At 38.5% G+C, this 72,089-nt stretch overlaps 4 protein-coding genes and 1 non-coding gene across 9 annotated transcripts in view; 4 read left to right on the forward strand and 1 right to left on the reverse strand.

Annotated features, from left to right (window-relative positions):
• The window catches only part of LOC109184298 (G-type lectin S-receptor-like serine/threonine-protein kinase At4g27290), a 1,299-nt gene extending 376 nt beyond the window's left edge, over window positions 1-923 (forward strand). The window contains exon 1 of the mRNA XM_019334294.1: window positions 1-923. This exon is cut by the window's left edge and continues 376 nt beyond it. Coding sequence (XP_019189839.1) covers window positions 1-923 — 923 coding nt within the window.
• An 11,433-nt stretch (window positions 924-12,356) lies between these two features.
• Window positions 12,357-24,264, forward strand: LOC109184299 (G-type lectin S-receptor-like serine/threonine-protein kinase At4g27290). The gene is made up of 7 exons (XM_019334295.1): window positions 12,357-13,671; window positions 14,520-14,779; window positions 20,239-20,468; window positions 20,625-20,849; window positions 20,935-21,085; window positions 21,165-21,398; window positions 24,073-24,264. The coding sequence occupies exons 1-7, from the start codon at window positions 12,384-12,386 to the stop codon at window positions 24,262-24,264; spliced, it is 2,580 nt and encodes an 859-aa protein (XP_019189840.1). The 5' UTR covers window positions 12,357-12,383.
• A 101-nt stretch (window positions 24,265-24,365) lies between these two features.
• On the forward strand, window positions 24,366-26,791 carry LOC109184300. The gene is made up of 2 exons (XM_019334296.1): window positions 24,366-24,470; window positions 26,168-26,791. The coding sequence occupies exons 1-2, from the start codon at window positions 24,366-24,368 to the stop codon at window positions 26,789-26,791; spliced, it is 729 nt and encodes a 242-aa protein (XP_019189841.1).
• A 32,765-nt stretch (window positions 26,792-59,556) lies between these two features.
• Window positions 59,557-59,629, forward strand: TRNAH-AUG. Its single transcript has one exon. It is a non-coding gene; the product is annotated as a tRNA-His (tRNA).
• Window positions 59,630-60,466: 837 nt separating this feature from the next.
• The window catches only part of LOC109184370 (G-type lectin S-receptor-like serine/threonine-protein kinase At4g27290), a 20,624-nt gene continuing 9,001 nt past the window's right edge, over window positions 60,467-72,089 (reverse strand). Inside the window, exons 2-9 of one of the 5 annotated variants that reach the window (XM_019334366.1) lie at window positions 69,107-69,349; window positions 68,753-68,956; window positions 68,014-68,279; window positions 67,726-67,936; window positions 67,518-67,571; window positions 61,405-61,588; window positions 61,084-61,234; window positions 60,467-60,903 (exon numbers count right to left, since the gene is read on the reverse strand). In XM_019334366.1, coding sequence (XP_019189911.1) covers window positions 60,604-60,903; window positions 61,084-61,234; window positions 61,405-61,588; window positions 67,518-67,571; window positions 67,726-67,936; window positions 68,014-68,279; window positions 68,753-68,956; window positions 69,107-69,349 — 1,613 coding nt within the window. In that variant the 3' untranslated portion in view covers window positions 60,467-60,603. Of the gene's footprint in view, window positions 60,962-61,063; window positions 61,240-61,404; window positions 61,592-67,517; window positions 67,572-67,725; window positions 67,937-68,013; window positions 68,280-68,752; window positions 69,350-72,089 lie in introns of all 5 variants that reach the window. The other 4 variants (XM_019334365.1, XM_019334364.1, XR_002054757.1 and 1 more) reach the window with 4 other exon arrangements.

The following is a 72,089-nucleotide window of genomic DNA, read 5'->3' on the forward strand; positions in this document are numbered from 1 at the left end:
TGCAAAATCCAGTTGCCAGATTATTAGATTCTGGGAATCTAGTAATTACTGATGCAAATGATAGTAATCCAGAGAATTTTATGGGGCAAAGTTTTCATCATCCTACAGATACTCTTTTGCCAGGCATGATGTTTGGAAAGAATTTCCATACTGGTATTGAGATTATTCTATCATCATGGAAGGCAGAAAACAATCCAGGCTCGGGGGAATATAAACTTCTGGTTGAACCTACAGGATATCCACAAGTGCTCATAAAACGAGGCCGGGAGGAAGTGTTTCGGTCAGGACCATGGAATGGTCTGGAATGGAACGGCTCACCCGGCATGGAAAAGTTGGAAGACATGGCCGAACTGGGTGCAATTGTTAATGCAACTGCGTTTTATGCATACTATAAGGTTTTTGAAACCTCAAAGTTGATAAGGTTAATAATATCAACCTCTGGGACTATACAATTCCATTTATGGGCAGATGGTTCACAGGAATGGAAAATTGTGTTTACTGCACCAACAGACACTTGTGACAGATATGGATATTGTGGAGCATATAGTATCTGTTACTATGATTACTACTCTTCTTGTAGATGTCTGGACAAATTTTTGCCCGAAAATCCAGTAGAATCAGGATGCGTTCGGAGGACACGCTTGAATTGTCAAAATGCATCCTCAGATGGATTCATTAAATATAGTGGTGTCAAGTTGCCAGATACAATGTTTTCATGGTTCAACAGCAGTATGAGCCTTCAAGAGTGTGAGCAAGTTTGCTTGAAGAATTGCAACTGTACAGCTTATTCAAATATGGATATAAGCAATGGAGAAAATAATGGGTGTTTGCTTTGGTTCGGTGATTTGATTGACCTTAGACTGATACCTGAGAAAGAACAAGATCTTTTCATCAGGATGGCTTCTTCTGATTTAGGTATGTAACAATAATTTATTATGAAATTTTCTAAGAGTTTATCCATCATATCATAGCAGTGGCTAATTGTTGAGATTAACAAGAACAAGAAAAATAATAATGACAAAAAGGTAAAAAGACAAGATTTACGTGGTTCGGCAATGTGCCTACATCCACGGGAGTGAAAGTATTCTCTTATTATTTGTGATGGTGATAGCGGTGACACTACCCATAGGGATACAACCAATATATTTATAGGCATCTAATCCTTATACAATAGGTCTACTCGTTTCACTCCTACTCCTAGTATGAGACAAACACTTATTCCTAATCCATATATGAGACAAACTCAACAATCTCCACCTTGGCGAATATGTTCTCTAGGAAAAAAGATAACTCAACAAATCTCCACCTTGGCGAATAAGCCCTTCAGGAGAAAATACTTATCTAACCATCTCCACCTTCGCAAATAAGCCCTTTAGGAGAAAAAACTCATCTCATAGTCTCCCTGGATTAGGACCACCATGTTCATTTAACATCTGGAAACACCCAACAAGTCCAAACAATGTTTGAACTTGTCACTAGTAACTGCCTTTGTAAACATATCTGCTGCATTCTCACTTGTATGAATTTTCTGCAACAAAATCTCACCAGAAGCAACCAACTCTCTGACCTTATGAAACCTTACATCAATATGTTTGGTTCTGGCATGGTATACTTGATTTTTAGCTAAGAAAATGGCACTTTGATTGTCACAATGTAATTGAACTCCATCTTGCTCAATACCCAACTCCTTAATCAAACCTGAAAGCCACAAAGCCTCTTTAGCTGCCTCAGTCACAGCCATGTATTCTGCTTCAGTTGTAGACAAAGCTACAATAGACTGAACTGATGATCTCCAGCAAATAGGACCACCCCCAAGAGTAAAAACATACCCTGTTGTAGAACGTCTATTATCCATGTCACCAGCATAATCAGAATCCACATATCCCATGAGTACATGCTCATTCTGTTGACTCCCAAATACAATACCATACTCCATAGTGCCCCTTAAGTACCGGAGAATCCATTTAACTGCTTCCCAATGCTGCTTCCCAGGTTTAGACATGTACTTACTAACTTGACTAACAGCATGAGCCAAATCAGGTCGAGTACAAATCATTGCATACATTAAACAGCCAACTGCACTAGCATAAGGAACCTTTGCCATATTTTCAATCTCACTAACTGTTTGGGGACACTGACTGGATGAGAGTTTAAAATGATTAGCCAAAGGGGTACTAACCGGTTTAGACTTACTCATCCCAAACCTGTCAAGAATTTTCTCTATATAACTCTGTTGAGTTAGCCACAACTTTCTTGCACCTCTATCCCTGTGAATTTCCATGCCAAGAATTTTCTGTGCAACTCCTAAGTCTTTCATATCAAATTCCTGACCCAACAACACTTTCAATGCAATAATATCATTCATACTCTTAGCAGCAATCAACATATCATCCACATACAGTAACAGAAAAATAAAAGAACCATCACCAAGGCTTTTAACATAGACACAACAATCATACTCACAACGAGTATAGCCAATTTGAATCATGTAAGCATCGAACCGCTTGTACCACTGCCGTGGAGCCTGTTTCAGCCCATACAAAGACCTCTTGAGTCGACAAACCAGATGCTCACCTCCGATTTTAACAAACCCTTCAGGTTGCTTCATGTAAATTTGCTCATCTAGATCACCATGTAGAAAAGCAGTTTTCACATCCATTTGTTCCAAATGCAAATCCCAAATGGCTACCAAAGCAAGTACTAATCTGATAGAAGTATGTTTAACAACAGGAGAAAAAACCTCATCATAATCTATCCCCCTGGTGATAGTGGTGACACTACCCATAGGGATACCCTATATATGTTAAATGAGATCGGTGTTTTAAAATATCAGAAAAACCCTAATTGTTGCAGAACTTCGTCTGTCAAATAAAAACGAAGAATAAACACACATTCTGCAATTTGTTTATATAAATTACTGATTCAATACAAAAATTAAGAATAGAGAATAAACTTATCTTTTTGCAGATCTGCATTTCTTTGGAGATGCTTAATTCTGTACAGTCATACCTACTAAGCAAACACCGGAGAACCCAAAAGAATTGGAGATGAAGGGAGAATATCAGAACGAATCGAAACATAACGAAAGATGAAGTGAGATATCAGAAAGAATCGCACCAGAGAAGATGTGCGTCTCGGTCTGCTACCGGAAAATGCGGGTTAGGGAATACGACGATTTGGTACGTTTGGAGGCGGCGGAGCAGGGCAGCCGGCAGCAAGGGATTCAGGAGATGGAGGACTGGTCTCTGGTCCGGTGACGAGAAGGTTAGTGTTTTGGAGATGGAATTTTGGATCAATTGACCGGCGATTTGGAGATGGGATTTGGAAATACGATATAGATGAAAACCCTAACCTACAGCGAAGAAACTAACTTGAGTAGGAGAGCACGAGAGAATGTGAGCTTGGCCTGAGGACTGGCATCGGTGATGACGAAAGTGAAGATATGAGTAAGCCGAGTCTGTATCGACGGAGGAAGCGAGAGACGGGAGACGGAGAGGTGAGCTGAAGCCGTGGACTGCAAAATGAAGAAGCTGAAACGTTTTGTCCAAATTATACTTAGGATTAGTGTGGGCTAGGCTTTACTCTCTTTAAGTTGGGCTTACAGTATGTAAGGTTAATAAGAATTATATTGGATTGGATCATAATATAAAATATAAATGGGCTGAAAACTGTATATTCATTTGTCTAATTTGTATGATGATCTTAATAATTATTAATTTTTTTTTTTTTGTAGAGCTTAATAATGCATATTTTCTTCATCTCTTCATTTATTTTAGTTGTATGAATGGCTAAATCTTAATCAAAATTAAATTACTGTCTTTTATATACGATTCAAAGTAAACAATGGATTTACCTAGAAGAGCATTTGCTAAGACCATCAATTCATGTATTTATTCATTGGCTTTGAGAAAGTAATTTTGAAAATAATATATTATAAAATTGAAAATATAATATAGTGATAGAGATCACATTTGAAATATCACAAACTGATTTTGTAATGTATTAATGCTCTGAAGCATAAATTAAATTGAAAAACATATGAAATGGAGTTATACACTTATCATTTTGTATATTGGTGCTTTGTGAGTGGCTAAACTTTCAAAAATAAAACTTTGATCACAAATGAAAGAAAAAAGTATCAAAACTATCATATATACAAAATTATAATTATATATTTTGGTTATTGTTTCAAAATTTCTAGATTTTCATACTTTATATTTTTTGTCTTATTATATTATACTGTATATTCTATATATCTCTTCTCTATATATATTAAAGCAAAATAATAGGAGCAAAAAATTCCCGCCCAAACAATACTACGTCGTTTTGAGGAGTATCAAATATTTATATCATTTTGCTTAAAAGAACGTGTAAACTCATCGGTTACCAAATATTTAAACTAAATATTTTGTTTCTACTTATTTTACGCCCAAGATTTTTTTATAAGCCAATCAGATTCAATTTATAAGTTTAAGCCGTGTGTGGTTGAAGATCTCTGTGAAACGGTAGGATACAGAGGCATGCATTGTGGTTGAAGATCATAGAACTCCAAGCTTGGAATTAGGAAAGTACAATGAACAATCGCCATCCTTGAGTAAAATTTGAGGACAATACTTACGCAAGAGAGCAATAAATCTGTAGAAGGAAGAAATTGAGCAAGAGAAATGGAATCGTTGTCGAGAAATAAGAAAGTCAGGTTTCCCCCATCACTTCTCATCTCAAAGAGAAGGAAGAAACTTCTGGCATACTTCATGCTGGGTTTCTAAATGTACTACTCCGTATATATTAATATAATTATATAATTATATTATATATTATTATAAATTATAAAGGTGTAATAATATATGTAAGTTTCCTCTGTGAAGCAACAATTGTTCGAATTATATATATATATATATATATATATATATATATATATATATATATATATATATATATATATATATATATATATATATATATATACACACACACACACATTATAGTATATTATATATAATATAAGTGGATATTGACATTATATTATTTATTAGAATTTTACTTTTTTTATGTTGTTTTGCAAAAGAAATTTATTTATATTAGATGTGTAATAGGACTATGAAATTGTGTTAAATTTTTGAGATATTTATTTAAATAGATGACAAAGAAAATCTAATCCCAAGGTATTATTGGCAGATCAAATATTTTTCAAATAACAAATTATACGATTGGTAAGTTCTTATTGCTAATAACATATATAGAAAGTTATAATCTTAATTAATTTTATAGCAAATCGAGTTCTAATTTTTTGGCCACCAAATTTGCAATATATTTTGTTACGCAATATAGATTACTCATTGGGTTTATGTAATGGTACGAGATTAGTCATTACAAGATTGTCCGAGCATGTTATTGAGGCTAAAATAATGACTGGTGACAATGTCGAGAGTTCAGTGTTGATACCAAGAATGTCATGACTCCATCGGATACAAGATTGTCTTTCAAATTTTAAAGGAGACAATTCCCATTAATATTGTCATATGCAATGACAATAAATAAAAGTCAAGGTCAGACACTATCTCATGTTGGGTTGCTCTTGAAGAAAGAGTGTTTGTACATGACCAATTGTATATTGTTGCATCTAGAGTTAGCAATCTTAAAGGTCTAAAGATTCTAATTTGTAATGAGCTTAACAAGAGTTGTACTTCAACAACTAATGTTGTGTACCATGAAGTTTTCAATAATTTGTAAATAAAATACCAATTTACAATTTAATCATTTCTTTATGTGTAAATTGCAATATACTTGAATCAGTGTTTAACATGTAATATGTGCATTTTATTACATAACATATTGAACAATTATTTAATTTAGTACAATAACAACATATAAAATTAAAATATAATTTATTGACCGTGTATCACACGGGTACCTTTGCAGTTCAAAAACCCAGATCTGTACTCAGATCCGACATGCATGGGTTAATTCTTGCCTATAAGAAATACAGGACATAAATATAAAAATGAATTTCAACAAACTTTAGGATTTCGTAGAAATGGAGTTGAAAGATGAATCCCATAATCGAAATTATTTTGAAACACCTTGAATCGCCCAGAAATTTCTCCTTAAACCTATATGAACAACGATCGGTGTTCAAAATCGAAGAAATGGAATATCAATTTCTTGCGCGAGAGAGCTTCGGATAGCACTTCTCCGATCCGACCAATAAATGTGTCTGAGAAGTCAACTTGCTTGCAAGTAGAAATGCAGAAGAATGAGAGCAAAGGTGGCATAGTTTCTAGAGTCGCAGTCCAACTCTTTCTAACCACAATATATGTATGTATTATATGTAATATATAATATATAATATTATACTCCGTATACTTTATGTATATATATAGTTACCCAACTTCGAAATATGGTAAAAAAAAAATTATATATATATAGTTAAATTATATGTATACATAGTATTTATTTACATTAGGTTCAACGAATGTAGTTTCAAATAATAAATTAATAAATTATATAATAAACATTCAATTGTTTAATTATGTACTTAAAATCCTTATAACATTATATTTTATAAGTTATATTGTATACAAAATTAAGTTCGTTCTAATATTTATTGAAATCATGTAATTAGATACATTACTAATGTTGTATATCATGATGTTTTCAATAATTTGTAATTTTGATAAGTTTTCTTTTTTTAATACCATAACATTAATTACAACTATTTGTAATATACCATTTACATATTATTTTTGTTGAATTCCCATACATATTTCATTTATATGTTATAAATTATAACCGCATTATTTCACACAATTTGTAACATAACATACATACAATTAATACTTTTTAATTTACATACCGTGCAGCGCACGGGTCAAATACTAGTAAGGTATTATAAAGTTTTAAAAAGTTTTGAACGACTCTCTATAAAAGTCAATCAAAATTTATTAAAATCTATCATTTTAAAAGTCTTAAAGACTCTAAAGTCTACAAAATTCATGATTGAATACACCCCTCTAAATATATGCTTTCGTGCATCATAGATCAGAGGAAGTGTCAGGCGCTGACTATGAATTGGATGACGTCCAATTATCTTCAAGCGATTATGTTCAGATTACCATGCTTATCACAGTTAAGCACTCGTAAAGAGAGGAATTGCATTTTTTCCATGTGAAAGTGTTTTTCAACTCCAACGTCTGTCACGAGAGATTATATTACGGTGACCTTGCCTCAAGGGCGTCCGACTATTTCCAAGTCCAGCATACCATATAAAATGTTTTTCAACTCCAACGCGTGTCACGAGGGAGTATAACACGGTGACCTTGACTTGAACGGCGTCTGACTATTTCCAAGACCAGCAATTAGGGATGTCATTCCCTAGTCTCCGTTAGTTCATGTCCCTATCCTTATTCTTTCTGGGATAGGAAATCATTCCTCATCCTCGTCACCGCAAGAAATTTTCGGGGACAGGGAATCTTAGTCTCCAATCAAATTTTAATCAAATTAATATTTTTTTAAAATAATAGTCAAACTAATATAATTCACAATATTTAAATAAAAAATTAAAGGGAGAAGTGTCAAATAGACCCATATACTATTGTCAAGTGCTCAATTCTCACCCTGAACTAAATTAAAGGCTAATTAACCACACTTACCTACTAAATTTGTTCAATTAACTTTTTTTTGCAGGTTACCAATTCAATTATTAAAAAAATAATTTCAAAATAATTTAAAAATTATTAAAAAAAAAAAAAGAATACAGCCACCGGTTGTCATCGCCAGACAGCCGGTGGCTGTATTCTTTTTTATTTTATTTTATTTTATTTTATTTATTTATTTTAATAATTAAATAGGTAACATGTTATTAACCTGTAAAAAAAGTCAATTGAAAAAATTTAACTCGTAGATGGTCCTATTTGACACTTAATTTAGTTCGTGGTGGAAATTGAGCACTTCGCAGTAGTAAATGGACCCATTTGACACTTCGGCCAAAATTAAATAAAAACTTTTACTCCTAGAATTGTTAAATCTTCATCAATTCTCAAAAACTATCAAAATCCAAATGTTAAATATAATAATCAAATAATTTTCATACAAATAATAAAAACATAAATACACAATTATAGAGTACAACACATTCAATACAACATATCTACAATATTATATATTATTATTATTATTATTATTATTATTATTATTATTATTATTATTATTATTATTATTATTATTATTAAAGCAGGGATGACGTGTGTGGGATGGGGAAGGGTATCCCAATCTTCGACGGAGAATTGAAAACATTTCTTGTCCTATTCTTTGAAAGTTTTTCTCCTTTCTTAATCCCCGTTTAAGGTAGAGATGAGTATGGAAGAAATTGTCATCCCAAAACATACCATGTAAAATGTTTTTCAACTCCAACATGTGTCAGTGGCATTATACACAGCGACCTTGACTTGAAGGACGTCCGCTTATCTTCAATTCCAGTATAACATGCCGGGCATACTTAATGACTTGATAAATACAACTTTCTATTATTTTATGCGTCTTTAATGAGTTTTGACTAAATTATTTATAATATAATTTTTCATAGTATTAAGTTTAGTATTATAATATAAAATTTATATATTACAAAATTACTTTAAAAATACTATTAAACACAAATAAAAAAATTCAAATTTAATATAATAAAATATATTAAAGAAATTAAATAAACGAGAAAGAATTTATTTGACCAAAAAAATAATAAACCACACAATTAAAATGACATAAAAGGAAGAAATTACCAATAAAATTATGAATAACGTACATTAATTGAGATTTTTGTGTAGAAAAAAAAAAGCATTACTTAAAATGGAATTTTCCCTTTCATAAATGCATGTATCTATGACGGCAAATTATTGTGTAGACTATGCTCCAAAACGACATCATTTTAATGTTTAAAAAAATTTATTCATCCAAGCGCATGTTAGAATAATGAATATTTTAGAGTAAGATAATATATTTTATGAGTTAGAATAATGTACTTTATATGCATGTGTTAGAATAATAAAATTTCTGGGGTAAGATAATTTATTTTATGAGTTAGAATAATGTACTTTATGTGTTAGAATTATGTATTTTATGAGTTAGAATAATGCCTAATGTACTTTATGTGTTAGAATAATGAAATTTCTGGGGTAAGATAATGTATTTTATGAGTTAAATAATGTACTTTATGTATAAGAATAATGTATTTTATGAGTTAGAATAATGTAATTTGTGTTTTTGGACCGTGGTCCACGCAATAATGATTAGCTAATTAATAATTTCAATACAAACATTGAATATACTTAATGTAGTAAGTAATTTGTGACATTTAAATATAATGGTTTGATGGGTGATGTTCATATGAGAACTAACTTCCCCATGAGTCTGTATGAAACAATCTGGAACATCATGTGTTTAGATAATGTACATTATGCTTTAGAATAATGTATTTTACGATTTTCAATAATATACTTTTTGAGCAAATTATTGTGGACCAGCTGTGTAGACCATGATCCAAAACGACGTCGTTTTGATGTTTAAAAAATCTTGCTCCGTGCTCATGTTAGAATAATGAACATTCAAGGGTAAGATAGTGTATTTTATGAGATAGAATAATGTACTTTATGTGTTAGAATAATTGACTTTATGTGTTAGAATAATGAAATTTATGGGGTAAGAATGTAAGATAATGTATTTTATAAGTTAGAGTAATGTACTTTGTGTTTGAATGATGTATTTTATGAGTTAGAATAATGTATAATTTACTTTATGTGGTAGAATAATGAATTCTGGGGTAAAATAATGTATTTTATGATTTAGAATAATGTATTTTATGTGTTAGAATAATGTATTTTATGAGTTAGAATAATATACTTTGTGTTTTTTGACAGTGGTTCACACTGCTGTGTGGACCACGGTCCATGCAATAATGATAGTCTGACAAGATGCTGAAGTGGTAAATTAACGACTTCTTAGGTAAGAGGATCAGTGCATCTTGCCTCAATTCTTATATGGTGGATTATGGCCCACATAGCGTTGTATGGACCATGGCCTAACACGGTGTCATTTTTTTTTTCTTTTCTTGTTACAGTAAGCCAATAGCGTATCACGTTATAAATATGTATATTGTCAAATGTAATTGTAGTAGAATTAAAATGATACTTTAAAGTGTTACACTATAATGAAACTAGTGTGTATATAAAATAAAACTAAAAAACAGAGCTCATGTAATAACGTATATTGTCAAATGAAATTTAACTGTAATTAAAATGATATTTCAGTGTTACTATAATGAAACTAGCGCAGGTAGAAATAGAAACTAAGGAGCATAGCCAATACATTAATTAACATATATTGTCAAATGAACCTGACGTGTAATTAAAATGATACTTCAGCATTACTATAATGAAACTAGTGTGTGTGTGGAAAATGGAACTAATAAACAGAGCTCATGCAATAACGTATATTGTCCAATGAGCCTGAAGTATAATGAAAATAATACTTCAGCATTACTATAATGAAACTATGCGTGTGGAAAATGAAACTAAAAAACATAGCCCATACAATAACATATATTGTCAAATGAATATGAATTGTTAAAATGATACTTCTGCATTACCGTAGTGAAACGTGTGTGTGTGAAAAATGAAACTAAAAAATAGAGCTCATGCAATAACGTATATTGTCAAATTAAGATAAAATGCAATTAAAATGATACTTCGTTGTTACTATATGAAACTGGTGCGTGTGAAAAACGAAACTAAAAATACAGAGTTCATACAATAACGTATATTGTCAAATGAAACTGAAGCGTAATGAAAATGATACGACGTCATTTTAGTTCATGATTCACACTGCTACATGGATCATGGACGACAGTAAAATTTTCCCTATTGTCCACAATGAGTCAACCACATTGGATGTAACTCTCCACACTACGACTATAATGTCTTCATCCTTGGTTTTTTCATATACCTAAGTAGTGATAAGTGTATATTTGTGCTATTTTGTTATGCATAGGTGCCAACGCCACTCTCATGGACATCGGTCTATCACCTAGTCCCTAGTCCCATTCTCATAGCAACTAAGCTATGTGAGACATTTAAGCAAACACTTTGTGTTCTCATTTCATTCCAACTCCTCTTTTTCACAGGTGAGATAGAAATGTGAGATGTAAGGCAATGGTGATGCCCTATTCTCATAGGAGGAATACCTAATTCATCCACCTCTCGCAAAGTTGGGCCCTAACTAGACAAGAGTCTATACAATTCATCAATCTCACAGTCAAATTCATTATCAAGGCATTACAGAATGTAATTTTGCAATTCAATTCTCATAGGCATCTATATACAAGGGAATTTAATCCAAATCCCTAGAGATGTTTAGCTACTCATAATGGAAATTTAAATCAAAGATTCAGTTGAAGTAATGGACATTGAAATCAAGATCACAAAGAAAATAAAATGCAAATATTGAAAGAGAACAACTTAGCTTGTTGATTGAAATTGAAAGAACAAATATGAAATTTGATGTTGAATTGCAATTACAAAGTGAAATCTTTCTCTAGATCTTCCAAAATGTTGATGGATTACAATGTAGAAGTGTTTGGGAGAGTTTCTATGGAGAAAAACCTAGAGAGAGAAACTGAAAAATGAAATAACCGCCCCAAGCTATTTATACTAGCTAATTAAGAATACACATAATTGTATACATGAATGTACATAATGTTATACTAGAATACACATAATTGTATACATGAATGTACATAATTATATAACAAAATACACATACTCTTTTTTTAAAAGATAATACACATAATCTAACACAATACATAATAAACATAAACATTTAACATAATACACATCAACTCTTAACATAATACACAAAAATTTCCTGATTCGGATGTACATAATTGTATAAAAAAATGTACATAATTGTATAAAAAATGTACATAATAAAAAATATACATAATTGTATAAACAAATATAAATAGTCATGTAAACTTCCTACCGCGCCTCCCAAAACAACGTCTTTTTGGGAGGCGCGGGGCGCACAGTGCACTGTGCGCCGTGGTGCAAGGTATAACGATTGATTTCTGGATCCACCATTTTTCTGGATTCGCACCTGGGTGGGGCATATAATCTTTGATTTCATATGTAGTCCTTTAATTTCATTGTGTAATGTGTATGCAATTAATGACATAGCTTGAAGAAAAGTCAAGAACGTGAAAAACATATGGGTAGACGACATAACCTGAAGAAAAGTCAAGAAAACACACGGAGGTATAATACTATCTTAGAATAGAATTAAAAGATTCCATCAGAGCAAACCAAATTACGAAGAAACAAACAGAGCTAATATTCTCAATGGGAAGTAATCTTCTTTTGTTCATTGCTTTAATGCCTTTAGTTTCAATTCAGAAGATTTCTTCTGCACGGGATGCCATTAACTCCACTGATTTCCTTAGAGACGGTGACACCATTGTTTCTTCAGGTGGAGTCTTCGAGATGGGATTTTTTAGCCCAAACAATTCATTGAATCGATACGTTGGCATATGGTACAAGCAATTGCCTATTCGAACCGTAGTATGGGTTGCCAATAGAGATGCTCCCATCACCAATAAATATTCAGTGGTCTTGCAGATGTTCAATCCAGGCGGGCTAGCTCTTGTTGGTGGTAACAATTCCATATTTTGGCATACTAACACTTCCAATTTCGTCCAAAATCCAGTTGCCAGATTATTAGATTCTGGGAATCTAGTGATTACTGATGCAAATGATAGTAATCCAGAGAATTTTCTGTGGCAAAGTTTTCATCATCCTACAGATACTCTTTTGCCAGGCATGATGTTTGGAAAGAATTTCCTTACTGGTATTGAGATTATTCTATCATCATGGAAGACAGAAAACAATCCAGGCTCGGGGGAATATAAACTTCTGGTTGAACCTACAGGATATCCACAAGTGCTCATAAAACGAGGCCGGGAGGAAGTGTTTCGGTCAGGACCATGGAATGGTCTGGAATGGAACGGCTCACCAGGCATGGAGAAGTTGGAAGATATGGCCGAAATGGGTGCAATTGCTAATGCAACTGCCTTTTATGCATACTATAAGGTTTTTAAAACCTCAAAGTTGATAAGGTTAATAATATCAACCTCTGGGAATATACAATTCTATTTATGGGCAGATGGTTCACAGGAATGGAAAATTGTGTTTACTGCACCAACAGACACTTGTGACAGATATGGATATTGTGGAGCTTATAGTATCTGTTACTATGATTACTACCCTGCTTGTGGATGTTTGGACAAATTTTTGCCTAAAAATCCAGTAGAATCCAAGTCTGAATATTTAGGAGCAGGATGCGTTCGGAGGACACGCTTGAATTGTCAAAATGCATCCTCTGATGGATTCATTAAATATAGTGGTGTCAAGTTGCCAGATACAAAGTTTTCCTGGTTCAACAGCAGTATGAGCCTTCAAGAATGTGAGCAAGTTTGCTTGAAGAATTGCAACTGTACAGCTTATTCAAATATGAATATAAGCAATGGAGAAAATAATGGGTGTTTGCTTTGGTTCGGTGATTTGATTGACCTTAGACTGATACCTGAGAAAGAGCAAGATCTTTTCATCAGGATGGCTTCTTCTGATTTAGGTATGTAACAATTTATATTAGAGTTAATGTCATATGTGGTCTTTTGAGTATAGTAATTTTGTCACGTTTAGTTCTAAACTTTCAAAGTGACCACTCGTGGTCTATCGACTTTCAAATTGTTACTATCTGTGGTCCAAGTTAACCACCCATGGTCCTTCAACTTCCAAAATTTAACTAGCGGCGATCCTCCTGGAAGGACGCGTGTGGTTAACTTGTACCACGGATGGAAACAATTTGAAAGTCGAAGGATCAGGTGGTCAATTTGAAGGCAAATTATGCTGTGAGCACGTGCCCACCATGCACATGGTGCGTACGAATCTATATCCATAATTTTTGTACTGTAGATCCATAATTTCTATACTGTAGATCCATAATTTCTAGAATCTCGGTGAGCTAAAATTTATACTTTAGATTCCAATTGTTGAACCATGTTTTCACAAATCAGTGCAATATAGAAATTATGGATCTACTCTATAGAAGTTATGGATCTACTGTATTTAAATTATGGATCCTACGGTTTTAGAAATTATGAATCTAAAGTATAAATTTTAGCTCACCGAGAGTCTAGAAATTATGAATCTACAGTATAGAAATTATGGATATAGATTCGTGCGCATCATGCAAGGTAGGCACGTGCTCACAGCATAACGATTACAATTTAAAAACTTAGGATTAAACGTGACAAAATCACTATACTCATGACCCCAGATGGTATTAACTCATTTATATTATAATTAAAATTTTACAACAGATCGATTAATATGCAAATAAGTCTACAAAGTAGTAGCTAAAGTCCATTGTCTCCTCTTTTTTTCTTTTTCTTTTTTTTTTTGGTCTTTTTTTGGTAGATTATACTTCAAGCTCAAAGAGCAAGAAATTTAAGAAACTAAAAGTGACTTCATCATTGTTGATTGTACTGCTGGCTTTGAGCTTGACTATGATTATGATACTCTATAAACGGAAAGGGAAGGTGATGGAACCAATTCAACCAGAGTTGTTATTGGTAGAGGATCAGACACTATTTGAAGCATCTACAATTATAAGAGCTACGGATAATTTTTCACTAAGGAACAAGATTGGAGAGGGAGGATATGGACCTGTGTACAAGGTAATCGTGTCGTCTAAAAACATATCATATCATGCATGACAGAGTAAGTGTCTGAGATTTAAGGTTTTATAGATATGAGAAAGAAAGTTTTTTTAGGATTCTGTATTTTATCAGCTTTAGCATTCCTATTTCATCTCTTAATATTATTGTAACTCCACTCTTACGAGTCCTGCTCTAGTTAGGACTATATCTTAAATCTCTATAAATACATCCCTTCATATACTTTGCAAACACGATTGATCAATAATAAAAGTCTCTCTAGAAATTCTTGTTCTCATATGGTATCAGTAAACCAAAACGATCTATGGCTCTGACTCACCTCTAGCCCCAATAAATACTCTACAGGCAGCCCATCACTATATCTCCCTCAAACTTACCTCCTCCAATTATTTACAATGGAAAACTCAGCTTGTTCCCTTTCTCCACGGTCAAAATCTCAGTGGATATGTTGATAGAACGTTCCCGTGCCCGGATTCCTTTGCTCAGGATCTGGATGGGTGTTCCGTTGTAGCCAATCCTACGGCAAAAAATTGCGTCTATCGGCATTCCTCTATTTTATCCATGCTCATCTTATCTTTGTTCGATGAAGTTATGTACGTTACTGTGGGATATGCCACATCTCTGGCCCTATGGCAAGCTATTTAACCTATTGTTTGGGTCCTCCTCACGGGCACACACTCTGAGTCTCCTTAGTCAGCTGCAATCTCAGCGCCAAGGGGATTCCACTACAAGTGAATCTCTCTTAGCAAAGCCATGGTTTTAATTGGACTACTTGCAGAAGCCGATAGACCAATAGGTTTCGATGACTAGAATCTGTACATGTTTAAAGGCCTTTGCCCTGAGTACCGTGCAATGTTCTCTTTATTGACCTCAAAATAACCAGTGACGATTGATCAACTGAATGACTATCTCACCGCCCATCAATTCATCTACATTGAAACATTACTCTGTTAGCTTCCCCATAGACACCTGTAACTCTTATTGCTCAACATGGACCACATGTCACCTCACAACTGAAGTAACCTGCCTAGAGACCCCGTGGTCGTAGTCGTGGACATAGAAGAGGCCGAGGGTGCGGTCGTGGCCATATCTATCCCTCGAAGTGCCAAATTTACAACAATTTTAGCCATACTACATTACAGTGCTATAGGAGGTATTCGGGGGCAACCAGTTCTCAAGTACACATCACTTATTCCAACGATCTAGCTATCGCACCATTCTCTAAAAACTGGTTCCCAAACACTGGTGCCACCCATCATGCTACTTTGGATCCCTCATCGCTGCAATGATTAAAAGAATACGTAGAGAATGACACTCTTCTAGTTGGCAATGGAAAAGTTTTGAATATTTCTAGTATTGGGCATACTTATATATAATCTCCTTCGCGTGTCCTACAATTACAAAATGTGTTACATGTCCCTACCCTAATAAACTCTCTCCTATCTGTCAAACACTTCACCACTGATAATAATGTCTTCTTTGAGTTTCATCCCTCCATTTTTGTTGTAAAATATCACAACACCAACCAAATTCTCTTTAAGGGAGAAAGCTCAAGAGGGTTATTACAAAATTATAATACAAAATCCAAATGCATTCATTATATTCAAAGCACCTTTTAGAAGTTTGGCACAACTTCGTTGGTCACCCTCACTCAAAGAGTCTTATAAAATATACTATGCCACTATCCAGTATCAAAGTCCTTAAATAATATTCATTCTCTTTATACTTCCTATCAACTAGGAAAATCATCACGATTTCCACTAGAAAGGGTCAATAAGTCTAGTTCTGTTGTATTAGATTTGGTTTACACAAACATTTGGGGGCCATCTCTAGTTCTATCTAATAAGGATCATCGTTATTTTGCCATTTCCGTTGATGATTACTCTTGGTATACCTAGTTCTTTCCCATGAAACTAAAGACAAATATCTATACAATTTTCAATAGGTTTCAAGCACTGGCTGAGCGAACTTTCTTTTGTAAAATTAAAATAGTTCAATTTGATATAGGGGGATAATGCAAAAAATTAGACAAGTTCTTTGTCATCCTAGGGATAAATCATTGTCAATCATGTGCTTACACATGAACAAAATGGCTGTGTAGAAAGCCATCATAGACCCATTGTCGAAACTGGTCTCACTTTGCTTGCCCAAGCCTCTGTTCCTCCAAGGTATTAGACCTATGCCTATGAAATTGCAATTTTTCTTATTAATCGTATGCTCTCTGCCGCCCAAAACAATATGAACCCATATGCCCTCGTCATTAAAGAAAATCTCGACTATTCCTTTCTTCTTATCTTTAGTTGCCTGTGTTTTCCTTATCTTCGTCCCTACAACAAACACAAAATATAGTTTCAATATGCTCCACCTATCTTTCTTCGTTACCTAGAGTCGTTCCGAGGATATCGTTGTTGAATCTCAATACTGGAAAGATTTTTATCCTATATCATGTCCGATTTAATGAGAATGTTCTCCCTTTTAATTTATAGCAAATACTTCTCCACATGTTCATGTTCGTGCTCGAAATGCATTACCATGGGTTGTTGTTTGCGCCTCGAGCTGACTACATTGCCTGCAACAAAACATGACCATGTCGCACCCTGGACACGACCGTGTCGATGCCACCCAAACCCCTCGGTGGAATTCACACCTGAGTATCCTCTAGTTGTTCCTTCTAAACCCCCACGGTGCTAACCACCAGCTCTGACTCAGTGAACACATCCTATGGTAGTTCACCACATCACTCATGGCTTAATAGGTAACAAAGCTTTGATTGCATGTGTAGAAGATTTCGAGCCCAGAAGCTACTCTCAATCCATGAAGAGCTTTGAATGGTGAATAGCGGTGGACCAAGAGTCCAATGCCCATTAACTCCTTTTAAAAAAATTCCTTTTCTGTAATTTAGACAAACTACATTCACCTAGGTCACCCAAACGTAAATGCCACAACCTAGTAGTATCATCACTAGACTCAAGAGAATGTGTTACACCTACAACAGTATTGCCTAACAACCTACAAATTTTCCCCATGATTTACTTCGCTTTCAACTCATTTAAAGCACCTTTACTGATTTTAATAGTTTCCCTATCACTTTCAGACGTATGAATAAAACCATTAACATGCAAACCGCCAAGAGAAATCAAGTTCTTAGTTAACCCTGGTATATGTCTAACATCATGCAAAGTTCAAATAATACCATCATGCATCTGGATGTTAACATCACCAATACATACAATTAATGACATCTATCATCACCCAAAAAAATAGAATGGAAAGTACTTGACCTATAGGTTGTGAACCACTCCTTGTTAGACATAATATGATAGGAGCATCCCTACTCTAGGATCCAAGCATCTGATAACTGAATCGATGAAACTGCTAGGACATCACCTTCACTATTATCTGAATCTTCATCATGTACCACATTCACAGCCTCTTGTTACTTCTTTAACTTTGGAAAGTCTCTTTTCATGTGCCCAAACTCCTTACACTTGTAGCACTAGATTTTCTTGATATTTCTAGACTTAGACCTAGAGTCTCTCTTTCCAGAATTATCCTTCACTAGCTTACTTCCACGATCTTGACACCCTAAGTATACAAAATATCACCAACAAAGCCTTCCCATGCATTCTACCTGCGCTGATTATGAGCCAGTAGGGCTGCAAAGATCTCATTGAATTTAATCGCGACTTGCCCTTATGTAAGACTAGTCACTAGATGTTCAAAAGAAAGAGGCATTTAACATAACATGATCATCCCCTTGTCTTCATCTTCAATCTTGACATCAAGTTTGGCCAGATCTAAGATTACCTAACTGAAGAGATTAATATGATACACCAAGTCTAACCCTCCTGCATCTTAAGCGCATAAAGCCTTCACTTTATACACAAATTGTTTGTTAGTGATTTTTCCATGAACTAAATCTCCAATTTTTACCAAATTTCTTTTGGAGTTTCCAAAGCCATATAACGTGATACAGAACTTCATCCGCAAAGCATAATCGAATGGTTCCTATCGCACGTTCATTTAAATCAGCCTTTACTACATTAGCTGGCTTTTCCGCCTTCAAGGTTTTTAGAAGACCATAGTGTACCAACAAATCCTTAAACCTTGACTACCATAACCTCAAATTTCGCACTTAAACTGGTCATCTCAACAGTGGTTTAATACCAATTTTTTGAGGTTAACGAAAACAAACAATAATAGTGACAGAAAAGTACAAAAAGCAAGATTTATGTGGTTCGTCAATGTGCCTACATCCACATGAGTGAAGCTATTCTTTTGTTAATTGTGATAGTGATATGTATTTATAAGCATCTATCCTTGTACCATGGGCAAGCCCAATCTACTTCACTCCTATTTCTTATATGAGACAAACTTCTTTTTCTTATATGAGACAAACTCAACAATTGAAATACTCAATAGGTCAGGAATAGAACACTACAAACCAATCTCAACTCCAATTTCAATTAACAATAAGCTAAGTGCAACAACCACATGTCAACCATACGAAAATCCTACACAATACCATAGCCATGTTGGAGTACTTCAGTACCTAAGCATCACTCGCCTGAATCTTTCCTTTGTAGTCAACAAACTTTGTTAGTTCATGCACTCCCAAACACTAGGCACTAGGTGGCACTTAATAAAGTTCTAAGGTATGTCAAAGGGACTTTAGATTATATATGGACTGCATTTGACAAAATCTGACTCTGATGGTATCCATGATTTTCTCGAACTCTGAATGGGCGGGGTGCCCTGATTACAGAAAATCCACTAGTGGTTTTGTTATCTTCATTGGCAAAAATTTAATCTCGTGCTTGTCGTAAGCAAAAAACAGTGGCTAGATCTTCAACAAAAGTAGAATACAAAGTCATAGTAAATATCTCATTAGAAGTAACATGGTTAGTTGCTCTCATTCATGAACTTGGACACTCATTAGCAACACCACATCGACTCTGGTGTGAAAATCATATAGTGCTACATATCTATGTGCCAATTCTGTTCTTCATGCCCGAACTAAGCATGCAGAAATAAACTACCACTTTGTTCGTGACAAAGTAGCATCAAAAGAGCTAAAAGTGAACTACAACTCTACCAAAGACTAACATGTAGACATCTTCACCAAACCACTCAACACTGCTAAATTCAATTTTCTAAGTTCTAAAGGACAATCTCAATGTTTTCTCTAGAGAACCTTAAGCTTGAAGGGGCATATTAGGACTTTGTATTTTATCAGCTTTACGATTCCTACTCTATGATATTATTGTAACTCTACTTTTACTAGTTCTGCTCTAGCTATCACTGTATCTTATATCCCTATAAATACACAGCTTCATATACTATGTAAAGATGATTGATCAATAATAAAACTCTTTTTAGAAATTGTTATTCTCATAAGTTTTACATGTGTTGTGAACTAATATTTCAACTTTCTGACACTCCAAAGAATTCATTTGTAGGGAGTTCTAGATGATGGTAGAGAAATAGCTGTAAAACGGCTTTCAAAGAATTCTATGCAAGGGATTGAAGAGTTCAAAAATGAAGTCAATTTTATTGCCAAACTTCAACATCGGAATCTCGTGAGTCTTATTGGATGGTGTATTAAAGGGGAAGAAAAGATGTTGATATATGAATATATGCCAAACAAAAGTCTCGACTCATTTATATTTGGTATACTTAAATCATCTATGTAATTGCATTTTATCACTTCAATGTCATTGTGCATTTCAAATATATGGTCCCCTGGACAATATATGCTTAACCAATCTAATGTGTTTTGGAAAAGAAAGATCCAATCTTAAATGAATCTTGTAGTCTTATAAAATCCTTGTGCAGATCAGAGAAGAACATTGCTTAATTGGACAAAACGGTTCAACATTATCAATGGAATTGCTAGAGGGCTTTTGTATTTACACCAAGATTCGCGATTAAGAGTTATTCATAGAGATCTCAAAGCTAGTAACATTTTGTTGGATATTGACATGAATCCAAAGATATCAGACTTTGGCCTAGCTAGAAGCATTGGAGGAAATGAATTTGGAGCAAATACAAGCCGAGTAGCTGGAACACAGTAAGAATCTCAAGATTATTTTATATCATTGCATCTTTTTGGTAGTTGAACATAACAATTAATAAACTAAAATTGTAAAGCACAGTGGTTACATGTCACCGGAGTATGCAGGAAATGGGATGTTTTCTACTAAATCAGATGTCTTCAGCTTTGGTGTCTCAGTACTAGAAATTGTGAGTGGAAAACGAAATAGAGGATTTTCTCACCAAGAATACTATGAGAACCTTCCTAGCTATGTAAGTCTCTTATTTTGAACATATTTTTTTTCATCAATAATTTGTGATGCCCTAATCTACTAATTTCTACATATCGAAGGCTTGGAAGCTTTATAAAGATGGTAGATCAATTGAACTACTAGATGAGAATTTGGTTGTATCATGCAATTTGACTCAAGTTCTAAGATCGATTCAAGTTGGGTTATTATGTGTTCAACAACACCCAGAAGATAGACCAAACATGTATTCCGTTGTTCAAATGTTATCCAGTGATGCTGAATTGCCCATTGCTAAAGAGCCTGGGTTTTTTACCGGAAGGGCAATTGAGACCCAAGTATCTACAATAGAAATGACGGATTCTATAAATGAAGTCTCAATTTCATTGTTGAATCCTCGTTAAAAAAAAGTACATGATAGGGCGGGGTTAGTACCTATTTTCCCCAAGTTTTTATTTGTTTTTGTCTAGCATTCATAGTTACATGTTTAGTCATGATGGTATGGAATATTGTATAAATATTACAATGTAGTATCTGTTCATAACTATTATCTCAACCTACTGAAACACAAAGAAGCAATAACGCCTCTACTGAGACTCGAACTCACAACTTCCCATATGGGAGTCTAACTCGGGTGCCATTAGATCACAAGGTCTTAGCTACTCTTTGTATATATGATGTGGAGTTAAGGACCTTTATTGTAGTAAACTGATGATTTCTTAGAGTTAGTTGTTAGTTGATTTAAGTTCTGTTGTTGTATTTTTTTTGTTAAAAGTTACCAAGTCAATGTTATGCACTATTAAAAAAAAAACAATAATTAATTAAACTTCAACAACATAACTGATCAAACTTAATATTCTAATCATTCAAACAGTGGTGTAGTTCCTATACGAAGACTGTAATTTCTGTATTTGTGTTAAATATTGTGTCTAGATAATATTTCAGTGTGATTCTGTTTGAGTGATTGAGTTAGCACTGTCGTAGATCAGTCAGTAGATCAGTGAATAGTCTTGGTGCGGAAATTAAATCAAACAGAAGTAAAAGACACAAAAAATTATTTACCTAGTTCGATAAAGTGTGTATCTACGTCTGGGGGACGATCATCGATGCGTCCAATCCACTAACTCATAATCCAATGTACAAAGGTAGAGAAAAACGATCTCACCCAAGTGCCCCACACAAGGTCAGTACCCAGTCTACAGAGGTTTAGTGGATTGTTGAAGTCGGAGAGCCGCGCATCCAGAAGTCCAATGAAATCCCTTCAATGGAGAGCTAACTCTGATGCAGTCCGCTTCACTGACGCAGTCCCACGTTGTTCCCACAACTAAGTGATCTTCGCGTCCACTGGTTTAAACATGATTGATTATTCTCAAGTTCATCTTCTTAAGCACCCTGAACTGTATTTCTTGAGAAGGAATGGAATAGCCAAAGATGTGTATTCTTTTAGTATTGAGAGTGTTGGCTTCAAGGCATTCAACCCTAACTTGTGAAGGCTTGTATGCATAAATACTTCTTCTCTTTGATTCTCTCCAAAAATAGCTCTGGTTGTAAAAGGTAAGACTTGTATAGCTAATCAATCTTGATTCTTTAAGGAGATTTCGCCCATACCTAAGGAGAGATGATTTACTGATATTCTTTCTTGAAATATCACCTCAAAACCGCGTTTGCCAGCTCATACGCGTCTTCAATAGATGATCTCCAATGGTTTTAATTCTGAGACGCTCTGTCGGAATATCTGATCAATCAGAACTTCAGTCTTCAAACTCTGGCAGACTCTAAAACAGAAAAGCTATCTAATTTGCCATAATAATTTTGCCAATTACATGTTGGGATTTTAGACTCAAAACACTAACAAAGACTTTTTAAACCAACTTTGCTTACATTCACTAATAAAGATTCTTTATTACAATTTGGTTAGTCCAACATTGAGTTTTTTTTTTTTTTTTTAACTAGTTTTACACGCACGTTGCACGACTAATTTAATGCCCAATGATAGAATTAAAATTAATGTTTAATTGGTACTTTTTAAAAACAATTATGTAAATACTTATTGTAGTTGGTATGATATTAGGTAGTTGATACCACTTTTGGTTGAAGCTACTCTTAGTTTTGTTAATTCGCATTTAGATACTTTGTCTTTATTGCTTGTCCGCTTCTTTTTTGTTGGTAGTGTCTTATGTGGATTTGAGTTACTGGTGCTAGTTTGAAAAAGAACATATTTGGTTTAATTAGTTTTGTTACATTAAAAAAAAAAATATTTGAAATATTGATTATATTATTTATCGGTGGAAAATAAATTATTGAAAATAATTAGTATAAAGACTATATTGCTCTTACATAATAAAATATGTGAGTGTAATATAGAAATTCATATTACATATTTTCTCGAAGTGTGAAAAATAAAATATAAAGACACTAAGGAATTCGTTTTCTTAAATTTTTTTTTTTTTTTAAAAAAAAAGGAAAATGTCAGTTTTAATCTATTAATTATGCCTAAATTGTAGACGAAGGTTTTCTCGTGTAATCAATATTACAGTAAACCCAACATTCACTTGAAATCATCAACGTAAAACGCTTATTGTTTTATACTTGGAAAACATTTACAAAATGACCAATTTGTCATCTAATAATTTGGCAAATCAAAATAAATTTTTAATGTTAACAAAATTTATAAGTAATAATTTGAAACAACTACTTTTAACATAATTAAAGGAGAAAAGTTGTATGCCAAGCACCTTGTGCTCAGGTGACACCTTTGTGGCTCTCATTGAGGGAAGGTCACATGATTGAACCTCGATGGTGGGGTATTGAATCTTTGGGCTGCAATATATATATATATATATATATATATATATATATATATATATATATATATATATATATATATGTATGTGTGTGTGTGTGTGTGTGTGTGTGTGTGCGCGCGCGCGCTAACCGTATTATCGAAGATGGGAGATGGGCCCTGGGCGTACAAACAGAGTCTGTTGATCCTCTGGAGAATTTCACAACCAGAGGATGGCGGTTCTTGATGCCATCGACATGGTCTTGGGTGGCATGGTGACGATGGATGATAGGAACTTTGATGAACCATTGTGTGTGTTTTACCGTATTTGTGTAACTGTGGACATAACGAAGTCGCTAAAAAAGGGCATGAAGCTTAAGATGGATAACGGGGATTGGGCCACGATTGATTTTTCTCTATGAACGTCTACTAACCTTCTGTACACTTTGGGCTTGGCTCCGGGCAGAAACTCATAGGCAACTTTCGATGGCTGGTTAAAGTTGGTTAGCCCCGGAGACTAGTGATGCAGTCTCTTGGTGGTGCCTCCGGTAACAGCGAAGATATAAGCCCTCAGGGTAAGGGAATTCCTTCTGGTCAGCATGTTGGGCATGGGCATAATAGTAGAGATGTAATTACCATGGTTGAGTAGAAAAGGCATCGTACCTCAGACCTGGAAGAGATATATGGACAAGCATTGGCACTGATGGAATTAGAATTGGCTCTCTGAAAAAACTTGCTTCCGGCAGGTTCTAGCGTAGCCTAGACCCACCTCCCACAATGAGTACGCTATGTTTGAACTATCGTGGCTTGGGTGACCCACGCGCAATTCGTGAGATTATGGCTATGGCAGCCAAGAAGCAACCCAAACTCTTTTTCCTAATGGAAACTAAGGCCAGGCATGTGCATGTAGATAGATTGAAGGTTAAACTGGCTTTTGAGGGTGCATTTGTTTGTTGATGGCGGAGGCTGGGGGTGATTTGTCCTTGCTTTGGAAGGAGAAAAATATAGTAAGTCTGCTTAGTTTTTCTACTAATCACATTGGTGTGGAAGTCAAGTGCTTTGGGTGTCTGAGTTGGAGGCTTACTTGTTTTTATGGCCATCCTGAACGAAGTCGTAGGCATCTCGCATGGGATATACTTCGGAACCTCTAGTCTAAATCTGACTTACCCTAGATGGTGGTTGGCGACTTCAATGATATATTTTTCTCGAATGAGAAAAAAAAAAAGGCCAATAGCTGCATCTTGCAAATCTAATGGAAGTGTTTGAAAAAGCTCTTGATGATTGCTTGTTGTTTGATTTGGTCATGGAGGGGCGGAAATTCACCTAGCAAAGAGGACGGCGTACCCAAGCTTGGGTGGAGAAATGTTTAGACAAGGCTGTTGCTGATGCCAAATGGTGTGTTATTCACCCCCAATGCAGTGGTCCACAATGTAGACACTATCACTAGGGATCACTTGGCTATCTTCATTGATACAAAAGACCCCCGTGTGCATCCGCAAAGACGCAGGTTTATGTTCGAGAATGTTTGGTTGGCTGATACGAGTTGTGTTCCCATCAATTTTTGCTAACTCATGGGCTTCAATAGTGGGTCAGTCAGTGTTGAAAAGGCTTGACATATGTAGTAAAGATCTCAAGAGCTAGGTGGTGATTATGGTAAACGCATGAACAAGGCCATTGACGATCTCCAAAGACGTATCAAATTTTTAAGTAATAGGGCGTGACTCTACGTCAATTGCACATATCTGTGAACTTGACAGGGAACTCCGACTTACTTTTTATAAACTGAATGTTTTTTTGCGTCAGCGGGCGAAGCAACATTGGCTTAGTCAGGGCGATTGAAAAACAAAATTATTTCATTTATATACCTCTGCCCGGAATCCGCGAAACACCATCACTTGGCTGAGGGAATCAAATGGACAGTGGGTCGAGCGTGGGGTCGTGGGCACTTTAGTTGCTGACTATTTCGGGGATATTTTCTCTAGTAGAGGGGTCTCAGATATGTTAAGGATTAATGATTTAATGTATTATTATATTTGTTGCTTAGTTTCATCCTATAGAATAGTTCCTTATTGTTGTTTTGTTACCTGCTTTATCTCTCTGTACTTGTATAAATAGCTTACTGCTCTAGCTTAATAATACAAGCCTTTTCACAATCTCTACATGGTATCTGAGCCATATTTCTCTAACGGAGAATTTCCTGAAGATCCATATTTTTTTCCCCTTCCCTCAATGGCTTCCGTTTCTACAACCATATCGTTAGTTCATTTAACTGCCCGAACCCACTTCCCTATCCGGTTAACTGACACTAATTTCCCGGTTTGGCAGCGCCAAGTGAAGTCCACGTTAATCGGCCTTGATCTCTTAGGCTATGTTGATGGCACAAAAGGAGCACCTACTCAATTCACTGATGAAGCCCGCACTATCGTAAATCCGGCTTACACTGCTTGGTATCGACAGGATCACATCTTGATCAGTGCTCTCCTAGGGAGCTGCTCCGAATCAATCCAACCTCTCATCTCATCTGCAGTCACTGCACATCAAGCTTGGTCGAGACTTGCGACAAGCAATGATAATGACTCTAAGGGTAGAGTCATCTATCTTAAAACCAAGTTGACTAAAAATCCAAAAGGTTCTAGTTCGATTGTTGAATACCTTCAAGATATGCGCTCAATCGCCGACTCACTTGCTGCTGCGCAAAGCCCGGTCGATGATGATGATTTAATTGCCTATGTGTTAAATCAACAAGGTGATGAGTATGCTTCCATAATCCCTGCTGTTCGTGTCCAGAGAGTAGGAATCACCTATGGTGATCTCTACAATATTTTGACTGAACATGAGCGCATGTTGAAAGATGCTGAAGAAGCCAGACAATCACACCTTGTTACTGCTAATGTTACTCAACGCCAAACTCCATTAGCTAGCCAGTCTAATGGTGGACCAACTAGATAACCCTTCAATCGTGACCAAGGAGGGAATTACAACCAAAGACGGTTTCGTGGCAGCCGTCAAAATCAAGGAGGCAATTACAACCAAGGTGGCTTTTACCGTAACAATCTCGTATGTCGATTTTGTAATCTGCAAGAACATGAAGTAAAAGTCTGTCGCAAACTAGCCCGGTTCCTCCATGAAAATGGTATTACAATTGGGAATTAGCATATGTCTAATTCTTCAAATCCATCGGTGAATGCTTCAATGGTCAACAATGTGCCGCAACAGTCTTGGCTGTTTGAAACAGGTGCTTCACATCATGCAACCTCGAGTGCAACATCTTTGCCATCATTTTCTGAATATGGAGGCCCCGATGAAGTCCACCTGGGAGATGGTAATCGTTTGCAAATTACTCACACAGGCACTACTGTTTTTCCTACTCCTACTCGTAATTTAACCTTAGACAATATTCTTTGTGTCCCTAAGTTACATCGTAACTTGGTTTCTGTTTTAAGCTTTGTCAAACTAATGCGGTTTCTGTTGAATTTTTCCCATATTTTTTTCGTGTCAAGGATCTTCGCACGGGGGCGTGTCTGATGCAGGGAAACAACGTACATGATATTTATTCTGCCACTATTCCATGCCACCCACAAATTAATACGCTCACTCTTGCCAATGTCTCCGAGTGGCATCATCGTCTGGGTAACCCGTCCAATAAAGTACTTAGTGTTATTGCTCGCAATTCCAATTTCCCATTTCATTTATCTGATGTCAATTTGTTTCATTGTGAGTCCTGTAGCGTAAGTAAGAGTCCTAAGCTACCATTTGCTCAGAATTCCTTAAAAAACTCAAAACCTCTTGAACTTTTGTACACAGATGTTTGGGGTACCAAGGATGTTTCCGTTGATGGTTGCTATTATTATGTCATCTTTGTTGATTTTTTTACAAAATATGTATGGCTATATCCTCTTAAACATAAGTCTGATGTTGCTTTCATTTTTCCCCAATTTAAGGCTCTAGTTGAAAAGTTCTTTGGTCATCAAATCATATCTGTCTTCTCAGATAATGGGGGTGAGTTCGTCAAACTAGCTCCTATGTTTCATTTAGCTGGCATATCTCATTTCACAACACCTCCGCATACTCCTGAGCGTAATGGATGACGAAACGGTGACATAGGCACATTGTCGAAACCGACATGTCGCTGCTTCATCGTGCATCTTTACCAATTAAGTTCTGGACGTATGCTTTTCAAAATGCTATATTTCTTATAAATAGAATGCCAACACCTATTCTTAATAATATTTCTCCATACCAAATGTTATTCCACAAAGTCCCCAGTTATGATAAAATAAAATGTTTTGGGTGCCTCTGTTATCCATGGCTTCGACCTTATGCTTCTTCGAAATTAAAACCACAGTCGGCACCATGTGTGTTTATTGGTTATTCTGTTTCTCAATCTGCATATAAGTGTCTTGAGCCAATTACAAATCGTATTTATATTTCATGCCGTGTCACATTTGTTGAGTCTGAATTCCCTTACAAGAAAATACTTATGTCTCATGCAAATAACCAGTTTCTTGCAGCTTCCTCCAGTAGCACACAAATTTTTATTCCACATAATCTCCCTGCGATACAGACCTCAACTTCTGTTCCATCTACTCCTGCTAATTGTGATATAGAATCCCACAATAACTCAGTTGCGCCTGTGAGTCCAGTAATTTTGCAGGATAATATTCCATCATCTGGGGATCATGCACACTCCGAATCTGCCTCTTCCCGAGATCATGTCCAATCGGGTTCCTCATCGACTGAGTCTGCGGATTATGTTCCTGGCATGCCTCATTTGCACACATTTAATTCGTGTTCGCACACATTTAATCTAATCTAGACCATTAAAAAAATATTAGACGGATGCACACGATTTGTTCTCACGTTCTCACCTACACAAGTGTTCTCATATGATCCTACATCTATATATATATATATATATATATATATATATATATATATATATGGACGGGATCAGGTGCGGGTGGTCTTCCCGTGCGGTTGTGGACTCACATTAAGCATTAAACTGGCGCACTTTAAGTACACAACAGACGCACATTAAACACACAAACAAAATACATTCAGAACACAAAGTCACACACGTTAAGCACAAAACTCACGCACCTTAAGCACAAGACTCACGCACATTAGGCACAAAACTCACGCACATTAAGCACACAAAACTCATGCACTTTAAAGTTTCAACAACAACTCACATTAAGTACACACTCACACACATTAAGCACACAACTCACGCACCTTAGGCATAAGACTCACGCAACTTAAGTACAAAACTCACGCACATTAAGCACTACACACTCACGCACATTAAGCACAAACCTCAAGCACCTTAAACACAAGACTCACGCACATTAAGTACAAAACTCACGCACATTAATCACCCGCACAACCGCACGGGAAGCGTTCACCCGCATTGAAACTCAAACACACACACACACACACACACACACACACACACACACACACACACACACACACATATATATATATATATATATATATATATATATATATATATATATATATATATATATATATATATATATGATAGTACTAATTCCCGTGGTCGGTTGTATGTACTGTAGAAAGTATGTATGTATATATGTGTATCAACAAGAAAGAAGACAAGAAATAGATGAAAGTGATCTTTTTATTCATGTTCTATTCTTGTATGTAGAGAGAAGGAAGATATAAAGAGATTAGAGAGAGAGAGAGATGTAGTTTTGAGAGACCAAAAAAGGATCATTCACTTGAAGGGCTAAATGCCCTTTTATAGGGCTACCGAGGTGGCGGGTTTGACCTGTCACCTTTGACCCCGACCCGTAGGCCAAAATCCGAACCGCAAGACCCGACCCGATTGTAAGAGAAGGCACGGACCCGGGGTATATAACCTATCATAAAGCCCCCTTAGCCCGTGCTCTAACGACGAGTTAACGAGGAAGGGTTCGGGCTGGAAAAACTGGTTACACGGTCCGTGACATGTGCCGGTTGCCTCGTTAAAAACTTAGGCTAACAAAAACCCAATGGGAAAAAACTTTAGCCAAGGGAAAAGAGTACAACGCTAAACACAGTCTAGTGGACCAAAAAGGGAGCGCCCGACCCAGTGGTCGGACTTGCAACGCAACTTGCGAAAGGTTAAACTCAACCGGTCCAATGAGTGGACTGCTGAGTGTAACCGGGCGGTCGATTCGACTGCGATCCGGAGATCTATTTAACCAACTACGGGGTTGGACCTGCTCACGACCGAGAGATTGGATCTATTCGGGCGAAACGCTACTCGGACGAAACGAACGCGATTACCCAACCGGGTTTCGTGCGAAAGCATCGACCTACACCCACAACTTCGACAATCGGGAAACGATATCACGATCGGGAAAGCCAGTGGTGGCAAAGCCTACCTAACTGGTCTAAGAAACGCCTACCTCGTAGGGCTTAAAGCCGAGATATGACCTCTGGCCAACTAGATCGGTGGTGGTAATGCCAACCTAACCGAACTTAGAACGCCAGAGGTGGCAATGCCCTGAAAAATGGCATCGGTAAGGAGTGATACATACACATCGCCGAAAACGCAGTAAAACATTGCTAAAACGCGTTACCGCCCAGAGGCAGTAAACACATTGCTAAAGAGCAGCAAAAACATCGCTAACACGCGGCATCGCTAAGAAAAGGTAAATACAACGCTAGAAAGCGGCATCGCTAAGAAGCGGTAAACACGTCGCCTAAAAGCAGAAAAAACATCACTAAAACGCAGCATCGCTAAGAAGCGGTAAAATACATTGCTAAGAAGCGGCATCGCTAAGAAGCGGTAAACACATCACCTAAAAGCGGAAAAACATCGCTAAAACGCAGCATCGCTAAGAAGCGGTAAACACATCGCTAAAAGCGGCATCACTAAGAGGCGGTATATACATCGCCTAAAAGCGGAAAAAACATCGCTAAAATGCGGCATCGCTAAGAAGCAGTAAACACATCGCTAAAGCGGCATTGCTAAGAGGCGGTAAATACATCGCCTAAAAAACGGCATCACTAAGAAGCGGAATATACATCGCTAAGAAGCGGCATCACTAAGAAGTGGAATATACATCGCTAAGAAGCGGCATCGCTAAGAGGCGGTAAACACATCGCTGAAAAGCGACATCACTAAGAAGCGGAATATACATCGCTAAGAAGCGGCATCGCCAAGAGGCGGTAAACACAGCGGCATCGCTAAGAAGCGGTATCAACCGGTATAACCGGACTCATAACTCCGGTGGTGGCAATGTTGACCTAGCTGGTCGTAGAGTGCTAGTGGTGGCGAGGCCAACCTAACTGGTCTTAGAAACGCCGGAGGTGACAGTGCCGACCTGCCCGGTCTAAAAAAGCGCGTAGCTTACTTTCACATCCCGCCGGAGGTGGCAGTGCCGACCCATTTGGACTAAAAAAAGGTGCGTTGGCCGACCGGGCGCATGGCCTCAGGCGATCCACATAAAACTTTCACTTCTCGCCGGAGGTGGTAGTGCCGACCTACTCGGACTAAAAAAGTGCGTTGGCCGACAGGGCGCATGGCCTCGGGCGACCCACATACTAGTATGTTACCCGGGAAGACGACTTGAGCCGGTCGCTCCTCAATCGACCGCCCTACCCTGTCCAGCCCCCCACTGTCGGACGCACTTAAGGATAAGGGTGTGTGGTAGTGGAATTGCTGGTCGGGCGTGGTTTAGTTGTCGGGCTATTGCCCTCATCGGTCGGTGCCGGAAAAAAGTTTAACGACATTGCGGTCGTCAGGCTATTGCCCTCATCGATCAGTGCCGGAAAAAGTTTAACGACATTGCGGTCGTCGGGCTATTGCCCTCATCGGCCGGTGACCGGAAAAAGTTTAACGACATTACGGTCGTAAGTCGGAGGTGGCATGACCGACCTATCCGAGCTTAAGGTTCCAGTGGTGGAAATACCAACCTAACCGAGCTTATTACAATTAAATTCTAATTATTATAATTTTCCTAGGTATAGGCCCATAACTTATACAATTTGTAATTGGGCTTATATGAATTACTAGCCAAATATGCTACGGCCCATTTTAATTTGTGGGTCTGACTATACAATTTACACTTAATTAAATTACAAATCTTGCAAGCTTGATGTCTACTAGATGCTTTCTTTAAGTGGCGGTTGAGCTTTGGTCAAGAACTGCCTGGTTAACGTCTCAATTTCGACTCGAAGCTGACGATCGGTTTTCTTCTGCAAGGTGGCCACCACTATTATCTTTTTTTTTTTCTCTTTGTCTTCCACTAACTCGGTTCTCACAACCCACCGCCACTAAACACCAATGAGAACGCATGCAACAACCAACTTTTCTTCTTTTTGCCTTTACCCTTTAACACCCCTCTACCCTTTTTTTTTTTCTTGTGTTTCTGCATCGTCATATGAAGAACACAGAAGAAACGCGGAGGTGGAGGCCATGGCGTGGGCACATGCAAATTTCTGGGCGCACTGGCCTGCATGGTGACGGCTGCGAGTGTCATTGATGCATAGCAAAGATGGTGACGCCGGAGTTGTGGCGGTGGTCGACGGAGCAGCATAGGAATATGCTGACGATAATGCAGCTGGTAATCGAGGGAGACGGGATGGAAGCGCTTCCACCGGCGGTCTCCGGTCTCTCCCTGCGAACGAACCATCAGCGGCAGAGTGCTTCTGCTATTTTATCTGGAGGGGTTTTTGCCTCTCATCCTCCTCAGATCCGTGGAGTTGCCAAAAACACCAAGAATGAATCAACACCAAGAACCAGTGATGAGGAGATGACCAGGAGTCCGAAAAATAAAAAAAAAATAAAAAAATAAAAAAATAAAAACTTGCAATAGTGTAAATTGATGATGAGAAGGATTCCTTAACTTACCCCATGGGTTTGGAGTTTAGCTTGTTTCCAGAATTTTTGCGTAGAGGATGAGAAACTGACGTTGTAAAGTATACAAGCTATGCTTTGGGATTACCGAATGAGCAGTATGACACAATGGTTACGGCACTGAACCCTCTAATCCCAGAATTTCTTCATAATTTTTTGCTTGACAGCAAGAACATAGCTTGTTTTCACGGTCCCCACAGACGGCGCCAAAATGATAGTACTAATTCCCGTGGTCGGTTGTATGTACTGTAGAAATAATTTTTTGCTTGACGGCAAGAACGTAGCTTGTTATCACGGTCCCTATAGACGGCGCCAAAATGATAGTACTAATTCCCGTGGTCGGTCGTATGTACTGTAGAAAGTATGTATGAGAGATTAGAGAGAGAGATGTGTTGGAAAAAATAGCTTAAAATGGCATGTTAAGTGGCTATTTTGTGGTACAATTATCAGTGGGCTTGATTCAAGCCCGAGCTCGTGTGCGCCGGCACCTGCGGGCACGAATGTCGTCCGAGAATTGGCTGGCCTTGCGGGCTAAGTTATGCCAAGATTCGGTATCATTTTCCAACACGCCACCGTGGTCTCGACCTGGGGCCTTGGGCCGAAACTAGTGTAGTCTCGGCCAGTGACCGAACAGGCAGTTTCGGCCTCCTAGGCCGAGACTTGGGACCCATAGCCGAAGCTTAGTTTCGGCCTGGGGTCGAAACTGGAAAGTTTCGGCCTACACGAACCTGTGTAGTTTTGTGACCGTTGGCTGTTCAATTCTACTGTTACGGAATTAATTTTTGAGTTAATTCCAATTTTTAATTTTGAATTGAAGGCCATGTTAATGGTGCTGTTACAGGAAGGTGGATGGTGCCCTTAAGTGCCTAATTAAAAGCTATTAAATCCTTCACCCCTATAAAAAGAGGAGTTGGGCAGTAGAGTTTTACACACAGAAAATATAGAACACGAAAGTTCATCTTTTAGCCTCAAAACCTCTCTGCTTCTACTCCTTCTTTAGCCTACTGTGTTCATAACCGTGTCTTGCTCGCCGGATTCCTTGTTTGAGTGCTCAAACATTGAATCACTAGCAAGTTTTATCCTGGAAAGCCTAGGCCACAACGCTCCTAGCATCGTTGGGAGGTGGCAAATAAGGTTTTAAGGAAAGAGTGCTCACTTGACTCTTGCAAAAAAACCCAACACCAAATAATAGCCAAATTTCTTCATATTTCCTTCCCTTGTTTTTCCAGAAAATAATAATCTTATTTTTGATTATTATTTGTTGTCTACCAACGGTTCCTACAGTCTTAAAACCTTATTCCTTGTTTTCCCGTTGGTTTTTTTTTGTCTAATTTCCTTGAAGAAATGGAGAACCCCGAGTTGCCTATCATTAACAATGGGGAAGAAAATGTTGTTGTGAACAACAATGGATGAAACAGCAACAATGTTGCTAATTCCCAAGCTACACTAGTGAACGTTGGTTCACAAGATGGTGGGAGTACTGAGGGATATATTCCCATGTCTCAGGTACCTTCGGTACCGAGTGGTTCGGCTGAAAAGCCGGAGAAGTTCACCGGTGTTGGTTCGAACTTCAAGAGGTGGCAACAAAAGAGGTTGTTCTACCTAGCAACTCTTGGCTTGGCAAGGTTCTTGTCCGAGAAGGTTCCCGAGTTGAAGGAACAAGATGCACAATCCGTGATGGCAGTTGGCTATTGGAAGGATTCGGACTTCCTTTGCCGAAACTACATCCTGAATGGATTGTGTGACACGCTGTATGATGTATATCGAAAGATAAGCACATCAAAAGAGTTGTGGGAAGCTTTGGATCATAAATACCGAAGTGAGGATGCTGGCTCAAAGAAATTTGTGGTTGGCCGATTCCTCGACTTCAAAATGGTTGATTCAAAAACCGTGTTAAGTCAGGTAGAAGATTTGCAATTAATCTTCGATGAGATCCGTGACGAGGGCATGGTGCTAAGTGAAGCCTTCCAAGTGGGATCTGTGATCCATTTATTGCCTCCAGGTTGGAAGGACTTCAAGAACTACCTTAAGCATAAGCGAAAGGAGATGAATCTGGAGGACCTGATCCAGCGACTCAGGATTGAGGAAGGGAACAGGACGAATGATAGGAAAGTTCCTATCGTTGTTGGCGCTAAGGCCAACGTTGTGGAGCACGGTAAGAGCTCCAAGAGGAACAAGAAGGACAAGCGAAAGCTAGGTCCGAAAGGTGGCGTTACCAAGAACAAGTTTCCTGGTGAATGCTATAATTGTGGCAAGCATGGCCACAGAGCATCTGAATGCAAGGCTCCAAGGAAGAAGAACAAGAGTTCTAAAGCCAATGTTGTTGGAGATAGCAGTCAGAAGGAGGTCGAGATTAGTCTTTCGGTTATGGTGACCGAGGTTGAACCTCGTGGGCTCAAACCCTCGTGAGTGGTTCATCGATACTGGTGCAACCAGGCATTTGTGTTCCAACCGAGAGATGTTCAACACCTTTGAGACCGTTGAGGGTGAAAAGGTGTGGATGGGAAACTCTGCTCAGTCTGCTGTGGAAGGCATGGGCAAAGTGGTTCTGAAGATGACTTCCGGGAAGGAACTGACGTTGAACAACGTGTTGTATGTTCCTGAGCTGAGGAAGAATCTTGTGTCTGGCTCTCTGTTGAACAAGCATGGCTTTCGCATGGTGTTCGAGTCAGACAAAGTAGTTTTGTCCAAGTTAGGGATGTTTGTTGGTAAAGGATATGTAACTGATGGGCTATTTAAGCTCAGTGTAATTCCTGTTATTAATAAAAGCAAAGTTAATTCTGTTTACTTGCTTGAGTCTTCCAATTTGTGGCATGGTAGACTAGGTCATGTTAACTTTAATTCTATGCGTAGATTAATTAGCATGGACCATATTCCTAACTTTCAAATTGACACAAATAACAAGTGTGAAATTTGTGTCGAGGCAAAACTAACGAAAGTACCTTTCAAATCGGTTGAAAGGGAAACTGAACCACTAGAATTAATCCATAGTGATTTGTGCAATTTTAGATCAATACAAACGAGATGTGGTAATAAGTATTTTATCACGTTTATCGACAATAGCACACGATACTGCTATGTGTATTTGCTTAAGAGCAAAGATGAAGCTATTGATAAATTCGTTCTTTATAAGAATGAAGTGGAAAACCAACTTAATCGGAGGATTAAGAAGGTTAGAAGCGATAGAGGTGGTGAGTACGAAGCACCAATTGGTGACTTCTGTGCGAGTGTAGGTATGATACACGAGCGTACTGCACCTTACTCACCTCAATCGAACGGTGTTGCCGAACGAAAGAATCGTACATTGAAAGATATGATGAATGCGATTCTTATAAGTTCCGGCCTACCTCAAGATGCTTGGGGTGAGGCGATTTTGACAAGTAATTACCTTTTGAATAAGGTACCCCGCAAGAAGCTCGATAAGACTCCTTATGAGCTGTGGAACGGTAGGAAACCTTCCTACCAGTACCTGAAAGTGTGGGGGTGTCTTGCCAAAGTATTGGTGCCAACACCTAAGAAAGTAAAGATAGGTCCTAAGACGGTGGACTGTATCTTTATTGGCTATGCACATAATAGTAGTGCTTATCGGTTCTTAGTACACGAGTCCCATAATCCGGACGTACACGAGAACACGATAATAGAATCAAGGAATGCATATTTCTTCGAAAATATATTTCATTGTAGGTCCAACGAGGGACCAAGTACGTCAAAACGAACATTTGACGAAACTATGGATAATGATAGTGGGGAATCTGGAAAAGAACCCGAGCTCGAGCCGAGATGCAGCAAGCGGGCGAGAGTTGGAAAATCATTCGGTCCTGATTTTCTAACTTACTTGTTAGAGTACGATTCAGGTACTCTAACTTGTTTATTAGAAAACGAACCTGATTTTCTATCTTGTTTGATAGAAAACGAGCCTCGAACGTATGTAGAAGCCGTGACTTCTACGGATGGACCAATGTGGAAAAAGGCTATTAAAAGTGAAGTGGATTCTATTTTACAGAATCACACTTGGGAACTTGTTGATCTTCCTCTGGGTAGTAAACCCTTTAGGATCCAAGTGGGTCTTTAAAAGGAAGATGAAACCTGATGGTTCCATCGAGAAGTATAAGGCTAGGCTTGAAATCAAGGGTTACAGGCAACGCAAGGGCCTCGATTACTTCGCCACGTATTCTCCCGTGACGAGAATAAACTCCATTAGGATGATTCTTGCCATAGCCGCGCTGCGGAACTTGGAAGTTCATCAAATGGATGTGAAAACCGCTTTCCTAAATGGATAGGGATCGACCGTTTGAACACAGTTGTTTTCGATTTCAAAATACCGCGAAAATCAATTTTTCATTCATGTGGGGGATAATTGTTGGAAAAAATAGCATAAAATGGCATAAAATGGCATGTTAAGTGACTATTTTGTGGTACAATTATCAGTGGGGTCCACTTCCGATATACTTCGTAGTGAGACGAAGAGATTGATATATTGTACGCTCAAAACAGATAATGGGTGAATGAGATATTGATTCTCAAAGTAGACCCATTTGAGTTGGAAAATGAAGGGAAAAAGTGAGCTTTGTCCCACATTGGTTTGGAATGAGGATTTTCCCCCCTTATATACAAGAGCTCTTTTGAAGCTTGTAGAATTGTATAGCATAGAGGCTCTCGCGCGCGGGGGGGGGGGGGGGGGGGGGGGGCAAATCAAATTCCAACTAGACGAGATTGAAAAAGGTTCGTTGGCTGTTTAATTTTACTGTTACGGAATTAATTTTTTGAGTTAATTCCAATTTTTAATTTTGAATCGAAGGCCATGTTAATGGTGCTGTTACAGGAAGGTGGAGGGGTGACCTTAAGTGCCTAATTAAAAGCTATTAAATCCTTCACCCCTATATAAAGAGGAGTTGGGCAGTAGAGTTTTACACACAGAAAATATAGAACACGAAAGTTCATCTTTTAGCCTGTAGAAAGAGTGCTCACTTGACTCTTGCAAAAAACCCAACACCAAATAATAGCCAAATTTCTTCATCTTTCCTTCCCTTGTTTTTCCAGAAAATAATAAACTTCTTTTTGATTATTATTTGTTTTCTACCAACGGTTCCTACAAGTTGTAGTTTTGAGAGTCCAAAAAAGGATCATTCACTTGAAGGGCTAAATGCCCTTTTATAGGCTACTGAGGTGGCGGGTTTGACCCGTCACCTTTGACCCCGACCCGTAGGTCAAGACCCGAACCGCCAGACCCCGACCCGATTGTAAGCAAAGGCACGGACCCGGGGTATATAACACACACACACACACACACACACACACACACACACATATATATATATATATATAGAGAGAGAGAGAAAGAGAGTGAATTCCATTTTTGGTCCTACTGTTATAGAGGTCATTCCAATTTTAGTCCACCATAATTACTTTTGCCACATTGCGTCCACTATTATTAAAAGTGTTCCAATTTTTGTCCACAAAAAATCTTAAAGTTGACAAAAATTGAAACACTTTAAATAATAGTGGACGCAATGTGGCAAAAATAATTATGATGGACTAAAATTGAAAAAGCCCCTATAACAATAGGACCAAAAAAAAAATATATATATATATATACTAGTTTTTTTACGCGCATTTCGCGATTGAGATAATGCCCAATGTTTTTTTTTTTTAAGTAAATTAAAGTATATCAAGGCAAGATTATATTAGAATTGTTCATGCATAGATAATTGAATGTTAAATTTGCGTAATTAAATATGCAATTCTAAGTTTACAAATGGAAGATAATATAGTCAAGATTGATTATAATTGTCAATAAAATAATTGTATAGGTACGGTTGAAACCAAATACGGGACATAAGGGAGAGCAAATAAAAATTAAGGCATGTTGAAGAGCTAACTGCTGATTGCCAAACAAGGACATTGCGAGATAGTTTTCCACTTTAATTTGTTGTGTGATTTGAATACTCTTTTTGTCAATAAATCCCGAAGTAGTTAATATGATTGGCTTAATTATATTTTTTATTATTTTATTTTTTAAAAACAATTATTATTATTATTATTATTATTATTATTATTAAATTATAAATATATGTATCCTTTAGGTCATTTTACATGTTTATATAAACGGCTAATTTTTTCAAATATATTTTTGCTTATCGTTGATATAATTCGCTGGTCAAATTCGATAATATAATCCTCTAACGCTAACCCCTAACTGCTGATTGTCAAATAAGGTCATTGCGAGGTAGTTCTCACTTCAATTTGTTGTGTGATTTGAATACTCTCTTTGTCAACATATCCCTCAAGTAGTTAATATGATTGGCTTTATTAATTATAATTTTTTAATTTTTTCATGGTATTAATAAAATACTTGGTAAATAAATATATAGCATTATTTTGTATTATAACTTTGATATTTAATTAAAAAAATAGTGCACACGTTTCAAAAAAAATAGTGCACAAAAAAATAATAGATAATGTAGTGAATATAATCAATTGATGAATTTGAATGTAAAGAATTTTTACATTTAAGAAATATAAAGACAATATAACAAATAAAATTATTTCTCTTAATTAATTTATTGATAATGAATAAATTTTTTTAAATAAATACATTGTAGGAACAATGTAGCGAATATAATCAATTGATGAATTTGAACGTAAAGAATTTTTATATTGAAGAAAAATAAATACAATATAACTAATGAATTACTTCTCTTATTGAATTTTATTATAATGAATAAACTTTTTTTTGAATAAACACATTATAAACATATAATTCTAAATTAAAGAAATGCATATGTATTATTTTTTGTTGTAGCTACTAAATTATTATATAATTTTAATAAGAGTAAAATAGAGTACTAATTATGCCAACTTTAATTGGGATGGGGTTTGAATCTAAGACGTTTTTTTTTTTTTTTTTTTTTTTTTTTGAAAAACCAATCTGCTGATTGTATTAATTAATGAAAGCTATAATAGCGTCAGGAGGGATAGACTCCCAATACATAGAATGTTCCTGAGTAAAAGCTAACGAAGCTAAAGTATGAGCATGTAAATTAATCTGTCTAGGCACATAGCTTAACGAAATTAAATTAAATAAAGACATCATTGTCTTGCAGTGGTCAATTACCAACCCAGCATACAAGTGAATGGGTGTAGTCTGGTGGTGTATGGTAGTTCGCAACACCATACAATCAGTGAGCAGATTGGCCGAATTGATATTTCTTTCAACTAACCAGGACAGCGCCTCTTTAAAAGCCATAGCCTCCGCCATGAGTGGTCAGAAACAAACGGGTGATCTTACATTCTTCGCTGCCACAAACGAGCCTCCGGGCTCTAATAACACAATTCCATACGTAGCCTCCCCTGTTTCCTGCCGATACCCTGCATCTATATAGCATCGCATATGATTGTCGGGCAATACCGGTTCGGATTGTGGCTGTACATCTTCTCGCATGGGCCGGCCGTGCACCGCACCATAAGCTTTCAGTAGTGTTGTCGCCCCCTTCACAACAGCCTGCGGTCGTGACATGGCCCCTTTCCACACGGCCGTATTGCGGCTTCTCCAAATATTGTATAGAACTCCCACCAAGAGCTGTGTCTGTTCCTCCGTTAGAATCGCCATAGCCCCAGTTAGCCATGCTGCAAACGAATCTGTAATAATATTCGTGACGGGTAATTGTGTTATATTCCAAACTAATACAGAATATTTATAATAAACTAATGCATGCAACACATCTTCATTATTAAATCTGCACATAGGACATGTCGGGTCAATCTCCACCCTCTTATTAATTAAATTCGTGGTAGTGGGTAAAATATCACATACTGCTCTCCATAAGAATGTCTTCCACTTTGGTGGTACTTTCAATTTCCACATCTTAACCCATTCATCAAAATCACCTGGGTTATTCTCATAATCACCAACAATACGCCTGTAAGCATTTTTTACTGAATAAATTCCTTTTGGGTCACCCATCCAGTACCATGAGTCATCATAATCAGGGCTAACAAGGATCATAACTATTCTGCTCACATCCTCAGGGATAAATAAATCAGATAAAATATGTGGATCCCAAGTTCGTGTTTGTGGGTCAATCAAACCTGCTACCCGTGCCTCTCTTAACTCTTCAGGCATAATTGTTTGTACCAAGGGACTTGGATTATCCTGGAGCCATGGGTGTCCCCAAATCAGAGTTGTCTCACCATTTCCAATCCTGCGTCTTATCCCAGCCACCACTATTGGAAGTGCTGCCATTATACTTCTCCAACAAAAACTTGGGCAATTACCAATAGAAGCATCCACAAAACTAGAAGTGGGGTAATACCTGGCTTTATATACTCTTGCCACCAGAGACTCTGGGTTTGTCAAAAAATGCCATGCCTGCTTACCCAGCATAGCTAAATTAAAAGCCTTCAATTCCTTGAAACCCAAACCACCAAACTTCTTGGGGATACATAATTTATCCCATGCCTTCCAGTGAATCCCCCTATCTCTACCAGTTCCCCACCAGTATCTATTCATGGCTCTCTCAATAGATTGGCAAACTGTTTCAGGCAACAAAAAAACACTCATTGAAAAAGTTGGCATAAATTGAGCCACACTTTTCAATAAAACCTCCTTACCAGCCTGTGATATTAACTTTGTGCTCCACGATCCAATCCTCTGCCTGATTTTTCCTTCCACATAGGAAAAAACCGCTCTTTTATTTCTGCCCACAAACGATGGGAGGCCCAGATATTTCCCAAAATTATCAGCCTGCACTACCGCAAGACAATTTGCCACCTGCGTTCTGACCATGTGGTGGGTATTTCGACTAAAACATATATTTGACTTGTTATAATTCACCACCTGTCCAGATAAATTCTCATACCTCATCAAGCATTCTTTAATCACAGCAGCCTCCTGAATATTTGCTTTAAAGAAAAGCAGGCTGTCATCCGCAAAAAATAAATGAGACACCGGGGGAGCACCCCTGGCCACTCTACATCCATGTATAGATCCTGCCATCTGTTCCTTCTATAACAACATCGAAAGTGCCTCAGCACAGATAATGAATAAATAAGGGGAAAGAGGATCTCCTTGTCTGAGTTCACGAGTGGGTTTGATCCGTCCCCCCACCTCCCCATTCACCAGTACAGTATAGCTCACTGTTGTCACACACAACATTATTAGATTAACCCATTTATCACTAAAACCCATCACCTTCAACATTTTTTCCAGAAAACTCCATTCCATTCTATCGTATGCTTTTGACATGTCCAACTTCATTGCACTCCAGCCCACTACACCGCACTGCTTCCTATTCAAGTAGTGACCCACCTCAGCTGCCACCAAGATATTATCTGTAATTAACCTGCCAGGAATAAACACACTTTGGGATTCCGAGATGATATCTCCCATTAAAGCTTTCATTCTGTTTGCCAACATTTTTGCCATTATCCTATATATAACATTGCTTAATGCAATCGGTCTCAAATCTGCAACAGACTCCGGAACCTCTTTTTTAGGGATCAACACTATGTTAGTATCGTTCAGTCCTTCTAGAAATACCCCAGAGTTCAAAGCATGCAATATAAACCCAGACACATCATCCCCCACAACAGACCAAAAGTGCTGATAGAAACCCGGATTGATTCCATCCGGGCCTGGTGCTTTATCCGGGAACATAGAAAAAGTGCTGTTTTTACTTCTTTCGAAAAAGGCTGATTCAGCATCTCATTATTCTCATTCGACACACTGGGGGCAAAATCATTAAAGAGGGGATCATCACAGCTCAAATTATTCGTAGCAAATATGCTCTTAGAATAATCCAGAATCACCGAATGCATATCTGTATCCTCCACCCAATCCCCACCCTCATTCTTAATACTAGCAATAAAATTCTTCTTTCTACAGGCATAAGCATACCTGTGGTAGAAGTTGGTGTTTGCATCTGCACCCCGGAGCCAGTGTTGTTTCGCACGCTGCCTCCAAAATACATCCTCCTGGGCCTCCAATTGCTTTAACTGATTCTCATTCTGTTGGAATTCGGCCAATGCGACCGGATTCGTTACATCACAGAACTTCTCTTGCTGCTTCCGCAACTGTCCTATTCGGTGACCAAACTTATGAAATTGGTCACCCCCCCCCCCCCCCCCCCCCATCGCATCAATTTCATACCACAAAGCTGCTGACAGTGCAACAAGCCCTCCGGCCTCCCCTCTTGCCATGCTGTCTCCACCACCTCCTTGCACCCCTCATCTAATAACCATGCATTTTCAAATCTAAACCTCCTCGGCCCTCTTACCCTACGCATACTGAGAGCATTTATATTGAGGAAAAGAGCCGAGTGATCTGATTCTCTAGTCTGCAAATTCTCCACCCATGCATTCTCATTCATACCACCCCACTCCTCCGTAACAAGAACCTTATCAAGCCTCTCTTGTATCCAATTCACCGTGCCTTTACTTTTATCCCATGTGAACTGGCGGCCTCGCATCGGCATCTGCACCAAACCACACACATCAATGGCTTCCCCAAACCCTCGCAATAGGCGATTCGGGTATGGATTCCCCCCCCCCCCCCCCCCCCCTCTTTTCATGTTGATAGAGAAGATTATTAAAATCCCCTATCACCACCCAGGGTAACTCAGATCTACCCCTCAACATACTCAGCAGCTCCTAGGTTTCCTCTCTGTCATTTTGATCCGGACATCCATATAAACATGTCATACGCCATAACTTGCCACTCATAGTAACCTCAATATCAATATGGTTGAGCGAGAAACTCAACAATCTTGTTGTATTGTTCTTCTTCCAAAGGACTGTCATACCCCCACTCAGCCCTTCATTATTCACATAAAACAAACCCTCATAACCAAGCCTGACACGGACTCTCTCCGCATGACACCGTGCCACCTTGGTTTCCATAAAAAACACAAACTCTGGCTTCTTACGGGACACCAGGTCCACTACTTCTCGAACTGTGTGTGGATTGCCCAAGCCACGACAGTTCCAGCTTATCGTACTCATGATGATGGGCGGGGCTGGACACTAGCTCCCGACACGGACAAGTTTTTTGAAACATCAGTGATTGTTACCTCACCATTCCCCCCATCCTCTCCAGTCTCCGTCCCATGCCTACGACGCTTTGCCGTAGCCACCACCACCTCATCCTCAGACATACTCGTAGGTGTGACTTCCTCACCTCCCCGACCCTTGTCAATTGTCTCAATCATTCGTGGCTTTACCAATGGACGAGGTTTCCCGCCTACTGGCACGAGCAAGCTATCCCCAACCGCTCTAGGAGCGATCCGGGACCCACCAGCTCGCATATCCGGACCGTACAGGTACCTTTCCGCTGGAATTCCCGCCTCCCTAGCTTGTAAGCAGAAAGTATGCAAGTGTCCCATATACCCACAAAAGTAGCAAAACTTATGCAGCCGTTCATACCTGAAATTAACCCATGTGGTAGTCCCGTCTCTTTTCATCATCCTCATCCTTCTCCTAAGCGGCCTATCCACTGAAATTGACACCCGAATACGATGGAAAGTTATCCAAGGCGCCCCTTCAAACCTCTCATCATGCTTAACAAAAGAGCCCAAAAAATTCCCTGCCTGTTCCAGAATTGCATGAGACGTGTACCCTTTCGGCATATCATGCAGCTGTACCCACATATCAATCATATCCAGCTCCACATCCACAGGATTCACCCCGTCTAACACCTCCCGACACACAAGTGCATTATTCTCAAAAGCCTAGGGTCCCCCATTTAGAACATAGTCCATATCTGTTTTATGGAAAAAAACAAACAAAAACAAACCCCTTTGAATCTCCGTTACCTGTACCCCACGCACCGGCTGCCAAACTGACGCTAACACCTGCCTCATAAAATCCAATTTTATCAATTTTTGCGTAAAAAACCGCCCAACAACCCTCCATGTTTCCTCCTCACCTTCCCCGCCATCCTCTACACCGATACCCTCCCATTCCGGCATAAACACCGCACCCTCCTCCTCCATCAGTGCCCAATCCGCCCACCTATCCGTCAATCCCGCAACATCCACCACCCCCACCCCCGGCTGCCGTACTGCCGCCCCCTCCCCCCTCCCTCGCTGCCTACTGCCCGTCCCCCTTCCACCTAAACTGCCTACCTCACTGCCCTCCCCTCTACCAACCTCACCAACCAAAGCATTCTGCCTAAACCGCCCACCGCCCTCCCCTCTACCAACTTCACCAACCAATGCATTCTGCCTAAACCGCCCACCGCCCTTACCCCCTCCTTCTTCCACACGCTGCACATTCTCCATAATATTCCCTTCGCTACAACCAATGCTCCTCCCAGCCGAACATCCTACGCCGGCTCGCCCCATCCCTTCCCCCATTCGTCGCAAACCGGTTCCATCCGACTGCCCTCCACCACTCCGCACATCCGCAGCGCACGTCTCCTCCCCACGCTCAATCAACTCGTCATCCATAGCTACGTCCCCGACCATCGTCCGGATAGAAGAAAAACGATCACCGTTGAAAACCTAGGAAAACCCTAGTAAAAAACGCAAAAACCCTAGAGAGAATCTAGAAAGGAATAGACTTCCACAGACGTTTCTTATTGAAATCAATGAGTAAGTTAACGGTGAACTAACAGAAATTAACGAAAAAGATAATATTCAACGGAAAATTTAACGTATAATCATATTCATTAAGGATAAATTAGGAAATCTTAAGGAAAAATTAAAATCTAATCAATCTGAACCATTTATTTGATTAAAAAAATTTGACCGTCATTTTTTCTACCCATTATAGGCCTAACTTTCTTGGGCTCTTATTAGTATAGTAAATATATATAGTAGAAAAATAAAGAAAATAGAATTAATGAAATTATTTCTCTTATTTAATTTATTGATAATGAATATTTTTTTTTGAATAAAGACATTGTAGACACATAATTCAAAATTAAAGAAATGCATATGTTTTATTTTTTGTTGTAACTACTAAATTATTATTTTTAATTTAGTAAGAGTAAAATAGAGTACTAATTATGACAATTTTGATTGGGATGGGGTTCGAACTTAAGACCTTTCTTATTGAAATCAATGAGTAAGTTAACGGTGAACTAACAGAAATTAACAGAGAAGATAATATTTAACGGAAAAGTTAACGGATAATCATATAATTAAGGATAAATTAGTAAATCTTAAGAAAAAATTAAAATCTGATCAAATCTGAGCCATTCATTTGATTAAAAAAAATTGACCGCCATTTTTTCTACCCATTATAGGCCTAACTCTTTTGGGCTCTTATTAGTATAGTAGATTCTCTTATTTAATTTATTGATAATGAATATTTTTTTTTGAATAAAGACATTGTAGACACATAATTCAAAATTAAAGAAATGCATATGTATGATTTTTTGTTGTAACTACTAAATTATTATTTTTAATTTAGTAAGAGTAAAATAGAGTACTAATTATGACAATTTTGATTGGGATGGGGTTCGAACCTAAGACCTTTTTTATTGAAATCAATGAATAAGTTAACGGTGAACTAACAGAAATTAACGGAGAAGATAATATTTAACGGAAAAGTTAACGGATAATCATATAATTAAGGATAAATTAGTAAATCTTAAGAAAAAATTAAAATCTGATCAAATCTGAGCCATTCATTTGATTAAAAAAAATTGACCGCCATTTTTTCTACCTATTATAGGCCTAACTCTCTTGGGCTCTTATTAGTATAGTAGATATATATATATATATATATATATATATATATATATATATATATATATATATATATATATACTAGTTTTTTACGCGCATTGCGCGATTGGGATGATGCCCAATGTTTTTTCTTTAATTTTTAAATAAGTACTTTAAAGTATATCAATGCAAGATTATATTGAAATTGTTCATGCATAGATAATTGAATGTTGAATTTGCGTATTTAAATAGGTAATTCTAAGTTTACAAATGCAAGATAATATAGTCAAGGTTGATTATAATTGTCAATAAAATAATTGTATAGGTATATGGTTAAAACCAAATACGGGACATAAGATATTGAAGAGCTAACCGCTGATTATCAAACAAGGACATTGTGAGGTAGTTTCTCACTTCAATTTGTTGTGTGATTTGAATACTCTTTTTGTAAATAAATCCCCCAAGTAGTTAATATGATTGGCTTAATTATATTTTTTATTTTTATAATAATAATAATAATAATAATAATAATAATAATAATAATAATAATTATTATTATTATTATTATTATTATTATTATTATTATTATTATTATTATTATTATTATTAAAATACCCTTAGGCATTTTAAATGTTAATTTAAACAACTAATTCTTTCAAATATCTTTTTACCAACCGTTGATATAATTCGCTGGTCAAATCCGCTAACTGCTGATTGTCAAGGATATTGCGATATAGTTCTCACTTCAATTTGTTGTGTGATTTGAATACTCTCTTTGTCAACAAATTTCTCAAGTAGTTGATATGACTGACTTTATTAATTATATATTTTTTTTAAGTTTTCCATGATATTAATAAAATACTTGGTAAATAAATATATAGAATTACTTTGTATTATAACTTTGATGTTTAATTAAAAAAATAGTGAACAAAAAAAGATAATAGACAATGTAGTAAATATAATCAATTGATGAATTTGAATGTAAAGAATTTTTACATTGGTGAAATAAAGACAATATAACTAATAAAATTATTTCTCTTAATTAATTTATTGATAATGAATAATTTTTTTAATAAAAACATTGTAGCGAATATAATCAATTGATGAATTTGAATGTAAAGAATTTTTATATTGGAGAAAAATAAAGACAATATAACTAATGAAATTATTTCTCTTATTTAATTTATTGATAATGTATAATTTTTTTGAATAAAGACATTATAGACACATAATTCTAAATTAAAGAAATGCATATGTATTATTTTTTGTTGTAGCTACTAAATTATTATTTTAATTTAATAAGAGTAAAATAGAGTACTAATTATGTCAACTTTGATTGGGATGAGGTTCGAACCTAAGACCTTTCTTATTGAAATCAATGAGTAAGTTAACGGTGAACTAATAGAAATTAACGGAAAAGATAATATTTAACCGAAAAGTTAACGGATAATCATATTCATTAAGGATAAATTAGTAAATCTTAAGGAAAAATTAAAATCTGATCAATCTGAGCCATTGATTTGATTAAAAAATTTGACCGCCATTTTTTCTACCCATTATAGGCTTAACTCTCTTGGGCTCTTATTAGTATAGTAATCTGAGCCATTCATCTCGCTTTAATTTGAAAACAATGGGATTTATTTTTTTACAAATATAATCTCTATTAGTATTATTATTATTATTATTATTATTATTATTATTATTATTATTATTATTATTATTATTATTATTATTATTATTATTATTATTATTATTATTGTTGTTGTTGTTGTTGTTGTTGTTGTTGTTGTTGTTGTTGTTGTTGTTGTTATTACATTTAGTAAATGATTGTAATTGTATGGTGTTTGTTTTAGCTGACCAAGTGTAGCCTAGTTATCAGGAGTAGTTAGAGATTAGTTACAGATATACTTTTGTAATCTGAATTCTATCGTAACTAAATCATTCAATTCTCTAATCTGGTATCAGTCAGGTATCGGTTCTCTTTCCTCCTCACCGCAAACTTCCCCCTCCTACCCGTAAACACCACCGCACAACCGACATCCGACCATGTCGTCCAGCTCCTCCGACCGGACTGCTTTCGCCACGGGCAACCAACCTCCGGCTGGTGCGAATGCTCTCTCCGGTGCTCATCACTTTGTGAGCATGAAGCTTACGTATAGAAACTATTTATTCTGGTGTACGCAATTGATTCCCTTCCTCCTCGGCTAGGAGTTGCTGGGATACGTCGACGGTAGCTTCCCGTATCCACCGTCTACCATCGTCGCACCCTCGCCCGATGACTCCTCTTAAGCGACGGTCTCTCTCATTCCCAATCCAGCCTTCAAGGCTTGGGAGAAGCAGGACCAGTCCATCTAATCTCTTCTAATCTCCTCCATGGCAGATGAGGTACTCCATCTCGCCGTCGGCAAAGAGACGTCCGCCGCAGTCTGGGCCTCCATCACAAGTGCCCTCGGTTCCTCTAGCCAAGCTCGGTGCCTCAACTTCTTGGGGCAGTTCCAGGAATTACGGCAAGGACTTTCCACCACCGCCGAGTACCTAGGCCGCGCACAGCTTCTCCTGGAGGCCCTAGCTTAGGCCGGCCGGCCGTTATCCCTCATGGAACAAAACCTCTATGTCTTTCGGGGATTGAGGCCGGAACTGAAGGCCATGGCAGCCTCCCTCACGGCATCGGGTTCTCCGGTCACGCTGGCTCACCTGTCCGATCATCTCCAGGCCCACGAGTTTATACTCGTGGATGACTACCCATCGGCGAATGACGCTGGCGGCAAGCTCACGGCCATGTATGCTAGTTCGGGTCGTGGGCAGAATGATGGCAGCGGCGGCAGGCAGACATACAATCTGCAAGGACGTGGTGGGCGTGGCAATCACCGCGGCCAAAATCGGAGCGGTCGTGGAGCGCCTAGATGTTAGATTTGCAGGTCACACGGTCACATGGCAGTCTACTGCTTCAAGCATTACAATACGCAACCGCTGGCGCAGGCCCGTGTCGCTGTCTCCGGCGAAGCACCGTCAATGGCGTCCACCGTAGCTCCGTCCGATGCGTGGTACCCGGACACTGGGGCGACTGCCCATGCGACGCCGGATGCCGGCATGATGAGTCACTCGGAGGAGTACGCGGGTCCCGATGTCCTGCGTGTTGGTAATGGCGCAGGTTTGGCAATCTCACACGTCGATCATGCATCCCTTACGTCTAACTCTAAATCTTTATTTTTGTCAAATATTTTACATGTTCCATCTTTGTCAGTTCCATTGTTATCCGTGCAAAAATTCACTTCTGAAAACAATGTATTTGTTGAATTTCATGCTAATTGTTTTCTTGTGAAGGATTCCACAACCAAGGCAATTCTGCTTAGAGGTCCCACCACTGGCGGCCTGTACAAACTCCCTGTGTCCCGGTGTCATCTAGAGTTCGTCAGTTCCCGGGCCACTCCCACGGTGTGGCACTGCAGGCTTGGTCACCCGCATAAACAAGTTCTCAATAAAGTGTTGCCAAATTGCCCGGTCATACCAAATAAAACTGAACCCATGGAGTCGTGTGTTGCATGTCATCTTGGCAAATCCACAAGATTTAAATTAGATAAGGTTCCCAATATGAGTGAAAATGTACTAGACTTAGTATATACAGATATATGGGGCCCATCACTTGTAATGTCTACAAATGGTTTTCGCTATTTTGTACTTTTTGTAGACGATTTTTCACGCTTCTGCTGGTTTTATCCATTACGGGTAAAATCAGACATATATAAAATCCTTGAGTTGTTTCGTGTGTTGGTAGAGCGACAGTTCTCGCGCTCTATCAAGTCTATCCAGTCCGATCTAGGGGGTGAATACTGCAAGTTACACACCACTTTCCAAACAATTGGTATAAATCATCGCCAGTCCTGTGCATATACCCATGAACAAAACAGGCGGGTAAAACGTTAAAACAGACACGTTGTTGAAATTGGTCTCGCCTTATTAGCTGAAGGCAAAGTTCCTCAACATTATTGGGACTATGCTTTTGAAACAGCTACCTGTTTAATTAATTATTTGCCTTCTTCAGCTATAAATTTTGAAATTCCTTACACTCGTCTCTTCAAAACACCACCACCATACACTTTTCTTCGAGTTTTCGGGTGTCGGTGTTTTCCATATCTACGCCCCTACAACAGGCATAAGATAGAATACCGGTCCACACCCTGTGTCTTCCTAGGTTACCCACCTACCTATAGGGGATACAGATGCATTGATCTGGCAAGTGGGAAAACCTATATCTGTCGTCATGTCCGATTTGACGAGACTGTTTTTCCCTTTTCAACAGGTTACTTAGCTCCTGAGACACCACCGCCTGCTTTACCTTGGGTTGTTGGTCCTATAGTCTCACCTGCTGCTCCACCGGTGTTGGCACCCAATGAGGCACCGCGTCACGCCGAGCCTGAGCCCGTACCACTAGCACGGGAGCCACGTCCACTTGCTATAACTCACACGGCACCGGCTAAGACTCGCAAAGGCACGGATGAGCCCTTTCAAGCCTTAACGGTCACCACTGACCCAACGTGCTACTCCCAAGCCGTGGGCCACCCGCACTGGCATGAGGCAATGGATCAGGAGTTCAATGCATTGCTCCATAACCATACATGGCTGCTAGTTGCTCCTGAGTCTCACATGAACATCATTGGGTGCAAATGGGTGTTCCGTACCAAACGCAAGGCTGATGGAACTGTGGAGCGTTACAAAGCGCTCCTCGTTGCCAAAGGATTTAATCAGGTAGCCGGAGAAGATTTCTTTGAAACCTTTAGTCCTGTGGTTAAACCTACTACGGTCCGCACGCTATTCTCCCTTGCTGTGTCCAACCAGTGGACGCTACGCCAGCTAGACGTTCACAATGCTTTCTTGAACGGGCACCTGGCAGAGACTGTGTATATGAAGCAACCTCCGGGGTATGAGGATCCGACCAACCCCGGGCACGTGTGTCTCCTTCAGCGTTCACTTTATGGCTTGAAACAGGCTCCATGCGCCTGGTTCAAGCGTTTTCATGATTTTCTGATGTCTGCAAGTTTCAAGTCCTCCAAAACAGATGTCTCTCTGTTTTACTACACGGCTGGGGACTCCGGAGTTTTCTTACTCGTCTATGTCGACGACATTATCATGATGGGAAACGATGCAACTCTGGTCACCTCTCTACTGCAACGGCTTGCAACAGCATTCAAAATCCGAGATCTTTGCGCTCTACACTTCTTCTTGGGTATTGAAACCTTTGCAGACGGTGATTGCATTATTCTCTCGCAACGGCGTTACATGACTGACCTTCTAGGACGGGCTGGAATGGTTAACTGTAAGCATCTTGCTACACCGGCAGCTGTTACTAAGTCAGTTGTGCCGTCTGATGAGCCGTTTGAGAATCCGACTCAGTATCACCGTGTGGTTGGTGCTTTGCAATATCTGACTATCACCCGACTGGATCTTGCATATTCGGTCAATAGACTATGTTAATTCATGCACTCACCTACTACTGAACACTGGGGGCTTGTCAAGCGTGTCTTGTGCTACATTAAGGGAACACTCTCACTTAGGTTACGGTTCTCGCCGTCGTCTACTACTCACATATAGGCCTATTCGGACTCTGATTGGGCAGGGTATCCTATTGACCGAAAGAGTACAAGTGGGTTTGCTGTGATGCTGTCTATCTGGGGTCTAATCTCATCTCCTGGCTCTCCAAGAAACAATGCACCGTTGCTCGATCCTCCACAGAAGTAGAATATAAGGTTCTAGCTGACGCGTCTGCTGAAGTCACTTGGGTTGTTTCTTTGTTGCGGGAATTAGGCCTACACTCCGGTGAACCTGCTTCCTTATGGTGTGACAACCTTGGGGCGACTTATCTATGTGCAAATCCGGTTTTCCATGCACGTACTAAACACGTTAAGATCAACTACGACTTCGTTCGTGACAAAGTGGCTTCTGGGGACTTTGTTGTCAACTACATCTCTACTACGGATCAGCTCGCTAACATCTTCACCAAACCGCTTCCAGCGCCTCGGTTTGCTACTCTACGGGACAAGCTCAATATTGTGCTTCACCAACCTTGTGCTTGAGGAGGTGTGTTAGTATTATTATTGTTATTGTTATTACTTTTAGTATATGATTGTAATTGTATGGTGTTAGTTTTAGCTGACCAAGTGTAGCCTAGTTAAGAGTAGTTATAGATTAGTTACGAATATACTTTTGTAATCTGAATTCTATCGTAACTGAATCATTCAATTCTCTAATCATCTCAACCATGATCTAGTACAAAACTAGTACAAAAGGATTTATTTTTTTTAGGAAAATTAATATCACCACAATTTGGTATGAAACCAAATCAATATTTATATATAATATATATAAAGATAAAGATGAAAAAGGATTTTTTCAAACCTGAGGTACAAACCCAACGAGAAAATGAGAAATATGAGTTATATGTACTCACACTCTCCTTAAAACTGATTCGTTACCTCCCCATGGTGCTAGGAGCGTTGTAGCGTTAGTCACCCAAGATAAAATGGATTACGACATTAGTGTTTGAGCATTCAAACCTAAATTCCGGCGAACTAGTACAATGGGCGAGCAATCCGTACAATTTACGGAAGTTGTTGGCAGAATTTCTTTAGAAGAAAGCGTTGTTGAGAGTGGGGGAGAGCGAACTCAAATTTTGACAGTTCAAAATCAACAACTTCAACAATCTTCCCAACACTAAGGCTTATATAGGAGATGTAGAAATAAATAGCATTAATTCAACATAACTGTTACAACTGTAAATTTTTTAGAAATAAATTGGAATTAATTCAAAATTAATTCCTACAAATCAGAATTGTACTTCTAAGAGTAGTTTGAGCAGTCAACTATTCGGTCAAACCGAATGGTAAACTTAGTACCAAGCCCAACCAATTTCCGGACGATAATCAAGCATTTTCAGACTCATTTTAGGATTTGAATTGCACTCCCTACGCATGAGAGAGAGCTCCTATGCTATACAATTCAACGTGTTTATAAAAGACTCTTTTATATATCGTGGTGCTAACCCCCTTCCCAAACCAATGTGGAAAGTGGGTTTGCCTATATATATATATATATATATATATATATATATATATATATATATATATATATATATATATATATATATATATATATATATATATATATATATATATATATATATATATATATATATATATATATCATATGAGTCCACCCCTTTCGATGAGACCGTGTGGACAAATCAGTGTCATTAAAAGCAGAAGATCAATGGTTTAAACTAAAAGTTTTGTTATAATTTAATTCCCTAATTTTGTGCATAGGTTTGGCATAGGATTAGTGTGTTAGGGGTATTTTAGGAATGTTAATTGCAGAGTAATTTCAGTTTAGGGTTTTTGAATTTAATTGTCGTGTCTCTTCCTGATTCTTTGTGCTTAAGTTTTTTAGTTTTTTTTTTTCTTTTTTTCTTGTTATCCTATTGAACACTTTGCTCGAGGTAAAGGAGAAGAGTAGACGTAGGCTTAAGTGGTCTCTCATTGTACTAAGGGTGTTAGTGCAATCCTCCTTGGAGTTTAAGGAGAAGAGTAGACGTAGGCTGAGTTTTGACCGAACCACTTCAAAAATCTCTCTCACACTCTTTTTTTATTTTCAACATTTTACATTCTGTACTAATCCAACCAAACCTAATATTTAACAAGTTCACAATTACGTGCAAACAGGCTGCATAAAGGGGTTAACAATGTTCCTATCTGCACTTTGAAAAAGTTTTCTAAATCATTAAAGTCTATTCACCCCCTCCCCCCCCCCCCCACCCTCACCCCTCCTCCTCCTCCGGACTTGAACCCCTACCCGTCAGAACAAACATTTGGCATCTTCATTTTGGACACCTAAAAGTCTTGAACAACTTGCCAAATAGATTATGGTAAGGGCTTCTCTTGTATCAGTCATCCCAAACAGCTATGTGAAGCTTTTGTTCTTGGAAAAAATCAACGATTATAATTCTTAGGAGTTCCTTGGCGTGCACAACACCCTATAGATCTCGTATATATCGATGTATGTGAGCCTATGAACATGTTATCACTTGGTGGTAATATGTATTTTCTTACCTTTATTGATGACTTCACCAGAAAAACGTGGGTTTATTTGTTGAGACAAAGAGTAGAAGTGTTTGATTGCATTAAGAAATTTAAAGTTAATGTTGAAAAATAAAGTGGTCAATGTTTTTAAAAATCTACGAAATGATGGTGGAGGTGAATACACATCCAATAACTTTAATAGTTATTGTGAAGAACATGGGGTGCAACATAACACTACATTTCTTTACATTTCACACAATGGAGTAGCCAAGAGGATAAACAGAACCATACTAGACATGACAAGAAGCATGCTTAAAGCGAGAGGTATGCCAAATTATTTTTGGGCTAAAGTAGTTTCTTGTGTAGTCTATTTGTTGAATAGATCGTATGATAAGAGTGTACATGCCATAACTCCTATTGAAGTTTGGAGTGGATTCAAATCAAATGTGAAGCACTTAAAGGTGTTTGGATCAATTGCATATGCCAATGTACCTGTAGCAACAAGGACTAAACTTGATAATTAATAAATCAGTGAAAATAGTTCTCGTAAGCTACAAGCAATGAAACTATAAACTGTACAATCCCGTGACAAAGAAGGTAATTGACAGTCGTGATGTTACCTTTGCAGAAGATGAAGCATGGGATTGGAGTGTGGATGCTCATCAACATCCACAGAGATGAGTTGTTTAGGTTCTTGACAAAGAACATGTTGCTACTAAAGTTACAATAGAAATAGTAGCAGAACCACCTCGTGTTATAACATCAGTTACAACACCTATTGAACAACCAAAGAGATCAAGATGACATAGGCAAATGAAAGCAATAATGATGGTGAGTTGGCTCACTATGCTTTGTTAGCAAAAGTTGAACCTGTGAAATTTGAAGAAGCTATTCAAAATCCCAAACGGAAGAAAGCTATGGATGAAGAGATGGCTTCAATTTAGAAAAATGGAATGTCGGAGCTGGCATATCTTCCACGGAGCAACAAGGCATTGATGTGAAATCGGTTTTCAAGAGCAAAATCAAGTCAAATGGTGAGGTTGAAAGGTACAGAGCAGGGCTAGTGGCAAAAAGGTTTAAACAACGACAAGATTATGACTATGCATTATCAACATGAGAATCAGAATATATTGCAGCAGCATCAAGTGCATGTTAGGCAATTTGGCTTAGCAACATAATAAGCCAACTTGGATTTTGAAAGCAAGGTCCAACCAAGATCTATGTAGACAACGTATCGAATATTAGTTTAGCTAAAAATCATGTATTTCATGGAAGGATAAACACATAGACATACACTATCATTTCTTGAGAGATCAAGTTAACAAAGGAATGATCAAGCTGGAATACTACAAGACTGAATATCAAAATGTAAACGTTCTAACGAAACAGTGAAGTTCGAAACATACATCAAGCTAATGAATCAACTTGGAGTGAAGACCCTTCCAATCAAAATTAAGGGGGGAGGGATGTTGGACCATCATATAATTCTAATTATTAATATTTTACTGTTGAAAAACTCTTCTGTTCAATTCAAGATCCTTTTTTAGAAGGATCCTAATTTTGTGCATCTAAGTTCATGCTTGATCGTACTTTCTAGTTGCCTCATACCCTATATAAAGGCAAATAGGACAGTCTTTGTAATGACAAGACAAAGGACAGAGTTCAAGTACGTATAATAATTGGCAATATATATCTTTCTGTTCTTTTTTTTTTTTGTCCCGTGTCCGCTATCAAGGTTATTGCAACATTAATTTCAACACGCCTCTATTTTGCAATGATATACCTCAATTATTCTACAAAAAAAAAAAAAAAAAAAAAAAAAAAAAAAAAAAAAAAAAAAACATGAAGCACCAACCTAAAATTGCATAGCACGGCTATGATCAACATCAATTGGAGAACTCGGTTCAATTTCAATCAAAACATTCACATCACTTGAAATACAGAAAGTACACACTATAACTCGGAACACAATCTACACAATGTAATCAGAATTGGAATCACATCTAAACTATATAAAAAGGGAATAGCATTATGTTCTTCAATGGCAGACATCCGATTTTCGTATCTATAATGTGATCAATAATCAACTGAATAGGATCAAACGCTGCAAATTGAATGATTGAAAGTTGATAATTGAATGATCCAAACAGAGAGATCAAACCTAAACGACAAGCCAAAGAATGATCATTAAATAATGAGGCCGGAGAATGCTGAAAGACGATAACAATTTTTTATATGTATATAAATATTAATTTTACACGCGCAGCGCGAATAAGTTAATGTCCAATGCTTATAATTAAATAAATATTCAAAAGTATATCAATTCAAGATTGTATATGAGAAGTTCATACATAAGTAATTTAATGTCAATTTTGTTTATTTAAATATGTAACTCATAGTATATGAATACAATGTAATATAGGAGATTCATTATAATTGTTACTAAACTTTTTTTAAATAGTAACCAAGTATTTTTTGTTACAAAGGGTTCTAATATATTTAATGAATGCACATATATACAAGATCAATGAAACCCGGGTTGGACTTCCATTTGGAAGGTTGTGAGTTCGAGCCTCAGTGGAGGCGTTATTAACTCTTTGTGTATCAGTAGGTTGAGAAAGTATATGAACAGATACTACAATGTAATAGAGCTAGTAGCATTCAAAAAAAAAAAAATACAAGATCAATGAATGAATCAAATGGTACCAGTTCTTTAGGTTTTGTTCAATGTTCATTTAGTTCAAGCATTATTGTTGAATAAATGATTATGTATAAAGAAATTCCTAATTTAAACAATTTAGATGAAGTAGTAAAAATTTAAAAATTTTAATTAATTATAATGTAACTCAAAGATATTGGACGATTGGTAAATATGATGTAACCCAAAGATCAAAATGCTAAAGAAAGTGTTTGGTTATTCAACAGTTTGAAGCAACAATTTGTTCCAAGCTACTAAAAATAAAAACATTGCAATTTACAATATTTTCACTTAGCGTTTTTAAGAATAATTTCTCCAAAACACCTCTATATTTTAAAAAAAAAAAAAAAAAAAAAAAAAAAAAAAAAAAAAAAAAGTTAAAACTATATAGTCATTTCTACTCATTGAATAACAAGAGCCAATTTTGCTGGCTCACTGCTTGCTCATCAACGGATGGGCAGGCTTATTTCTAAATTGGAGCCTCAAGGCTCCTATGTCACTTTTCCCACTAATATGAGAAAATTGACAAAAATAAGGAGAGCCGAATGTTCGGCTCCCCATATGTTTTATTTTTTATTTTTAAAAATTTTTTTTTTTATTAAATTACTATTTTTTTAAATATTATTATTATTATTATTATTATTATTATTATTATTATTATTATTATTATTACCCTTATGTCATTTTACATGTTAATCTAAACAGCTAATTTTTTCAAATATCTTTTTTATCAATCGTTGATATAATTCGCTGGTCAAATCCGCTAATATAATCCGCGAGCTGTTGGTTGTCAAACAAGGACATTGCGAGATAGTTTCTCACTTCAATTTGTTGTGTGATTTGAATACTCTCTTTGTCAACAAATTCCTCAAGTAGTTAATATGATTGGTTTAATTATATATTTTTTAATTTTTTCATGGTATTAACAAAATACTTGGTAAATAAATATATAGCATTATTTTGTATTATAACTTTGATATTTAATTAAAAATAGTGCACAAAAAAGGTAATGGACAATGTAGTGAATATAATCAATTGTTGAATTTGAATGTAAAGAATATTTACATTGGAGAAAAATAAAGAAAATATAACTAATGAAATTATTTCTCTTAATTAATTTATTGAAAATGAATAATTTTTTTTTTTTGAATAAAGACATTATAGGGACAGTGTAGCGAATATAATCAATTGATGAATTTGAATATAAAGAATTTTTATATTGGAGAAAAATAAAGACAATATAACTAATAATGAAATTATTTCTCTTATTTAATTTATTGATAATGACTAATTTTTTTTGAATAAAGGCATTGTAGACACATAATTCTAAATTATAGAAATGCATATTTATTATTTTTTATTGTAGCAACTAAATTATTATTTAATTTAATAAGAGTAAAATAGAGTACTAATTATGCCAACTTTGATTGGGATGTGGTTCGACCCTAAGACCTTTCTTATTGATCCCCAGTAGACCTTGCAAGGTGGACCTGTCCATGATATAACAACTCACCCAAAATATGGCAATTGAAAGGGTTTTTTTTTTTTTTTTTTTTTTTTTTTTTTTTTTTTTTTTTTTGGGGTATACCCTGGGTTTCAACCGTCGGACATCGTGACTAATCCCTCGCTAGATTGTAGGCACCTCTTTTGCGTGGGACAACTGGCCTGGAGATTTAAGGCTGCTCCATTCCCAAAGCCAAGGATTGACCCCTTGACGTTTGGTTAAGGATGGATGAACCCCTTCCACTAGAGCCGTAAAAAATGAGTTTTAACCGCTGGGTCGACACGTCCCGTTCCAAGCGGGGCGGGTCAGGTCAGGCGGGCTGCGGGTTTAGCCTGCGGCCTACTAATCTATATTAAAAAAAAAAATCGCAGCATGTTTCGCAATTCTCAATTTCCAAATCAATGATGATAGAGATCAAGGAGAAGAAGACCATGATATGAGTGATATAATGGTTGATGAATTATGAGTTTTAGATGTTTAGTATTTGCAAAACTATTTTATTTTAATTCCTAATGTTGAATAGAAACTTGAAAGTTTGGATAATTTCTATTAGTTGTTTGTTATTTTAATTTGTATTAATATTTAGTATTTAATACATGTTGTTAGTTTGCATGTCATTTTTTAAAATTAAAACACTTACACAGTACTGTAACTTCAAGCCTACAGTACAACAAATCTTTTCTAATTACAAAAAAGTATTTCCGCCAGCGGGCTTTGGCATGGCAGGACGGGCCGGCCACATTCCAAGCCTGCTAAGATGCGGACTTTTTAGCCCGCCCCGCTACAGGGACGGGCTTTGGTGTGTTTTGGCCCGTCTCGCCCCGCGAGACCGTTTCGACAGCTCTACCTTCCACACAACCAGGCCACATCCCCAGGTTGAAAGGATCTTGTATAACATCAAGACTCCATGGCCTAATGGATAAGGTGTTGGTTTATGGAACTAGAGATTCTGGGTTCGATCCCCAGTGGAGTCGTATTTCTTAAAAAAAAAACATCTATCATATAGGCACATAATTGCATAAATGACTAGGGTTAGTCCGCGGTATGAGAATGCGGGGCCACCTTGCAATGTTAACATATATGTAATTGATTACCTTGATTTGTATTTACAAGATCCTTTCAAATAGGCACATAATTGCATAAATGACTAGGGTTAGTCCGCGGTATGAGAATGCGGGTCCACCTTGCAATGTTAACATATATGTAATTGATTACCTTGATTTGTATTTACAAGATCCTTTCAAATATTGTAGTCACACAATATTAACAAATTAGGATTTAATAACCATGACAGTTGTTATATGTGTTAACTTTTAAAACACAATTTATATTTTAGAATTTCACAATTCTAATACTAAAATATACTGAGTACAATTTATGCGTCGTTTAGAATAAGGGTCCACCTTGCAAAGGTCGACCTCGACCCTGACCTCATAATAATGTATAATGTACTTTATGTGTTAGAATAATTAAATTTTTAGGGTAAGATAATAAATTTTATAAGTTAGAACAATTTAGACCTGATCCACACAACTGTGTGGATCACGATCTCCGCAATAATGATTGGAAGTTGATTTAAAGAGTCTTTTACTACGGACTCTGTTCCGTATAGAAATTATTAGAATATCATATTTAATTTGTTGTTGACCCCTCTGAAGTTTAATTAACTATTTTTATAGAGCATAACTTTGACATGGAAAATATTATCAAAAAGGTGCTCAAGAACACATTAAACAAAAACAAAAGTAAGGACATGGTATAAAGAGTTTCAAACTTTTGAATCCTAAAATTTTCAGATTTTAACAAAATGCTGGTATAAACATGCATATTTATTTTGCTGTCCTTGTATGCTTAAAAGAGTTTTAGGTTCAACAATGTAACTATGAATGCTAGAAAGAACACATAGAAACTTGGGGAGCCCTAGCTCAACCTGATTATGCATTCATTTTTAACGAGGATTTAACAATGAAATGGTGACTTCATTTACAGAATCAGTTATTTCCACCGTAGAAATATGGGCCTCAATTGCCCTTCCTGTGAAAAAACCAGGTTTTTTAGCAATAGCCAAGTCCGCATCATTGGACAACATTTGAACTACGGAATACATGCTTGGTCTATCTTCTGGGTATTGTTGAACGCATAATAACCCAACGTGAATTGATCTTAGAACTTGAGTCAAATTGCACGATTCAACCAAATGCTCATCTAGTAGTTCAATTGATCTACCATCTCTATAAAGCTTCCAAGCCTTCAGGATATAGAAATTTGTATATCAGGGCAGCAAAAATTGATTGTTAAAACAATATGTTCAAACACAACATTTGAACATGTTCAAAATGAGTTCAAAATGAACAGATACTGCATTGTAACAGAGTCAATACTACTAAAATAAAAAAAAAAAACAATATGTTCAAAGTATGAGACTTACATAGCTAGGAAGGTTCTCATAGTGATCTTGGTGAGAAAATCCCCTATTTCTTTTCCCACTCACAATTTCTAACACTGAGACACCAAAACTGAATACATCTGATTTAGTAGAGAACATTCCACTTCCTGCATACTCCGGCGACATGTAGCCACTGTACTTTACAATTTTACTTTGTTAATTGTTATTTTCAACTACCAAAAAATATAGCAATATAAAATGCACTTGAGATCCTTACCACTGTACTTTAAAATTTTATTTTGTTAATTGTTATATTCAACTACCAAAAAATATAGCAATATAAGATGAAGTTGAGATTCTTACTGTGTTCCAGCTACTCGGGTTGTATTTGCTCCAGTTTCATTTCCTCCGATGCTTCTAGCTAGGCCAAAGTCTGATATCTTTGGGTTCATGTCAATATCCAACAAAATGTTGCTAGCTTTAAGGTCTCTATGAATAATTCTTAGACGTGAATCTTGGTGCAAATATAAAAACCCTCTAGCAATTCCATTTGATGGGGAATATACCCCGGGTTCAGGCTCCCCGTACGCTTCGTGCTCCTATTTGGGTCGGGTCAAATGGTTCGAGTCAAGGTCAAACCCGGCTTGGGTTGACCTATATAAAGGATTTTAACCCTTCATTTTAGGGGCTTCCTCTCCACTACACTATACTCTCTCTCTCTCTAGAATGCTCTCCCTTCTCTCTACAAATAATTATGAATAAAAGAGATCTACTTGAGCTATCCTCTACATTGTTCATACACATACATACATACATCCTACGTACACGGGTATTAACCGTATCATTTTGGCGCCGTCCGTGGGGATCGTGACGAAGAGTTGCGTTCCTACCATCAAAGAAAAAGCTATAAAAAACTATGAAGCTCTGGAATGGGGGAGGGATTTGAACCTAGGCATTCAAGCTACTAAGCCACTGCTTTAACCACTACACCGCGAAGTTAGTTGGCCTATTGTTTCTGTTTATTGCTACTTGGCGATCCCAGATTCCTAGTGGAGGCCATTTTCTTTGCTGCTAATCACAATTTGGACGGAGAAGCAGCCTCTCTGCATGCAGATGGTCTATCATCCATCAAATCCCATTTCCACCGTCCAAGCCGTGCCCCGATCAAGAGCAAGATTATTCTACCAGGTTGTTTCTACCATCACCGTTCATATTTGCTTCATTGACATCACCGACATCACCTCGCCATCAGCTCCTGCAGGGGAGAGAATCCGAGACTTGGATTCCCTTTGTGGCTAAAGAACAGCACGGTCCTAAAACGACTGCAGAAGAAGTCATATGTAATTTAAGAAAGATTTTCAGAGTCATTCACTTGGAAAAGTGGGAAAAGTAACTTCCCAGCAGGGCCCTAGCACCGTCCTCATTCTCATGCACAGGGTCATCATCTTCTTCGCCGAGTTACTGCCTCCACCATCCACTCATGAAAGTGCAGCTCTGTGGCTAGATTTAAGTCCTGAGCACGCCTATTGTGGCCTTCTCTAGCAGCAACGTGATTTCCCAGTTTCAGCCGATGAACCAGCCGGCGACCTGCAGTCTCCATGTTCGTTGACATGCAACAGACGCCGGACCCCGGCGACTTGAACCATCACCATCTCCGTTACTTTATTCTGCTACATTTTCATGACCCTTATATTTGGAATGAATCTCCAGTTCTGGAAAAGAACAGAGAACGTTCTCCCCGATCGAAACGTTGCCTCCATCACCGTTGCAGCCACCATTGGAAAAGAAGAATTGTGTGTTTCTTCTTGAGTTGCTGAAGACAACCCATGTTAAAGGTGGGAATGGGAGGTCATAGCAGAGCGATGGCAGAATAAAAGGAAAATAGAAATTAAATGTTGCGTGCAATTCTATTGATGGAAAGTGGCGGTGGAGTTAGTCAAAAAGCAAAAGAAATATAAATTGATTTAATGCATGTAATATAATTGGTAGTTGGTGGCGGTGGCTCGTGAGAATCGAGATAGTGGAAGGAATCAATGAAGGCACTTACACGTGTATGAAGGGAAATGAAAAATGCATGCAAGGAAAAAGATCTGTCTCCGGAACGAGCCCAAGCTACCGGCCGTTTTCTTGATGGTCGACAAGCTTGCCGGCAACGGTTGCTCCGAACAGATTTTCCCGAGCATCCTCCGAACCTGGTCGGTGTAATTCTGATTTTCCCGATCTTGGAGTCTCGTACCAAGTTTCACGTAGCCTTGAGAGATATACCCGAGGCTGAGAGTAGATTTCCAAAAGCTTTCAAGTTGGGAAGATCATGAATATCTTTCTTAAATTGCTACTTGTATTAGTCATAGCTAAATGTATTAGGACCAGCGGTAGATTTTCAATTTGTAAATTGCATAAATGGATCGGGGCAGAGCTATGGCCAGCATTCTCGTCATTCCCGACTGACCAACATGAATGTCTCGCGCAACCGACCGGAACACCACCGGCCATAATTATCTTCCCGACCTTCGCCAAGCGAACAATTAACGAAGTTCATGAAGAACCGAGCTGCCACCTGGGATCAGCAAGCAATGTCGAACATGATCCGTCACATCGATCGTTGTGGGAAGGCAGGTGTATTCCAAGTCTGATTGATCACAACCCTCCGTTTGAAAGAACCCGAGCTGCCATCATAAATGGTTTCTCCTTACGACCGGTACAGAAGAAGCTGTCAATCTCAAATGATCCGGAACCCGATCGGATCAACCTCGGATGGTCCGGAACGAGTGAAACCCCAAACATATTCCCGGTCACAATCCAAGCTTCCCGGTCGTTTCTCAGCGACGTATTCTCGACCGTATTTCAGACGCCGACCGCAGTGACGGAGCATGTTCCCGACCGCCAAGCCACGCGGATAGACCGACCGACATCTCAGATTAAATTCCCGACCTTTCCCGAGTAGCAGCCGGGTTCCTAAGTACACCGACCTCGGTTCTGGTCGCACAAATAGCAGCAATCGCTTAAGTCAGGTGGACCCTGTTTCGATCCATGCTACTTCCCGAGCAAGTGATCCAAGCTCTATCATCATCAACACATCAGAATTCTCGGGCGTAAGCAATATAGCGATGGTCATGCCGTCTAGAATCCGCGTTGTTCAGCGAATTCACAATCCGAGCATCCCATAGGCAGCTGTTGATTATAGCATCCCGGCGGCTCCGATCGTTGACTCCGCGTATGCCGCGACTGATGGTCGAGCGATCGCAGCTGAGACCTCCGTGTATGTGCGTACATGAAAGCCATTAAAGGATCCTGAGTTATCTTCACCAAAGGTTTCTCCGAATGCTACACTACGTCTGAGCTCCCGGCGTCAGTACTTTAAGGAGGTTCCCGAAAGAGCGAATCACCACCGCCCGATCGATCAGTGAGTCACAAGTGGCGGATCGGTACCGACCCCGATCGGTCAACAGTAACTCGCGTTCCCGATCGCCCCAAGCAACTTTTTCTCACCGGCCCGACTGTTTTCCTCTCTCATTCACTGGCCAACTAACAAGGCACAAGGGGAGTGGTGGCTGGCATGCGTTCAACACGTTGGAAAGTTCCAGTGCTATTTGCCTAGCTAATAATTTATTTATGTAATTTTCAAAATTACAAATTGTATAGTCAGGCCCACATATTAAAGTGGGCCGTAGCATATTTGGCTTGTAAGTTGTAAAGGCCTAGCTGTATTAAATTATGGGCCTATACCTAGGAAAATTGTAATAATTAGAATTTAATTGTAAAAAGTCCGGTTAGGTTGGTATTTCCACCACCGGCACCCCCAGCCCGGTTAGGTTGGTATTCCCACCACCGGCGCTTAGAGCCCGGTCAGGTCGGCCTCGCCACCACCGGCATTGTTAAGCCCGGGAAAATTCCCAGCATCAAGCCCTACTACGTAGGCAATTTTGGGTCTCCGGACCGATTGGACGAGGCTTCGACTCTACGACGCAAGTGCCACGTAACAACCCGGTTTACCGACCGATGAGGGCAATAGCCCGCCGACCACAAAGTCGCTTAAACTTGTAAACGACCGCAAAGTCGTTTAAACTTCCGGCCTTTGTTGCCCAAACGACCACAATGTCGCTTAAACTTCCGGCCTTTGTTGCCCAAACGACCGCAATGTCGCTTAAACTTCCGGCCTTGTTGCCCGAACGACCACAATGTCGTCTTCTTCTCTTTTAGTCCGACCGGCAATTGACCGAACGTCATAGCCGCTCGGACTCGAGGGGCTATACACGCGTCTTTTCGCGTTCCCCTCTTCTTCTTATAGTCCGACCGGCAATTGACCGACCGTCATAGCCGCTTGGACTGGGGGGGCTATACACGCGTCCTTTCACGTTTCCCTCTTCTCTTTTAGTCCGACCGGCAATTGACCGACCGTCATAGCCGTTCGGACTAGGGGGGCTATACACGCGTCCTTTCGCGTTCCCCTCTTCTCTTTTAGTCCGACCGGTAATTGACCGACCGTCATAGCCGTTCGGACTAGGGGGGCTATACACGCGTCCTTTCGCGTTCCCCTCTTCTCTTTTAGTCCGACCGGTAATTGACCGACCGTCATAGCCGCTCGGACTTGGGGGCTATACACGCGTCTTTTCGCGTTTCCCCTCTTCTTCTTGTAGTCCGACCGTCATAGCCGCTCGGACTTGGGGGGCTATACACGCGTTCCTTTCGCGTCTCCTTCCATTCAGTCTGACCGGCAATTGACCGACCGTCATAGCCGCTCGGACTCGGGGGGCTATACACGCGTCTTTTCGCGTTTCCCTCTTCTTCTTGTAGTCCGACGGCAATTGACCGACCGTCATAGCCGCTCGTACTATACACGCATCTTTTCGCGTTTCCCCTCTTCTTCTTGTAGTCCGACCGGCAATTGACCGACCGTCATAGCCGCTCGGACTCGGGGGGCTATACACGCGTTCCTTTCGCGTCTCCTTCCATTCAGTCTGACCGGCAATTGACCGACCATCATAGCCGCTCGGACTCGGGGGGCTATATGCACGTTTCTTCCACGTCTCCTTCCATTCAGTCCGACCGGCAATTGACCGACCGTCATAGCCGCTCGGACTCGGGGGGCTAGACATAGCCACCACTGGCGCTCTACGCCCGGTCGGCATCATTGCCACTGCCGGCGCTCTACGCCCGGTTAGGTCGGCATAGCCACCACCGGCGCTCTACGCCCGGTCGGCATCATTGCCACCGCCGGCGCTCTACGCCAGGTTAGGTTGGCATAGCCGCCACCGGCGCCCTACACCCGGTCAGGTCGGCATAGCCACCACTGGAGCTCTACGCCCAGTTGGCATCATTGCCACCGCCGGCGCTCTACGCCCGGTTAGGTCGGCATAGCCGCCACCGGCGCTTTAAGTCTGGTCCGGTCGGCATCATTGCCACCGCCGGCGCTCTACGCCCGGTTAGGTTGGCATAGCCGCCACCGTCGCCTCTACGCCCGGTCGGCATCATTGCCACCGCCGGCGCTCTACGCCCGGTTAGGTCGGCATAGCCACCTCCGGTGCTCCACGTCCGGTTAGGTTGGCATAGCCACCACCGGCGCTCTACGCCCGGTCGGCCGAAGTATAGTTTGATGCATCGGCATCGTGAGTTCAGTCGATTCATTTGCAGATCGCGATTAAAGTTGCAAAGCAAACTCGGAAAGCTATCATATCTACTATCTTATGTTGACGATTTTCGCAACTAAGGGAGTGAAGGGCTACATCGGTAGTAGCTCGTCGCGCTCCCGCGTAGATCGACCTTCCCGGTCTCCTAGTGTTAAGTCATAGAAAGTTTGATCCCCAAATCGTAAATAAATCCGACCTCCCGGTCGTACCTAGAAACCCGGTCGGAAGACCGGTAAAGTAGACCTCTAGATCGCAGCTAACCCGATCTCTAAATCTTAGCTAGCTTCCCGGTCGTTCGTCCGGTAAAGGTTCGACCTCTCGAATCATGTTGCAAAACCGACCCCTAGGTCGGGCAACTCCCTTTTTTTTAGTCCACCAGACTGCGTTTAGCGTTGTGCTCTTTTTTACTTAGCTAAAGTTTTTCCCATTGGGTTTTTTATTAGCTTAAGGTTTTTAACGAGGCAACCGGCGCAAGTCACGGACCGTGTGATCAGTTCTCTAGCCCGAATCCTTCCTCGCTAACTCATCGTCAGGGCACGGGCTGGGGGGGCTTCATGATGGGGAATATACCCCGGGTTCAGGCTCCCCGTACGCTTCGTGCTCCTATTTGGGTCGGGTCAAATGGTTCGGGTCAAGGTCAAACCCGGCTTGGGTTGACCTATATAAGGGATTTTAACCCTTCATTTTAGGGGCTTCCTCTCCACTACACTATACTCTCTCTCTCTCTAGAATGCTCTCCCTTCTCTCTACAAATAATTATGAATAAAAGAGATCTACTTGAGCTATCCTCTACATTGTTCATACACATACATACATACATCCTACGTACACGGGTATTAACCGTATCACCATTGATAATGTCAAAGCGTTTTGTCCAATCAAGTAACACTCTTCTTGAATTATCTGTGCAAAAGAAAGGTTTTAGCATTCTATGAAACTACAAAATTCATCCAAGATTGGATCTTTCTTTTCCAAGAATTCATTTTATTGGTTTAAGCATATACTGCTATTTTAAATGAAGTGATAAAATGCAATAATGTAGATGTTTCAAGTATACCAAATATAAATGAGTCCAGGCTTTTGTTTGGCATATATTCATATATCAACAACATTTCCTCCCCTTTAATGCACCATCCAAGAAGATTCACAAGATTTCTAAGTTGAAGTTTAGCAATAAAATTGACTTCATTTTTGAACTCTTCAAGCCCTTGAGTAGAAGTTTTTGAAAGCCTTTTCACAGCTATTTCCCTACCATCATCTAGAACTCCCTGCAAATGAATTCTTTGTGATATCAAAAAGCTTGGCTATTACTTGGTCATAATCTATTTTTTGACAACACAATTACCTTGTAAACAGGTCCATACCCTCCCTCTCCAATCTTGTTCTTGATTGAAAAGTTTTCAGTTGCTCTTATTATTGTAGATGCTTCAAATAACGTTTGATCTTCTACCAATAACAACTCTGTTTGAACTGGTTCCATCTCCTTCCATTTCCGTTTATAGAGTTTCAGAATCATAGTCACCAAACTCAGAGCCAGCGGTACAATCAACAATGATGAAGTCCATTTTACTATATTATTTAATTTCTTGCCCTTTGAGCTTGAAGTGTAATCTACCAAAACAGGATATTCAATTAGCTACTGCCAACAAACACTTTGTAGATTTATGTCTTGGAAAATTCAATTCAATATAATTATAAAGGCAAAAACTTGTGTGATACAGTCTCACAGATCTGTCTGTGAAACGAGTCAAATCAAAATGAAAATGTAATACTCATACTGAAAAATGTAATACTAATCACGAATAAACTGTTTATTACTTATAAGGGAAAGTGTAATACTTTTAAGGAAAAATATAATACTTTTACATTATTTGTAAGGGAAAGTGTAAAAGTATTATATTTTTCCTTAAAAGTATTACACTTTCCTTTATAAGTAACAAACACTTTATTCCTGATTAGTATTGCACATTTTTCAGTATAAGTATTACACTTTCATATTGATCCGACCAGACGCGTGACCCGTCTCACGGATACTTATCCATGAGACGATCTGACACAAGTGTGACCCAATTATAAATTGTTACCTAAATCAGAAGCAGCCATCCTAATGAAAAGATCTTGCCCAGGTAGCACTCTAAGATCAATCAAATCACCGAACCAAATCAAACAGCCATGTTCTCCATTACTTATGTCCAAACTTGAATAAGCTGTACAGTTGCAATTCTTCAAGCAAAATTTCTCACACTCTTTAAGGTCCATACTGCTGTTGAACCATGACAACTTTGTATCTGGAAATTTAAGACCACTATATTTCAAGAATCCATCTGAGGATCCATTTTGACAACTCAAGGGTGTCCTCCGAACACACCCCACTGCATTTTTAGGCATAAATTTGTCTAAACAACTACAAGAAGGATAGTTATCATAGTAACAAATACCATTTGCTCCACAATATCCATATCTGTCACAGATATCTGTGGGTGCAGTGTAGAGAATTTTCCATTCCTGTGAACCATCTGCCCATAAATAGAACTGTAAGGTCCCAGAGCTTGATATTATTGCCCTTACCAAGCTTGAGCTATTAAAAACCTTGTAGTATAGCCAAAAACCAGTTGCGTTAGCAATTACAAAAGTTTGGGTGATGGTTCCCAACTTGCCCATGCCTGGTGTTCCATTCAAATCTGTGAAAGTGTGAAGGGTTTCATCTATTTCTTGACATAGAACTGTACAGATTACAATAATTTATACTGGAAAACTAGTTATAACCTAATGGGCCCACTGTAACGGGCCTAGGGTTTCAACACTCCCCCTCAAGCTGGAGAGTATAGATCATAAGCTCCCAGCTTGTTACAAATATATTCAACTCTAGGAGCTCTAAGGGATTTCGTCAAGATATCAGCTAACTGATCTGCAAAATTAACGAAGCTAGTTTTAATACACCCTGACACAATCTTCTCTCTAATGAAGTGACAGTCAACCTCAATGTGTTTAGTCCTCTCATGATAAACAGGAGTTGACGTGATGTGTAGAGCTGCTTGATTGTCACATATCAACGTCATTTTGGCAACATTGCCACATTGCAATTCTTGTAGTAGGTGTTTAAGCCACATAAGCTCACATGTGGCAAGCGCCATGGCTCGATATTCTACTTCAGCACTGGACCTAGCAACCACATCCTGCTTCTTACTTTTCCAAGATATGAGATTACCTCCAATGAGAATACAATAACCTAAAGTAGAGCGTCTGTCAAACGGACAACCAGCCCAATCTGCATCACAATACCCAACAACTTGTGAATGTCCTCTATCTTCATATACTAAGCCTTGTCCTGGTGCTCTCTTGATATACCTTAGAACACGAACAGCAGCATCCCAATGAGAATCACAAGGTGTCTCAAGAAACTGACTCAACACACTAACTGCGAAGGAGATATCAGGTCATGTGATCGTGAGATAATTCAGTTTTCCAATTAATCTCCTATATCGTCTCGGTCAGGCAATGGCTCCCCCTGTCCTGGTAGGAGTTTAACATTCGGATCCATTGGATTATCAACCGGTCTACTGTCCAGCATGCCAGTTTCTTCTAAGATATCCAAGGCATACTTCCTTTGAGAAATAACAACGCCACTGCTAGATTGAGCCACTTCAATTCCAAGAAAGTATTTCAGCTTACCCAAATCCGTAGTCTGGAACCGACAAAAGAGATACTCCTTGAACTGAAATATGCCCTCTTGATCACTCCATGTAATAACAATGTCATCCACATATACTACAAGGTATATGCATTTCTCATTAGAATGACGATAGAAAACAGAATGATCAACTGCACTTCTTGTCATACCAAACTCACACACCACAGAACTAAACCTTCCAAACCAAGCTCGTGGAGATTGCTTTAAACCGTATAAAGAACGGCGAAGTTTACATACCATACCAGACTCCCCCTGAGCAACAAACCCAGGTGGTTGCTCCATATAAACCTCCTCGTGAAGATCACCATGAAGAAAGGCATTCTTGATATCCAGCTGGTGTAAGTCCCAATGATGAATGGCTGCCAAAGACAACAGTAAACGAACTGAAGCAATTTTAGCAACCGGGGAAAAAGTATCAGTATAATCCAAACCAAAAATTTGAGTATAGCCTTTTGCCACCAGACGAGCCTTAAGACGATCAATTGCGCCATCAGGGCCCACTTTCACCGTATAAATCCATCTACAATCAACCACAGTTTTACCAGGAAGAAGAGGAACCAACTCCCACGTGCCACTAGACTGGAGGGCCTCCATTTCTGTTAACATGGCTTGACGCCAACCTGGATCCGAGAGAGCCTCACGAGTGGATTTGGGTATAGACACAGAAGATAGGTGAGAAAGAAATGCAAAGTAAGGGGACGAGAAACGGTGATAACTCAGAAAGGTATATATAGGATGGGGGTTACGAGTAGAACGTGTACCTTTTCGAACAGCAATAGGTGCCTCAGTGAGATCAGTGTCAGATTGCAGTGGAAGTGATGGAACCGCAGCCGGAGGATCGGACAGTACTGGCAAGTCACTAGGGACCTAAGGAACTGCAGGGCGAGGACGCCGGTGATAAACCTGAAGGGGGCGAGTTAAGAGGAGTCGGTTGAGCTGGAGGAACAGTGGACTGGACAAGAGGAAGTGGACCAAGATAAGGTACGGGGAGCACCTCAGAGACAGGGATCGTGTCTCCTGATGAGGACTGGAAAAATGGTGTGGACTCAATAAAGGTGACATCTGCGGACACAAAGTGACGCTTTAGTGCTGGAGAATAACACCTATAACCCTTTTGGACACGGGAATAACCCAAAAAGACACACTTGACTGCTTTAGGATCTAATTTGGATCGACCTGGAGTCATGTCATGAACAAAACAAACACACCCAAAAACACGAGGTTTAATAGGGAAAGGATCAACAGAAGGACACACAATGGAATATGGGGTGTCATTGTTAAGAGCAGAAGATGGCATGCGATTGATCAGGTAACAAGCAGTAAGGATAGCATCAGCCCAGAATTGGGAATGAACATGGGAGTGTAACAACATAGTACGGGCAATTTCTACTAGATGTCTATTCTTACGCTCAGCCACCCCATTCTGTTGAGGTGTGTAAACACATGACCTTTGATGCAATATACCACGAGATGTCATATATGACTGAAAAGGATGAGAGAGATATTCTTTAGCATTATCACTACGCAAAACACGAATGAGTTTGCCAAATTGAGTTTGTATTTCAGCACAAAAAGTTTGAAAAATCTGAAACAATTCAGAACGATCTTTCATAAGGAAAATCCAAGTGCACCTTGAATAATCATCAATAAAGGTTACGAAATAACGAAAACCCAAAATAGAGTTGACACGACAAGGACCCCATATATCTGAATGAACTAAATCAAAGAGG

Source organism: Ipomoea nil, unplaced genomic scaffold, assembly GCF_001879475.1.
Source record: "Ipomoea nil cultivar Tokyo-kokei standard unplaced genomic scaffold, Asagao_1.1 scaffold1259, whole genome shotgun sequence".
Lineage (NCBI taxonomy): Eukaryota > Viridiplantae > Streptophyta > Magnoliopsida > Solanales > Convolvulaceae > Ipomoea > Ipomoea nil.

Coding starts and splice junctions, on each gene's coding strand:
- LOC109184299 (XM_019334295.1), top strand. CDS start 12,384: ATGGGAAGTAATCTTCTTTTGTTCATTGCTTTAATGCCTTTAGTTTCA. Junction 13,672..14,519: donor GATGGCTTCTTCTGATTTAG/GTATGTAACAAT, acceptor TTTTTTTGGTAG/ATTATACTTCAAGCTCAAAG. Junction 21,399..24,072: donor GAAGGGCAATTGAGACCCAA/GTATCTACAATA, acceptor TTTCACAACCAG/AGGATGGCGGTTCTTGATGC.
- LOC109184300 (XM_019334296.1), top strand. CDS start 24,366: ATGCAGTCTCTTGGTGGTGCCTCCGGTAACAGCGAAGATATAAGCCCT. Junction 24,471..26,167: donor ATGGGCATAATAGTAGAGAT/GTAATTACCATG, acceptor CCGGTTTGGCAG/CGCCAAGTGAAGTCCACGTT.